Raw genomic sequence first — 72089 nt, forward strand, 5'->3', positions numbered from 1 at the left:
ACAGCTAACGCTGGAAGACCCTAAAGACCACATTGATAACACCCCACCAGGGTTCGACTGTGGGACGGAAGAGGATGAGGTGTTCTCTGTGTCGTTTGTTGGCAGGGAAGGGACGAAGCGCCGACCACCACCCATGTGCGACATCACCGTAGCAGGGTCCCCCGTCAGTGCCCTCATAGACACCGGAGCGTCAGTCAACGTGATGGACAGCGACCAGTATGAAAAACTACTGCCGCGCCCACCACTTCTATCGTCCAAAGCACGGATATACACGTACGAAAGTGACGAGCCGCTCCCTCTCCGAGGAGTCATGGAGGATGAGGTCACCAGTGAAGGCCGGAGTCTGAACACGAAATTCCATGTCACAGAAGGAAAACGGGGCACCCTACTCAGCTGCCACACGGCGGAGGACCTGGAACTTGTGTTTTATCGCGAATCAGGTGCACGATCTGCACGCTCGAGAAATGCTCAAAGATTTCCCCATGCTATTTGAAGGCCTTGGATGTTTAAAAGGGAAGACGTTCAAGTTACACATAGATCCAACTGTCAGGCCCATGGCGCTGAGGCATAGGAGGGTGCCATTCCACCTGCGAAGAAGAACTGAAGAAGCTGGAGGATCTGGGGGTGATAGAGAAGGTGTCGGGCCCTACCCCTTGGGTGTCCCCCCTCGTCGTGTCCCCGAAACCAAAGCAGCCGGGAGCTATGCGTCGATATGCGCCTACCGAACAAGGCCGCAAAGAGGGAACGTCATCTCACGCCCACGATGCACGACATCGTGGCCGACCTGAACGGCGCCAGGTGGTTCACCAAACTTGACCTCAATGCGGGTTATCACCAGCTGGAACTCCACCCCGACAGCCGGAACATCACAACATTCTCCACTCACATTGGACTACGTCGCTACAAGAGGCTGAGTTTCGGTGTCTCTTCAGCCACGGAGATGTTCCAAAACGCCATAAGAGAAACACTCTCAGGACTGCAAGGTGGGATAAATCTAAGCGATGACATCCTGGTGTTCTCCAAGACGCTTGAGGAGCAGCAGAAACACCTCAGAGCCATCCTGCAGTGACTTGCAGACAATGGACTCACCCTGCACAGATCCAAATGCTCGTTCTATCAGGAGTCAGTGGACTTCTTCGGGTACATCTTCTACAGGGAAGGGCTGACTGCACACCCGAAGAAAGCAGAGGCCATACAATCTGCCCCAAGACCCACGTCAGCCACTGAAGTCCGGAGCTTCCTAGGAATGGCCACATGCTGTTGCCGGTTTATCCCCAACCTCCCGTCTCTGTCAGAGCCAATCCGTGTCCTCACGAAAGCGGGCCAACCATGGACATGGTCCGCCAAAGAAGATCTATTTTAAAGAACAAAGGTCCTTAGCTTAAAGATAGATAATGAAAACATTTCAACATAGACTTCAATAAGAACTATTGATAGTCTTCCAATGTCCAGCCGGACAGAGGAACATTTATTTAGAGCAGATGCAAAAGGAATTAAACAAAGTGAAAGCAACAAAGAGGGTGAAACACGGGCACAATTCTGTACCGAGCTTACAAAAAGAAAAATGAAAAATGAGAAGAAAACAAAGTAGCAGGCAAAAACTTTGGAGCAAGTGGTGGCTTACAATACAGTACAATCTTAAGTAAGCTCTAACCAGCAGTTACCACAATACAATTTACACAGTGGATAAATTGCAGTACTGTTTGAAAAGTCGCCGTTTCGATCCCTAGCTCCTAATGCAATGGGATCATCCTCAGGACTAAACAATAAACAATTGCCTGATTTGATTTAGACGCCTGTGGGATTAAAACAGGAAAAAAGGGGGGAGAGAAGAAAACATAATAAGGTACCCCATTTAAGATTTGAGGTTGCGTGTCAGCATCATTACAAGTTGTGGGGACCATATGTATGGTCTGTGACTAAGAAAGTGATTTCATAGGCAATATGTGAAAAGACTAGGTCAAAGTGACACATGCAGTAGCAAATGATTGCGAATGCATCAATGGCCAAGCGTGGTGAAAGCCTTAAGAATTAAGGTGACATTAATTACACAGTTCGTACGGAGGGCTGTGAAACGATGTCTAAGTGAAGATGGTCAAGGACGGACGGCGCAGTGAGAGTTTGGCGAAATCATACTATCGCGTATCATGTGCATATTAAAAACTGGTCAAGCATAGTACATGCGCTGTTAACTTTGAACGCCATGCCTAGGAAGGCTCGATGTTTGACCACGACAAATTATGCTTTAAGAAAAAGTGGCACAAGGGGCGGGGTGTGTCAAGGTTCCAGTGAGCGTGTAAGGGTGGCGGCGCAAGTGTGGGATTTGCAAGGATCGTGTTGGTGTAATTAATGGATGGAATGTGGAGCCATCTAATGCGGACGGAGTGGGCAGTGAGTTGCGGTCGGCGCAGTGAAGGTGTTGCCGGCGCACTCACTAAGAGTTAAGGCTGACCTTATGAGTGGGCTCTTGGTGTGACAAGCCCAGGAAACATGGCACGTAGTGAGGTATTGGATTACCTAGGAATAAAGGAAAGAAGGTAGTGATGAGCGGCTACGTTAATAAGCCGGGGGCCCATGGTGTAACAGAGTGCGGAGGCGGATTACCTTGGATTAGGGTATGTTGATCGTGGTCTGGGAGGATACGATCACGTTCTGTGTGCCGAGCCGGGCACGGCGTCTATGGCAGCGACGCAGGATTCGAGGCAGCAAGCAATGGCTGCTGATATGCTAGGAGCTGTGGGAGCGGGAGAGGGCGTTTAATTGGGGATACCGGTGGCAAAGGCAATGCCTGGTATTTAGGATTCAGAATCAATGGCTTACCTCAATGGAGTCTCTTAAAGACGGCGTCCGGTCTTCCGTTCCTTACTGCATGGTAGCTGGAACAAATTGTAGAACCGGACATGCTGTTTAAGTAGGAGCCTCGGCATCCACTTGTGTGAAAATAGGCAAGGGACTGCACAACCAGTGTCTGTGCAGGCGCCGATGTGGGGGCCATTTTGGAATGGGGCGCTTAGTTGGCAGACATCTTAGAGTGGTGAGAATGGACTATGGTAAATATCGCCGAGTGCTCAATTAAAAGGAAATTCGTCGTAGGTGCAGTAGTGCCTATGTGCTCAATTCTTTTGGTGTCAGGCAACATTTCTATATATGATATTATTTTGTACATATTTACAGTTTTGTTAATACGAAAGCAGTTCATACAGTAAAAATGAATAACATTACATTCATATTTTGTCAGTGTCGGTAGGAAAATAGAAACTGGGTTAACTTTTGTCCGATTTTTATAAAGTTCATATGTTTGGGGCTTAAAGTAGGGTTGTCCAGTCCTCTGTTCTATTGAGCCCATTACGTATTGAATCAAAGAGGATAATCGATTTTAGTTCCTCTCTATTGAGCAATTGGGCCATGTTGCCACCCCTTTGGGCAATTTCAAGACACTTTAAAAACTGTCCAGCGTATGTCGTCCTCGCTGTGATTGGCATCAGAGAAGTGGTCAACAAGGGGCGCATTTGGTGTCCTGCAACGGATGCGGCTTCTGTGTTGACAGATCCTGGTCTTGACTCTTTGCGTTGTTTGTCCGATATATACTTTCTGGCATGGACAATGGATAAGATAGATCACATTGGATGTGTTGCAGTTGGAGAATGATTGGCAATGCACTGTAGCGTTCTTAAACGTAAAGCTTTTACCCTCGATTGTGAACAAACAAGAAGATCTGGCATTTCAGGCAGTCAAGAGCGCCCCCATTGACGACAGGGTCATGGCATACTTTCGCCCATATTGACGCACGGAGGTGGTGGTGGATGCCAGCCCTGTAGGGCTAGGGGCAGACCTGATGCAGGAAACAGAGTCCAAGGAATGGGTTCCCACAGCATATGCCAGTCGAGCACTGACTGCCACCGGGATGCGGTATGTGCAGATAGAGCGGGAGGCTCTGGCCATGAAATGGGCATGCCAGCACTTCCATCTGTACCTGTATGGGCACGCATTTCGGGTGGTCACCGACCACAAGTCCCTCGTCCCGCTCTTTGCTGGCACCGCTCGGCTTGCCCCCCCACGGATCGAGAGGCGGGCAGTGCAGTTGTAAACGTACCGCTCTGAGGTGATCTTTCAGCCGGGAGCCAACAGCCCGGCTGACTTCTGTCGCGGCACCCTGGCCATCTTCAGCCACTCCACGCACTGGCAGACGAGGATTACACGGAAGAGTTCGTTCGCATGGCTTCCCTGGAAGCATGTCCTGTTGCACTCACGCTTGAAGACGTCGGAACAGCAACAGCCTCAGACAAATGCCTCGTCACAGTCAAGGACACGCTGGTTAATCGGAACTGGTGCCACTTTCTGGACGGTGTCAGCTCCCTCACAGTGGAGGAACAGCTCTTCTGGTAACAAGTGTGTAGAGTGCAAAGTGAACTCAGCGAAGGTCCCAATGGGGTGATCCTGAGGGGAGCCTCCCTCGTGATGCCGAGAAGTCTGCAGAAAGAGGTGGTCCGTCTAGCACACCAAGGTCATCAGGGTGTCTCCAAAACCAAGGCTAGACTCAGGAGCAAGGTCTTGTTCCCAGGGATAGACGCCATGGTGGAGGACATCGTGCACAACTGTCACTCCTGCAGCATCACGGGCGGTGAGCCTGCGCCTCACCCAGTGATCACCGAAGACCCGTGTTTTGAGCAATGGCCCAAAGTAAGCATCGACTTCGGGTCATTCCCGGATGGGCGGAACACGCTGGTGCTGATCGACTCACATTCAAAATTCCCGGTGGTGCAGGTAGTGGCATCAACGGCATTCTCCCATGTGAAGACAGCTCTGGATCGCACGTTCGTAATGGTGGGTCTGCCAGAAGAGATCAAATCCGACAACGGACCGCCGTTCCAAGGCAGAGACTTCCAGGACTACCTGACCTCTCGAGGCATCCGACACCAGAAGATCACTCCACAGTGGCCTCAGGCGAATGGCGAGGTGGAGCGGTTCATGCGCACGATGAACCAGGCCCTCAGGATTGGCGTGGACAAAGGAGACTATGCCGAGCAGTGCCTTTCGCAGTTTCTCAGTGCGTATCACCAAACCCCACACTGCACCACCCAGTGTGCGCCAGAGCATCTACTGTTTCGAAGAGCTCCGCGAGACGGCGTGCCTGCCGATCCGTCATGGAGTCCCCAGAGTTAGATCAAGGTGCAGCACAGGACAGAAGAAAAGTATCAAACGACAAGGCGAGCCAAGCTCGAAGGGCCCGGCCCATGAGTGTTCAAGTTGCAGATAGAGTTGTGGTAAAAGACTGCCACCCCAGCTGGAAGTACCACACCCCGTTTGAGCCCAAAGTGTGGGAAGTAGTCAATGTCCAGGGAACCATGGTATCGGCCATGCGGGGAACCCGTGTGGTCACAAGAAACACCTCACGGTTCAAGAAGGTCGCAAATGACATACCAACGGCTGACCAAGCCATAGAAGAGCTGGAAGGCGGGGAGGGGACAGCCCATGCTGACGAATCGAGAGGTCAGCCGGACAATGTGCAGCCACTACCCGGAAGCGAATCAGCAGCAGCGAAAGACGCGGGAAGTTCAGGAGACACGGTCCCCGAACCAGAGGAGGAATCTGAAGGGCTGGATTCAAGGAAAAGCTCCCGGAGCCAGAAGTATGGTCTCCGGCCGAATCTGACCCCTAGTCAGAGACTGAGACACTTTGTGTGGTGTGCCAAGAAGGACTAAGCAGTTCCCGAAAAGGATGGATGTATCTAAAAGATTGGAGGGATGTAGTGACGGGGCCACCCGGCCTTTTCACGTATGTTGTTCACGCACCCCGAGGGCGGGCTCGCCCGAGGGATTAATTAAAGGGGCGCAAGACCGCTCGGGTCTTGGCCCAATTAGCAGAAACATAGTGTGTGCATAATTAATTACTGCGGCCTAGCCACTGACCCGTAACCCATAGACCTGGATACAACACTGGGCAGCAAAATTTACCATAGTATATATATATATTTCAGTTTTATAGTGTGAATTCGACTTGAAGGTGTTGGATCGCTTTACACGAGCACCAGTTCCATTTCACAAGCACACATCCATATTTTTAAGGCATCGAGAAATTAAGCGATTTGCCTAGAATCACAGACTGTTGAGCCAACGCCGAGACTCGAACCTATTTCCTAAGTTCCGAACTCGGCAGATCTGAGTGTTACGTAATTTACGCATGGCACGCTGCGTGTTCCAAAAGTTCTTATCTTATGTATTCTTTTTGTTCTGTCTCTTTTTAGGTTGACAGTGTGCAAAAAAAAGCAAAGTAATTACCTGATAAAATTTTCTTTCCCTGGCCTAACAGCGCCACTTTGATTCTGAAAATGAAAGTAAGGAAACTCATTAAACTAAAAATAAACAAGGTGACTTTAAAACTAGACATTCACCATGGCAATATTCCAACTAAAACAAGTGTCCTTCCAACTTAAAGCTGTGTATTAACGATCAACCTGACTTCCAACTACTTGATTACTTTATGATTACCAAAAAGGTATATGACTTTACTAATCCTAATTTAAAGAGTAATTGTGGCTAACACCGGCTCTTAAGACGTTTTATGCCTAATGAAAACACATTACGGGGTCTGCTCTGAGAAGTGAACATTGACTTGGATAGCCAAGAAATATATAAGCTTCCTGCTTTGGGCACGAGCCGTCTGCTTTCTGAGCCATAAATGTCTAGCGGGACTTGCGAAGCACTGGACTCAATGCGGACAGAACTATTTTCGTATCTATCACCGAGCTATTAAATTGGGTAATAGAAAAAGGTGAAATGCACAGCTTAGAAATAACAAGTGCGGCAGCGATATATACATTGTTTTAAACTGTAAGCGCAAAACTATGGCAAGTGTGGGGAGACTGAAGAGATGTCAACGGGCTATATAGTAAAAATATAATTCGAACAGAACGCCCCAAACCCCATTTCCTTGTCTCTGCACTACGTGAAATATGTATGTGTCCTCGTCACTTAACTGACCTTTTTCAGTGCTGGGCTTATTGAGGGGGGCCTTTGGTTGGGAGGACAGTTATGAAGTCAATAAGTGGCCACAGATGTGGGGGTGTAGCCGCCTTTTAGCTGAGCTCCGGACTCGGGCTCAAAGATCCTGAAACTTCAATGCCATGTATCTCACAGAGGGGTCCCTTGTAGTGTGTCCTGGTGGAGCACAGCAGTGCCGAATGATCAGACTCGTTTTTCAGCCTGCTGCCACCCACATTTCTTGACTTACACGGTCCGGAGCCCGTAAGCTGGCCGAGAGGGAAAGGCGGGTCCAGAGCCGCGAGCTCGCGATGCTGAACGGCGAAAGATCCTGAATGCAGGCCCGCTGCAGAGGAGGTCCCGTGTGAGCTCCCCACCGATTGAGGGGGACATTCCCGGCGGCTGAGAATCCTGCAGAGCAGACCGGGCCAAGGCGGTGAGTGCGACCACGCCCCAGGAGTAGGCCCCAGGGCTGGAATCACGCAGGGCCCGAGGACGCTGTGAGGCCCGCGACTGGTGCCCGGCAGGGGAACTGGAACAAAGAAGGGCCCGATCACGTGATTGAGAACAGTACAACCGGAGGGGCACAGAGAACTGTTGGTGACATGAGGGGTGAAGAGCGGGGACACAAATAAATACGGACGACGCCGGAGGGTGCCGATACTGCGTCATTAATCCCAGCGGTGGGCCTGATTAACGGAAGAGAGGCGGTCTGAGTGTGTGGCGGGCTGGGAGCCCCTGCAGAGTTTGAGAAGGAGGGGTGCAATACGCAAGACCCGACATAGGTGCCTGCAATTGGGAGCGTGGGCCTGCTACTTGCCCGGCTGCCCCCACTAGCACCGTATCTGAGCCGTAGAGGTCATTGCGGGCTGGGAAGCCCTGGAAAAGACATCTGTGAGACAGCCCCAGCGGACCCGGACGGCCTGCAGTGTGCCCCGGGCAAATTGCACAGATGAGCAGGGCGCCACATTAGACGACAAGCTTTGCATCGCCCGAATCTACAGCGCGACAAAGATCGAGCCGATCCCAGCACCAAGTGACTGCCCTGTATGAGAACGATAATCTGCAGTGTCCCCCCTCAGCGTGGCTGTGACGCACACTGATAAGACCGCCGCTGGCGATCTGGATCTGTGACACACCGGACCTGCCGCCCCTCCTACAAAGCGGTGAGGCCGCTCATCACTTAGCCCACACAGCCAGGATGGCGGTGATGGGCCGCAATAAAGGAAAGCAGCAGGACGCTGGCCCCAGTGCTGACCCCACAATGGAACAAGCAGAGTTTGGTGAAACATCACAACTGCCCAGCTGTATACCACGTACAAATGAAGCAGAGACCATGGATAAACTGGATCTTATTCTTCAGGAGGTACGGGACTCCAGAAAAGCCATTGAACAGCAAATCGGCGCCCTCACGTTCGGTTTCACGCTGCTCAAAGCGGATCATGCCAAGCTAGCGGATAAGGTGAGGGATAACACCATGGCATTGGTAGAACTGTCACCACAACAAGCTCAGAACACGACCCACATACAACAGCTCCAGAAACAAGTAAATACTCTGATAGACCGAGTTGAAGACGCGAAAGGGAGAACGAGACGGAATAACGTACGCGTCATTGGGCTGCCTGAACGATGTGAAGGGATGGATTGGGCCTGATATATGGAGCAGTGGTTCCGCGACCATGTCGCCTCAGAGGGCCTCTCTGCTCAGTACTGCGTGGAACGAGTGCATAGGATACCCACCGGTCAGCCTAAACCGGGTGCTCCCCCTCGGCCCCTTATCGTCCGACTGTTACATAGGGACCGAGACACATTATTACCGAAAGCGCGGGAGCTGACTCAGATAAACTTTGAGAATAGCAGAATATCGCTATACCCGGATTACACACTCATGGTGCAGAGACAGCGCTCCTCCTTCGTGGCAGTTAATATGAAACTGAGAGACCTGAATCTCAACTATGCACTACTCTTGCCGGCCCGACAAAATTATTCATGAACGTAAAACAAATTGTTTCGAGAGCCCGTAAGATTCTGAGGAATGGTTGGAGGTGATGGAACCTACAGCGAATGGGGATAACGCCTCCAAGAGCACACAGCATAGCTCCAATTGGATGGAACCAACTGGTACCCGCCAGGGCAGACGGATACGCAGGAACTCTCGACCCGACGTCACAGCAGAAACAGCAGAGCAAGAAGCAGGCGCTCATAGCAGCTGCTACATTTCGACAGACTACACTAATCGAGGACTCAGCCTCCTCCGAGGACAACTTGAACAGGTCGGACTCTGAGGGCAGTGTGGCCCTGTTTCCCACCGTCACCCCACAAACGGCAGATGGATTGTTTGGCTGATTACCGTAAGACAGTGCTGCTTAAGGACCTACCTTTGACACTGATATCATATCCTTTTGCTAAAATATGTTGCGGCAATGTGTGTGTACATTTGTTTTCCCGAGCCCGGGGTTCTGTTTGGACGGAGCTCTATAGTTTTGTTTGCCATGTTTAGTTGCATGGTCCGGTATAGTTCCTTGACCGGACCGAGTATTGGGAGTTTTGGGGAGGGATACAGTCCTTTTCATTTGATTAATATGAGGCGGCTTATCACTAGCACATATGCGGCACGGCCTGTACTAGAGACAAACTTTGTATTACAATGCATACACTCAGCAAGTATAACGTAATAAGGTGGAAAGTTAGAGGATTGGGTTCTGTGCAGAAGCATCATAGAATACATGCACAATTGCTGCGTCGTAAAGCACAAATAGTGTACGTACAAGAATCCCACATGTTGGAACAGGAGGCAGTGAAGCTTCATAAGAAATGGAGGGGACAGGTTTTCTCTACGAGCTACTCTGGATATGCCCGTGGTGTCACCATATGGATCAGGCATGGAGTGCCTTTTAAATCCTTAGAACAAAGAGTTGATAAACAGGGACGCTATATTTTTATACGTGGGTCACTTGATGGTCAGCAAGTAGTGTTGGGTAGCATTTATGCGCCGAATATTGAACAAGAACGTTTTTAATTACCCTGAACCTAGCATTAGCAGGCTGGGAAATGCATGCCTAGATTATAGGCGGGGATTGTAACATCATCATGGATATTGCATTAGACAGGTCCCATCCCCCACTGAATGGTGCAGGCATGATTAAGCAAGCGAAGGCACTTTGCAGCTGGGTGGAGGGTTGACCACTATGCGATGTGTGGAGAATGCGACACCCAACACATAGGGAATACTCGTTCTACACTCCGGTCCATATGCTACATACAAGAATAGATAGAATATACTGCTCAAACACGATCGCGATGCAGGTCACGTACACTACATATCTAGCCAAAACCTTTTCGGATCATAACCCACTAGAGATAACAGCCACATGGGGCAGAATACCCACTCCGGTACCTACTTGGAGACTATGGCCACAGTTGCTAGAAGACACAGTGTTCCATACCGCCATGGCCGACACTATTGTGCATTATTTTGCGGAAAATAGTAATACAGCTTCAAATGGTTTAATTGAATGGGACGCCTTTAATGCGGTCATACGCGGTAGGGATATCAGCGCGACAGTGGGAGCTAGGCAGGAAGTTCATAAGTCCCTTACAGAAACAGAACGCAAGATGGATAGATTGGAACAGGAAGCCGCACATGACAGGAAGAAACAGGCACCACTCCAGGAAGTCCGCATCCAACAGGCGGAATTGTTAGAGTCTCTTCGAATTATAGACCACCAACGGTACACGCAAAAGTGTCATTCTGAGGCGGACAATTCAGGGGCATTGTTAACAAAAATACTGCGCAGCGATCCCCCTGTCACTGTAATTAACGAAATCACTACCCTGGCAGGTGGTAAAGCATATACCCAAAGCGACATTAATGCAGCCTTTTGCCAATACTATACTACATTGTACAGCAAACCTACATACAGGGAGGACACGCGCATAGATGACTTCTAACACACATTGCCATACCCACAACTGACTGCAGCAGCCCTGAAAGACCTGTCAGGCCCTGTTACCAAGGATGAAATCAAGATAGCAATTAAAGGGCTCCCTCGTAATAAAACCCCTGGGCTGGACGGGTTACCCGCAGAATTTTATGATACTTTCATGGACTCTCTCCTGCCCAGCCTAGAGCTCTTATACAACACGGTGATGGCGGAGGGAAAACTTTCACTCACCACGGCACTGGAGGTCTCTCTCCCGAAACCGGGGAGGGATCCCGATGACATGGCAAGCTACCGCCCACTATCGTTGCTAGCAATGGAATACAAGATACTTAGTAAGGTACTGGCTAATAGGCTCCTGCCCCTCCTGAATAAACTGATACACATAGACCAAACTGGCTTTTTGCCAGCCAGGAGCACGTCCTTGAATACCAGGAAACTGCACTACCTCATGGCGGCCGCCCCAGCACGTTACACTCATGTGGGCTGTATATCGCTGGATCTACACCAAGCGTTTGATACGCTAATCTGGGAATACATGTTCAAGGCACTGGCGAAATTTGGGCTGCCGGATGATTATATCAATTGGCTCTGTCTGCTGTATGATGCCCCCACTGCTTGTGTTCGTACCGGAGGTCATATAGCAGCTGAATATCTGATATTTAGAGGGATAAGGCAAGGATGCCCGCTCTCACCACTCCTGTTTATATTGGCATTGGAACCCTTGGCTCTCAAGCTGCGTATAGACGCACAAGAGATGGGTATTCCGATCGGGCCCACCATGCATCTCTTCTCTGCTTACGCGGATGACATTATTCTTTACATTGGAGACCTTCGGTCGGATTTAGCCCCTCTGTCTGAAATATTTGCCATGTTCGAACACATATCGGGCCTGGCTATTAACCCAACAAAATCACACGCCTTTTTCTTTCGCGAGCACGCCTCACCCACAAATATTTTATTTGGGCCCACAGTCTTACAGGTGGCTCCACACACGTTTAAATATCTGGGTATTCATGAATATCGGACACCCTCCGATATATTGGACGGCAACCTCAATAGAGCAATCCGAGCCCTACTCTCTAGTACTGCCATCTGGACCACACTACCGTTATCGGTAATAGGATGAGTGGCCATAACGAAAATGGTGGTCCTCCCACGATTGATTTACTATTTTACAAATCTACCGGTGCTACTCCCACAGAACACTTTTAAAGTCTTAAATACTATGCTTATTGATCTCATCTGGGGACCCGGGAGACGGAGGATAAGCCTCTAAAAGCTCCAGCTTGGTACGGATAGAGGAGGCCTGGGAGTGCCGGACCTCAGCGCATACTACTATGCCTGTGACTTACAGTGGCTGTCCATTTGGACGGCCGGGCGTAATTTGCAGGAAATAGGATACACTGAGGAGCCTTGCATTCACTGTTATTACCGCGCTGCAAACTCCCCCAGCATCTTCCTCCCCTGCTAAACACGGCGCTACAATGTTGGAAAGCGGCACTACACTACACATGCCCACACACTGCCTACACAGGTAACATCTCCTTATTGGGAATAAAACTGGCGACTGGATGAATAACGAAGTGTACTATCGCTCCCTGGCTAGATGTAGGGGTTAGCACGGTGTCGGACTTGTTTCACGATGGACAGCTACTGGATTATGATAACTCTGTTTGAGACAGGGGTGGAATCAAAATGAGGGGAAAGAATAACATGGGTTTTTATAATAAGGTCCAGCATACGTACCCAATAGACTAGGTGTAAGCAATGAGTATGCAGTTCCTAACGGAAAGAAAGATGACAGGTGATAACTGTGGTGTTGAAACCAGTACAATACAGGAGAGTGATCTCCTTATTGGAAAAAGACCCTCACACACCTGACAGGTAGGTGTCTTGCTTCATCATCGGGTCTGCTCCTATTCGGGCCGGCGCTGCAATGCCCGATCAGGCGCCCGTGATGGGGCCTACATAATCGGAGATCTTTATTCCAAAGCCGACAGGTGAAGTGCGAGTAAGGGTCCTAGTGTAGGTGAATGTGGAGTGTAAAGTGAAGTTAAAATAGGGAAAAATAGTCCAATCAAAATAATTTTAATGAAGTTGGCTACTCCCCTAATTAAAATAAAAGAGTCGCGTATAGTCACTCTATGTTGTGCATTTATACGCTAAAAAATGGGGTCGACATGTTTCTTGCCCTACTATCAAATCGATGGCAATTCCTCAGGACCCAATTGCATACTACCTACACATTTTTTGGTGGTGGGCACCCAACACTACAGTGAAATGCGGCCACCCTTACAGCACCCTAAAAAATGTGGGGGTACCTCTGATATCAACAAAGATTATCAAGTGTTAACCTGTAAAGGTAAAAACAGTCAGAAAATAAAGCGATACAATATCATTTCATTCAGGACCAATATTATTGATTCAAATGGTGATAGTGTGTCAAACGCATGCAAATGGCCCATGGGCAGTGACATGCTTGATGCAGCCAAACTGTATTAAATCAGTCGATGAGCATTCAGGTGATGAAGATAATATAGTGAATTGTCACACTAAAAATTACTATGGAAAGTATAGCTATTGCAAAATACGTGAGTCTCAAACCACGAGAAAGTCCTCACCCTCATTGCGTATGTTCCGGGCCATAACAGTACCGGTCGCCGTCAACACTGAATTCTAGTGCTCTGATATATAGTGAGAAACGATTAGTTCATAGGAGGATACTGTAAAGGAACGGCATAGATGAAATACCTCCGGGTTCTCAAGGGAAAAGAGGCTATATGTACAAATAATCTTCGCCACGGGCACTGAGATAAAGAACGATGCGAAGATGGTCAGACAAGTGCACTGAATTGGAGAGGTCGATAGAGCTAACAACACCCCTATGATTGATTAGGAGGCAATAGAAGATGGAAGTGAAACTCAGACGATATACCCCATATGATGTGATATAAACCGCCAGCAAGCGGTGTTGTTATCAGAAGTTAAAATTGTTTACTTGTGCAAGGGGTCTCCCGCCCAAAGTGGCGGGGCGTGCCGCTAAGTCTCGAGGGGCGGCAACACTGAGGCGTTCTATCGAGATAAAGAGAAACACAGTATATTTACTCACGGTTCCCTTGGCAGTATCAAAGAGTTAATCCTACCCAGACGGATCGGCCGGTCCACGCGGTCTGGTGACCGGAAACAAACAGACGAAGTTATAAAGGAAAGGCAGCTCGGAAGGGGCGTTTCCCCTGGACTGTCTTGTGGTTGCATGAAATGCTAGACCGCCGACAATTCGCCAGCGCCATATTGGGAGAGTAATCACATGACCCCTTAAGAGTCATGTGAGTCATCGTTCTTTATCTCAGTGCCTGTGGCGAAGATTATTTGTACATATAGCCTTTTCCCTTGAGAACCCGGAGGTATTTCATCTATGCCGTTCCTTTACAGTATCCTCATATGAACTTATCTTTTCTCACTATATATCAGAGCACTAGAATTCAGTGTCGACGGCGACCGGTACTGTTATGGCCCGGAACATTCGCAATGAGGGTGAGGACTTTCTCGTGGTTTGAGACTCACGTATTTTGCAATAGCTATACTTTCCATAGTAATTTTTAGTGTGACAATTCACTATATTATCTTCATCACCTGAATGCTCATCGACTGATTAAATACAGTTTGGCTGCATCAAGCATGTCACTGCCCATGGGCCATTTGCATGCGTTTGACGCACTATCACCATTTGAATCAATAGTCTTGGTTCTGAATGAAATGATATTGTATCGCTTTATTTTCTGACTGTTTTAACCTTTACAGGTTAACACTTGATAATCTTTGTTGATACCAGAGGTACCCCCACATTTTTTATGGTGCTGTAGTGTTGGGTGTCCACCACCAAAAAATGTGTAGGTAGTATGCAATTAGGTCCTGAGGAATTGCCATCGATTTGATAGTAGGGCAAGAAACATGTCGACCTCATTGTTTAGCGTATAAATGCACAACATAGAGTGACTATACGCGACTCTTTTATTTTAATTAGGGGAGTAGCCAACTTCATTAAAATTATTTTGATTGGACTATTTTTCCCTATTTTAACTTCACTTTACACTCCACATTCACCTACACTAGGACCCTTACTCGCACTTCACCTGTCGGCTTTGGAATAAAGATCTCCGATTAAGTAGGCCCCATCACTGGCGCCTGATCGGGCATTGCAGCGCCGGCCCGAGTAGGAGCAGACCCAAAGATGAAGCAAGACACCTACCTGTCAGGTGTGTGAGGGTCTTTTTCCAATAAGGAGATCACTCTTCTGCATTGTACTGGTTTCAACACCACAGTTATTACCTGTCCTCTATCTTTCCGTTAGGAACTGCATACTCATTGCTTACACAGAGACAGGGGTGCCAGACCACTTGTATATACTCATGCGGCGATAGTACAATATGTGAAAACACATTGGACCCCACGCCGGCAGGAGTCTTCTACGCACAAATTGGTTAAAGCACTTTATTATATGGGCAGGGGTGGGCACTTAATTAAATGGTTGTATGTAGGGATCAGTGCCTACGAAGGGGATAGCCCTCGATACGTTACGAAACACATGGTCGGATGACATAGGGCGGGCTCTAGAAGACAAAGAATGGGAGAACATTTTAGCACACCCTAAGAAACTAACAAGAAATGCAAAATTCAAATACATCCAAACCATGATACTTCACAAGGCCTATCTTACCACCCACAGACTGGATAAAATGTTCCTGCAAACGCAACACCACTGCCCAAGAGGTCACTGGGAGGGAGCTGATCTGGCTCACATGGTATGGTCCTGCCCACATGTCGGACGATATACACACGCAGCCACACAAAGGGACATAACCAATACCCTAGAAGAATGCATCCTTGGGCATTCATAAATCCTTCTCTAAACACAAAGTACAATATAGATTTGTGAACTCGTCGCTGATCCTAGCAATAAGGGCTATCACCATGCAGTGGAAATCCAAGAAACCACCCTCTGCACACACGTGGCAAAGTGATCTGATTCGCTGGGGTAGTCGTGGCCATACGACGGGAGGAGGCCAATGGACTACGTAAAACCCCGATAGCACTGGAGTGGGATGTCATGCTAGAAACCCTTAAAGCGCAAGAATTAGACTTTGTAGACACCCATAACGGCTCACGATAAAAAGTGTAGAACTCCAAACCCACCACAAACAGAACACTCCTAGATGCAAGAACACGATCCATTGAACGGGTGTTGTTGTTAATGTAATGCAACGGTAGATATGCTGTTATTTCTTATGATGCCGTTGTATGTCAAGCCCCAGGCAACGGGTGATCTCGGATGCTTTTCTACGAAGATAAACGGACTGGAGGGAGGGGGGGGATAAGTTGGGGATCTTTTGTTTTATTGCAGACAAAGACGTGGTGGGATAAGTTCACATACCTGGTTTGGAGGTTGTGCATATTTGTAAAGTGATAAGCGGCATTTACCTATGACCTTGTGGATTATTTGTGGTATGAGCAAAATGTACGAATTATCATTACCTGATGTCTTCTCTTCCAAACAGCAGAACTCACTGTAGTAATGATACTAAGTGTACCAACCCGCGCGCTATTGTACTGTATTAATCATAATATGTCAAATGAAAATCACTAATAAAATCAGTTAAAAAAAAAAGTGGCCACAGATAGTGGGTGTATGTAAACGCACTATAGAATTTACGAGTACTTGGCAGACTTTTTCGCTCGCTGCGAGGTGTATTTTCCTCGTTCTTGCAGTCACGCACATAAATGCACAAACCTGCTTTTCAGAACTGTGTCAACGATTTCAAAGGTTGATTACATGCTTGGCACGATGGTTGAAATCTGACAGGAAAGTGCATTGGTGTGTATATGCCATGGCGCTTTGAACCTGTCCTGTTTTCCAAATAAACGTGGTAGACGCTCGCGTGTCTCGTGGCAAGTTTTGGACAGTCATTGCGTTCACTTTTCTTGGATTTGTTCTCCAAAATGTTGTAAAACGGGCCAAAGCAAACCAGACACCTCTGTGAGCATTACATACACCTTTTAAATGGCTTGAGGTTCACATACCAATATTCATGATGTGAATTACTGCATACGGGAAACGTGAGATTAAGTGGTTGGGTTTGTCCCTGTGAGACCTTTTGGGTTCACATTAAAGCCATATGCTGATTTAAATATTATTTCAGAATGCTCTTGGAGTGCAAGTAAGAGCAGAAAGGAAGCGAAACAAGCGCAGCCACAAGAGGAATGTGAAGTATGCAGCTGGCACCCGGCCACGCTGTTGCTCGCTATCGAGCTCCCTAGGCCAGCGGAGACAGAAGGCAGGACATGCACCCGCCTTTGCCCAATTGCATGCGGTCTTTCTTAGAAAGACGCACGCAAAGGCCAATAGCGTGGGAGCCAAAAGCACACAAAGAAAAAAAAGAAAAACCACGCGCACGAGCGTGTGGTCCCAGTTGGAAGCCCTTACAAAAAGTCTCGCAGAGCAACGCATGCGCGGTGGCTCAGACGAGACCTAAAAAGAGGGGTCACTACCGCTTAGTACTTCAGTTCTTGGCACAAAACATGTGTACAGCTCTTTACATCTAGATCGAAGATGTTTAATATAAGAATACAATACTTAAAAACACTTGAAAATAGTCATTACAATACAGAAATGACATACTCAATACAACCGAAATTTTAAGTGCGTCCCCATTTTCATTTAACCCCAAACCATTAGTGTTACCATTATGTAATCTAGTTCAAGTGTGTTTACTTACTCATGTATATTTTTTATCCATTTAATAAAATGTATATTGATGCCTTTGAAACCCAAGCCTGCACTCCTTCAGTCAGCTTTATTGGCTCCATTTACAAAATAAAATACACTTTTGCTGAAAGACAGCCTGAAGCCTTTCCACTTCGGAAGTCACTGGTTGAACCGCCCCGGTCTCTTCTCCCAGCACGTATAAGTAGATGGCTGGAAATCCATGTACAATAGTACAAAGGAAACAGTAGGAGATGGGCGTTTCTACCATTTGCTTCTGAAGTACATAGAATCCCAGCCTCTTAGATGCTGTTAAAAGGCTGGCGAGGGGCTAGTGCACCTAGTGTCATCAAACACCAAGGGTGGTAAATGAAGGATTTTCAACAGGCCCTTTGTGTTCAAACATTAGCTCAAGTAGACACAGGGACAAAAATGTTTCAATCCGCAGGCAGAAGTGAGTGAATCTTCTCCATTGCGGCTACAAACATCACATTAATAAGGCGGCGCACTTACACAATAATTGATCGATGTAGAATTTACATGTTTCTCTGTTCATTAGCCTGCTTTTCGAATGTTATGGCTGCTCAACTCTTGAGCACAAAAGATGAGCAGAAAACAGCTTAAGTCAAATGCTGTGAAGTGAGAGATACACTAAAAAAGCAAACTACTCCCCAACATGAACATACGTCCACACCTGTGGCCAAGTGAAAAACAATTGCAAGTTAAGGCTGTATCTAGCTCCTCCCAGTTTGGCCAATTTAGCGACTCAGGCCCAGCAAGATCAAGAAATCTTCCAGGATCACAGTTTGGGAAAGTGGGGAAGCCATGATTATAATGCAGGCTGGAGCAAATAATGGCTAATTACAACAAGTGTGTCTTATTCAAATTGTAAAAAACGATTTGAGTGAAAGAAACTGACTCTCTTATATACATTTGCGGTGAATAAAATGTGGTCTTGAACAAACACTTACAATTCCATAAACTCACGTCGTAATCCAGATTTCAATCCATCTAATTCTGCATGCAATCGAAATGGCCAACGTTGAAGTGAGATTTACAAGAACTACTGACTAGATCACTCAGAGAAGTATTTCAACAAGATGCTGCATTATAAAACCACACAACAGCAGGTTGCATACCACACACATAAAAGCACTTGATCACTTTATTGATGGAATAGGGTCTATATTTAAAAGTATACAAACCAAATCTGCCTTGACAAATAAATATGGTCGCGACGGCAGTGTACAATAAATTCAAACATAGTCAGATATTTAAATATTTGCAATTCTAGCTAACAATATAAAATTAAAAAAGATTGCATGTTCCCCAAACAGCTTGCCATCTATTGACAGAGAATATAACACAGCAAGGTAGATGGCCCCTGGAGAGAGTCCACTTTAGCACTGGAAACAAAGCCCCCAAGCCATTTCTAAATTAAACACTTACACAGCACTGAATCTGTATTATCGCTAGTTCTTAAAAAATATATATTCAGAGTGATTGTTGGCAATTTTCCAATAAGTCGATTCAAGGCCAAGTCAATAAAAAATAAAATAAGCAAATGAACAAAAAAAAAAAAATCAATGCTTCGAAAATATGCATCTATGTTCTGCTAGTAAGAATGCATGTAATGCAATAATCTGCATAGTGCAAAGTTATAGTCCAGGGGTGGCATCAGAAATGCTTGAGCTGGTTGCCATGTGTGAGGGCGATGTCAGTCGGGGGTGGTGGAAAGCTGGGTGACTCCACGGATTCAACAACAAGATGTGTATCATACAACCTTCCTGTATACCCAAACAGCAAGTTGCGAGTCGAAGAGCTACATTTACCACCTAGTTGAACGCACTCTTTGGAAAATACTCATACAGCTGCAGTTGGAATGAGTTTCGGGGATAGACTGAGGATGTGACTTCGAGTACCAAACTGTCCAGAATGCAAGGTTCTACAGAGGCTCTACCATTACAAATGATGATAAGGCTTGGTTTTGAGGCAGCTTAGCCAACACTCCCTTGTTTTGGCTGGACAGAACTGATAAAAAAAAAAAAGAAAGAAAATGAAGGCCCTACTGGAAAAATAATCATCACCACCACCAGGATTCTTCATTTCTCTTATCGGAGGAAGCCCCCAGCAGCTATACAGATATTTTATTTGTTGATGTTTTTGTACCAGTTATGGATGCTACTCCCAGATCCGAAAGTAAAGAGTCACAGAGGAAGGCCCAACCACTGCACTGGCATTCTAGAATCCCACACACAGACATCACCGCTCAAGAATGAAAAGGTTCCGTTTTTCAGAGATCTATGGAGTCTTTATCATTGGCATTGAACAACACCGTAAGGCTGGATATCATTTTCATTCATGAAAAAATGTCAGATATTAGTTTTTTTTAAAGAGTAATAAACATCAATCCCAGAGATCACCAACACCGGTATTAAGATGGTACTAAATGATCCATGAACTACAAGCTTTATTTGGCAAAATCAACATGCAAGTACTTGAGGAGATGAAAGCCAGTGTTTCTATAATCCGGTTGTATCAGTAATCTGCCCAGCATCTGAGTAAGGGCTTTTACCCAGTAACTGTTTACCCTGTAATTAATTACATTTCATATGAATACAGCAAGAAGGTGCTACTAGGCTCAAAAGATGGGTAGGTGCCCTCAAAAGGGACAAGACCCTTCATTTGGGGTTTCTGGGCAGATCTCCACAGCAGTGTCATTTTTGAGAGAAAAACATTAAATGATGCTCTGAAAATACGACTTCCACTCTAATCTCTGTACCTTTCTGCACATGACAAACAGGATATGGGTAACAGACTCTCTCACCACCATCCACTTATTGTACCTAGGGTGACATTTATGAACAATATAGTTTTGCCTTTTGTGTCTTCACGTGAAGGCTTTAAGTGCAGGTAGAAATTATTTTTCAACTCATGACAGTGAGAAAAGATAACCCACCAAGTATGATACATCTTTAAAGTGGGTATTAATCAGAAGTTTTCATGATCACTCTAATTGAGCAAAGCTTAGCACAGGGAGCCTGATTTAAAAAGTGACAGATTCCTTGGCAAAGGAGTGTTAGCAGTTAATAAAAGATTCAACTACATTTGAAGGAAAATATATTGTCGGACTTAAGGGGTTTTACGAAAGGCCCCAAAAATGTTGGCACTGAAATGAAGTAGCACTTTAAATTAACGTTTACCCATTCTAGAGGGTTAAATATGGATAGCCCAACATATGGATACAAAATAAAAGACTTTATTGCTATGTCGCAAATACAAGTCAAACATGAGAATGAAGGCATCATGTGGTTACCATCTAACCCCTAGTGATGTGTAGGGGGTACTATCAGTAGTGACAAGATCACCAGCAGAAGAACTTAAGTTTCCAGTGCTTCGTAGCAAGCATTGCTCCCTACACTTGTGTTCTATCAAGTGGATAGTTTCTGACCTAAAGAGTTCGGAGTGATATCACAGCAGCCTTGAGGTCATAATCGCCCATCAAATATTAAGTGAGTGTTGTTAGCACATCAGCTTCTTCATCTATCTCGATGTTACCCTGAACATAATGTATTTTATCTGATCTTTGCAACCTAAATAAATACAGGAGCTTTTAGATACAAGAAGATTAAAAGTACTGTCAATCTAAAATAGGTAATTCCGGTGACGAAAAAGGCAGAAAAAAGCATACAAATTCAAACTTCAAAAAGAAGGAAAAGAATCCAACAAGCTGAGGTCTGAAAAAGGAAAAAGCAAGAATCTGTACATTGGTTGAAATAGAGTACATATTTCAAAGCCCAGCTTACTGTTGGGAGGTTTCTCATGTCATTTTGTCCCATAATAGAGATGAACAGAGAGGCCAATACACAGGACAGACACGAAGAACAGGACTGTGAGCTGTAGACTGAAAAGCAAGTAAGAGAGGAGACCGTTCACCAGCATGGAACAAGAAATGATGAAGAGCCGGGTAATGTTGCTGCCATGCTTCATGACGGCAGACATGATTAGCCCATTCACAGCCTGGCTAACTACAATCACAACCAGCCACACAGAGAAGCCTTCGAAGAACTCACGGCTCTGGCCACTCGTCATGTGCATCACCAGGTTCATTGCGATTCCAAAAGAGTAAAGGAAAATGTTCTGCAAGTTGAGGGGCAGCGGCTGAGTCTTCAGAATGAGCTCTGTATAAACAGCTGACAGCCCAGAGATCAAACAGTAAAGGAGCATCATCCCCAAGCCGGGCAGTGTTATGTGGAGCTGGCTCTCTGGAGCGGGATTTTGTTGGTCCTGCATACCTCCATATGTGTACATTATACCAGCAATCATGAGCAAAAACAGTGCCATCCATTTGCGGAGAGAAAGTCTTTGGTTAAGGAAGATGCTGTAGAAAAAGGCAGTGCTGCCAATCTTCAAATTGCTCAACACTTGATAGGTGCTGGGGTCCATAAAGTGCTGCATGTGGACGACCAAGTTATTGTTTGCACCATAGAGCAAAGCAGAAATAGCGAAAGGAGCAGCAAGGTGCCAGGATAGTGAGACTGCAGGAGGCGTGTGGTCCCAGATTAGCAAAAGCACAAGTGAAGTGAGAAGCTTCACCAATTCTATCAACAGCACCACAGAGGAGGAACTGAAGGGAATTTCTCCATCAACTTTGCATAGGTTTATGAGTGGGGCATGGGAGCCATAAATTACAACAGACAACATAAGCATAAACACCCAGAGAACTCTATGTAAGCTGTGACCAACTGAGCGGGGCGGGGAGGAATCGCTATCAACATGGTCAATTACAATCATTTTCAAAGAAACTGAGGTTACAGGCAAATCAAGCTGCCTTATCTTTTTCATTGAAGATCTAAGCCTTAAAGTCAGCTTCCAGCAAGTTCTCTACATAATTTATTAAGCAGAGCAAAAAAGGAACAGCACATTTTATAGCAAATTCAGACCTGTGGTACAATACGCTTTGCTTGGTGAGCATGCAGATTGTTGTGATAATTCTGAGCCAAACTTAATACAGTCAGTCCTAAACCCAAGACTTCAAACTGAAGACCTTGAAATTCGACCCAAAACTTCAATGCTACAATAAAGGGAAGGCACCAAACCACTTGCCGAGTACAGAGCAGGAGGGTTTCTTATTTGCATCCTCTTACAGACCATATTCTCATGAAACTAGGCAACATAAGTTATGTTCCAAAGCGAAAACACTGCAGCGGAGACGTTTTAGCATTGAGAAGCAGCGTGCAACCCTGGCTGAAGTAGACCCACATTCACCTGCTTTGCAATTCCGAGCTACTTTAGAATTTAAGAAAAAGCATCATCAACAACTTGACCTTTGGAAACCAGTTGAAGTAATGTACACTTTCCATTATGAGAGATTCCTGCTGAAAAAAAGCCAACTTTTTCTTTATACATCAACTATTAAAATAGTACAACTATAGCTTAAGAGTCTTCGGGTCAGAAAAGGAAATGAAAAGGCTCCGTAGTTCCAGTATTGACCCCCAAACTAAGTCTCCTAAATCGTAGTGTGCGAGCAGACCGGCTGAGTTATCAAACATCTTTCCAAGTCAATAAAACAGCATATAATTCTCTCATTAAGAAGGTGTGCACATATTTCACTGTGCCGTTTGTTTAAGGTTTGCAGCATGAGAGCTACAATATCTGGGGTGCTTTGCTAGTCCGGCCGCCCTTTCTTGAAAGAGCTAAGGTAATCACGGATAGTTTGCTCGACGTTCGGAACAGCATAGTTCTGAGCTGCATAGATCCCGGTGCAGGCACCAACAGCAAAACCTAGGACAGCTGAGGCTCGGAGCTTGGCCACCACATATCCCGCGAGGAAGCCCTTCAGAAATGGAGAACTTAGCAACGAGCCTTCCTGCAAAGAAAAGAAAACAGAATGGGTCAGATTACTATGACATAACATGTTCTCAATGACGAAAAGAAATAAGTATTTTTGAAGATCTGGTATCTAGCATTTTGTTGTAGGTTTCATGCGAAAGTGGCAAGAGCTTATCACTCAAATTGTGCACCTTTAAAGGGGAGGGAAGATTGAACATGCAGTTCGTCCCCACTAAGTTTGACAGATCTCTATTGTTAGCATGGAGTTGAGCTAACACTCACAAACCTTCATACGAGGTGAGTTTCAAAGAAGAAACATTGCTGATTTCGCAAAATGCTAACATATCATTTTACAAATTAAAGTGCATCATGTTCACTGCTTGACTTGTTTAAAAGCTTTCATATCTTTCAAATTGAATCCATGCACATAAAAGCTTCAGAGATAAAAAAAAAAAAAGTATGTGGATGAGTAGCCTTATAGATATGGATGAGATTAGAATATGTTCATTTTATTCTGTTAGGCCAAAACGAAAAGCAGACAGTACTAAAAAGTACTGGCAAAGCCAATATGTCTGGAGTTGTCGGACAGTTTTTTTTAGATCTGTCCCCAAAAAAATGTTTTTTCTTATAGTTTTTGTAGAATGTTAATGGAATTGCTGGATCTATCTATCTATCTATCTATCTATCTATCTATCTATCTATCTCCTAAAAGCAAAAGTCCTGGCAATGAAGGAAACTACTTTGTGTGTGGATGTGCTCCTTGTAAAATAGCAGAATGCTGTATGCTATAGCGGGCAGAAGAAAATTGTGAACTAGAATTGATGACGAAGAATAGATCCTTTTAGTAAAATCAAGAGGCCTTGGCAAACGCCAGACTTACAAATGTAATCCTTCCATTCGCTATGGAATATGTGCAACAGTAGAGAAAGCTTAGCTATAACTGCTTAAAATCGGTAGCAGATCATGCAGTAGAAGCTCAGCTTCTCCATCCAATCTCCAGCCTCTCCGAGTAGACTACAAGTTAAGAGGTCCATTAGAGATAGTATTCTTTTTGCAGACCATCAAGCGGACAAATATAATCAAAAATAATTCTCATGCAGGTCTCCTACCAAACTGCCAATGGCGATGATTCATTGGCAGCAAGCGATCTGTCTGGGAGGGATTCAAGCAGTTTATCTAAAAGTGTAACTGATAATAAACAACAGTTTCTTGTGATCGTTATCTCCCCTGTGTCCCAACTACCCTTCACTAGAGGTTTTCATCTGCAAATCAAGGCACACATTATCTCTCGGTATACACAAAAAATAAGAAAAGGCGGATTCATTTTTACACAAAGAGTATTCCCCCCCCCCCCCCCCCAAAAAAAAAAAACAGTAAAAGTTGAATGTTGAATCTATGTTCAGCTTTCACAAATCTCTGCGAGCAGGATTCATGCAAGTCACTTTGTGCCATATGCATGAACACATTTTCCCGTAGGCACAGAATGGGCAAAACCCTTTGATGCATCTGGCCCTTTGTATTTCAAAGAAATTGCAAAAATTGATTTACGTGGTATAATAAAGACAGGTTAAAAACTGTACACTTTTCTTTACACTAAGTGTTGTGTGTGCTCACATTATATTTACTAAACGCGAGGAGAGACCTAGTCAGTGCTGGCTTCAAAACAATATGTGGTTGATAGAGAAAGCTCTATAATTGAGTACTCTACTGCATTTATGACAGACACAGATTTTTTTTCAGAACACCAATATATACAATATCCCCACATTCCTTTTCATGATCAATGAAAATGGAGGCGTTTCCCTCTGCATTCTGACTCTGGAAGAAGTACATCTTTGTGTATTTTAAAGGTGGCAACTACCTCAAAGAAATAGTTGAAACCCCCAAAATCTTACAATCTAATGGGTCTCATCCACTTTTCAGAGTGTTCTGCTCAGAAATGTCCTCAGGTCAGCCCTCTCTTAAGGAAGGCGAGGTTCACCATACTGACAGATTTGGAGTGCACTTTCTAGACATAACATTGCACCAGTCTTGATGTCATGAATGGGGATGAGAAATTTACAATCTGAAAATGCTGTTTCTATACAGCAAAATTTAAATTAGGAGTACAAAGCCTTTTGTGAATCAGGCTTAATCATACTCTAATAAGTCTGAACTGTGCAAATCAGTATGCTTAGCCACAAAAGGACTTGATGGATGTTAATATATTCTATTGAAGGAGCACCCAACATTTTGCTTCAAAATTTCTGAACAACTCAAATTGAAAGGCTCTCTAGCCCTGTACTATATGGAAGTATTCATTACAGTCAAAATGGGACGTGTACATCTCAGATTCAACATATTACATGTTACTGCCACTTTTCTCATCCTCTTTGCTAAGCCCTTCACATGTACATGCTCGTGGGCTATTAGACTAACAATAGATACAAAAACAGGTTTCTTGATTTAGGTTTATGTTGCAATTTATTAAAACTTTCCATGAGGCACACACCTGGCATACCCCTCTGTGATATTAAAAGGAACACCTTAAATGTTAGGCAAACTGAGATAAAATAGCATTACTCCAGTGGCTATGCATGAAGAAGCATAATGCTATTAAGTAGCCTATACATGTGGATCCCAACTATCAGCAAGAACATGTGTCTAGAGCCATATGGTCATACATTCAGAGACAATTTGAAGCCTTTATTATATACAGCTTGAGGGTACTTTGCTCTGTAGAATAGTTATACAAGCATTAAAAATGCAATAGGTCTCGCCTTTCATTAAGTTAAAGGCATTTGCTTTGCTATAGAATACCATTAGCAAAGCAAATGGCTTTAACTTAATCAAAGGCCAGACCTATTGCATTTTCAATGCTGGTTTTGGTAGGCATAGGGAGAGTAAGTGATGTGCCCAAAATCACAGGAAGCGGACACGACCCCGAAGCTTCAACCTTGGGTAAGCCGTCAGACCACATCCTCTCCCCAATATCTTCTTCTGGTTTGAAGAAAATATTTCTGTTCAGCCCAATGAGGACAATTAGACCAATTTTAGAATTGTCAATCTTAAGAAACCAAGGCGTACGAGTTTTCTCCCGAAGAAGGTTTCCCCAAAACGCGTTGAGTATTCGATTGATAGAGATGGAGCAAGAGAGAGAGCGATAGATAGATAGAATTATTCAGAAAGGTTGGAGTTCCCTAAATCTTTCTGGAAAAACATACTGTGAGCCAATAAAGCATGTGTTACCAATGTGCATTTGGCATTCAATTTCAGTGGTACAAAAAGTGTCAAAGGCTTTTTAATTACCTACTGTCCGCAGGGAAGAAACTACTGTTTTCTATATATTCCACATTTCAGAAAAAAAGAGAATCCTACTCTTATCATATAATCTTAAAATTTCTAAAAACCCACATGGTCTCCTAAGCCCTAACTTCCACTCCTGGCATTTAACATACTTAGACTAGTCTAACACCCCCTCCCTTCTAGGCCACACAGGGATTTTAAAAAATTGCCTTATTTAACAGAGAGAGAAAAATCAAGATTTCTTATAACGTGAGCAAATAAGCTTTTCCATCCCTGCAAGGCCATCTCAGCTTTCCATCTTTCTGGGGTCGATAAACTGAGTACCATTAAATTGTGTAACCGCAACATTTGTTAATTAGAGCGCTTAGAGGCGACATGCTGTAGAATAAGTGATTGTATACAAAATAAGGTACCCCTGTGCGTGAAATAAACAACTAATGTAAGTGAAGACGCCAGGGTAAAACACCATTCACTTGACAGCTGCCCCTCACCTTCCAGCTGGGCAGAGAGCGTCTCCTGCTGCTGCTTGAGGAACAGGTTCTCGGAGCTCTGCACTTTCTCCTGTAAGTGCTGGTACAGGTAGAGCATGGACCCCAGGCAACAGACCAGCAAGCAGAAGCCTATCTGCAGTACCGTCTTATGCCTGCGCCATCCACAGGCCCCGGGTCCCATGGCCGGAGAGCTTGGTTCTTCGTCAGCGAGGACCAGGCCCTCGGACTCCCGTTATTATCTTGATAGTAATGTCCGATTAACAGTCTCACGAGCCATATGCGAGCCTATATAGCCCTGCTCAGCCTCACGGATGATGATGTTATTGTGAATTCACAGCGTCACACTGTTACGTCAAAGCGCTTTGCGTCCCATACGAGAATCAACCTTGGATGTCTACTTCAAGTATGTCCACACCCTGAGCAGTACAGCTTTGTCATCCCATGTGTACATCACTGCACCTGCTATGAGCCTTCCTGTGCACGCCTGGCTGTTCAGAGCCCCTTCAGCTGCGCCTGTAAGGATGCTCCTCGAGCAAGGGCAGAAATGGATGGATGTTTGACTCATTACAGCGCCAAGAAGGGATTCCGTGTAGAGTGCGATGCATACTGCCACGTGCTCTCTGGTGCAAGCATTGCACAGCTTATGCTTTTGTGCACCGTTGTGTTGGGTCGGCTGTAACCTGCCCCATGTTGCAGTGCTCGGACCCAGCTCCTAGTGTAGAAACCCTCCCCCACTACAAACCTCCCTGCTTGAAAACTCGGATACTTCAGCGGTCCACAGAATCCTTTCAGCCTGACATGGCAATTAAAGAGCTTTGCCGGGTCCAGGAAGAGGGGGAGGGATCCCTGGTGTAGTTCGTTGTTTAATGCAGCGTCGGCTACAACTGACCCCCACCCTAATAGCTCATGAGTTTTATTAATGTTCATTTGTTTCTATAGGTGGCCAGCTTTTCATTTTTTTGTTGTCGTTTTATATAGCACAAACTAGACCCAAAGGTACTGGAGCGCTTTGCATGCGCACCAGTTACCTTACACAAGGACACATTCATTGTTGTAGGCACGGGGAGATTAAGTGATTTCTCCAGAATCCCAGGATGTTGAGCCGATGCAGAGACTGCAAACTGGTTCCTCCGTTCTAAAGGCGCCAGCTCTGGCCGTTACGCCGTACCCTCTCTATTTTGTTTTGCTTTGTTGTGCTTCAGAGCCGCAGGAGTTAAAGCCCAGACGGATGCTGCGCCTGTAAGGATGCTCCTCGAGCAAGGGCAGAAATGGATGGATGTTTGTAGTTTGACTAATGCCGGGCGGAGGGGGTGGGCTGGGTTTGTGTTGTATGATAAGCGAACACTAAAATATCACATCGGGAGATTCCCTCGAAGATGTGCACAGTTTACATTATGCCCCCTAAACCAACCCCACATCCCTTCCCTGTCGCAGGATCGTGCCGGAGCGTGTCTGTATGGGGACATATGTTGGAAACACATGGCCCCATAAAGATAAAAAAAACGTTTGCGACGGGAGGAAAGCAGGCGATGAAGTCCAAGTAGGCCGTCCCAAAAAGTCAAAGGGAGGCAACATAGAAAGCTCTTTTCCAATGGCTGGCCACCGTTTAGCATAAACGGTGACGCCAGCCAATGGAAAAGAGGGGCGGGGCTTAAAGCCCTTTACTGAAACTCCTCAAAAACATTAAATCTCGCCGAGCGAGATGCGCATGTACGCAGCCACGCTAGCCGAGACCTAAAAAGAATACAAGCTTCAATACTAAAGTGACAAGATCATGGAGTGGATTCATGAAAATGTCTTCCCATTGAAGGGAGGACACAATCAACGAAATATAGGAACCTAGGCAACAATTACAAGACAGGATAACATTGGATACCAAAAACGGTCTGACTTTGTGGGCCTATTTTTGGATCAAAACGATCTCCTCTGCCTGTTCATTCTTCTGTGACTTCATATCATCTCAGTGCATAGCTCTGCATCTTCTGATTACTATGCATACATGCCGCTTCAATCAAACGCTGAAAACGCAGTCTGCTGCATTCATGGTCCCGCTGAAGTATTCTAGTTTATGCCAGCAAAAAAAGACAAGGCTTCTCTCAGAACTTCAACAAAATGTCCACTTAAATTTTCTGATGATTGCACCTTGAGGCAATGTAGTTTAACATAACCATTATGCAAAGTGTGATGCACCAGTTTGTAACATGCAGGCTTGTTAAAAGTCATGACGGGAAAGATGAGACAAACTTCTTACTTCAAGAATCTCATACTTGCATTCTTCATCAATGGCAACTTCTCACACTTTGTTGCAGCTTGGTGCAAACTCATCAAAGCATCTCTAAAATAAGGATATTTTTCAGACTAACTAAAAACGTAGCATTGATTTGGCCGCCTACTCACAAAACCAGATTTCAATTCAAAGCTGACAGCATACTAGTGGTACATCTGCAAACTCCCTAGCTAGGAAAGATCATACTAACACGTATCTCTGTACAGCGGAGTATATCAGTGACAAACATCTACTCACGTTTCAACAATTGGGGTTCAGAGTGGGTCTTGGAATCAAAACTGATTTGTTAAAACTGCTGGCTAATATAGATTGAATGCTCTGTATCAGCTATTCCCGCCTTCTTGTTCTGCTGTATCTTACTGCTGCTTTCAATACAACTGTTTATAATCTAAAGCTCTTCCTCCTCGAAAGCCATTTTGAATTTAAGGACACTGTTCTCAAATGGTTCACCTATTTTTACTCACACCATTCTCAAATAGGAACAATGGAAGGCAATATTTCTCAACCAACTCCTATGATCTATGGGGTTGTGCAAGGTTTCCTTCTGTCCCCGACCCTCACCAACTTATACTTGGAAACGCTCTCTGAACTTTGTAAAGGGACAGGTGTCTATATTACCCAATGACACACAAATCTATTTGAAAGCAGCAACACTGTTTATCTTTATTCTCTGAACGGTCTTTCTGATCATTCAGACCCGATGAAAGAAAAGTTCCTCACCCTCGGACAGACAACGACTTAGTTAATTCCATTCGTTCCTAAATACAAAATGTTCTTCAGTCCTCACCTGCCAAAGCAACTAAATACTGTCAAATCCTCGCTCTCTCGTTCACCCATTGTCTCATTTCTTACTCCTACGCTGGACACTTCCTTTTTTATGATACCCCACATAAGGGAAATATTACTTACCCTGTAATGGTCTGTCTGTAGCTTGTACTGTTGTAGATTCATGAGCTCTGTATTTTAATGTCACTTAATGTTGGGTGGGAACATTTGCAGTTGTTTTTGTGAAGACATTTTTGTTCACTAGGTGTTTTGTGACTCTCCCCATATAGTCTATGCTTGCTACATATAAAGCATATGCAAGTTTTTCTTTGCACTGTGTTCACAATGCACCAGGACAAAAACTCCACCTCAGTCAGTGGACTGGATGCTTGTTTCCAGACAAGGGAGGACTTGGCCTGCAGTTCAGGCTGGACTGTTCCCATGGGGAACAGGGTCAAGACTGATTTGCATATGGCTGAGTCTAAATTGGAAAGGTGTGGGGAGCAAAAAAAACTATGGATTTAGGCCCAGATCTCTGTACTGGGGTGAATGTTTGACACTGTGCAGCATTCTGTCCATCAAGTGTTCTTGATACAAACGGAGTAGCACACTTTTTTTCAATGAATTGGTTCTGTATGGGTTGGTACCTTCGGAGTAATTCTATTGTTTATTCACTTCGTACTGGGAAACCTTTTTGTCCCGATACTTGTGGCTGGGATTCTTCCTATAATTTTTCTGCTCTGTAATGGATTTCCCAGTTCAAAACGGAAAGGAGGCAGCAATGCAATGCTGAGCGCATGATACACTGCTCGGCACACCTCAGCTTCGAGAACTGAATGAGCATTGTTTCTTATTGTTGAGGCATGTATGGCCTCACTGCCTACAACCTGTATTCCGCTGTCTGCTGTGCACTCATGAATGTGCACTGGATTTCTGCCTTGGATCACACTTGGTTACACCATTGGACATTGAGGTACTGATGGACCCTTTAAAGGCACATGGGTATAGTTGTCCCTAGCGTATTCCATTGCTGCGGAGTGCATTGCTCAAGCCACCCTAGGATGCTTTGGCTCCTAGTGAACTGGATATCAGCTCTGCGGAACGCCTACATGATGTAGTACCTCCCATGGCAGTTGCTGTGGGGACTGGATGGGAACACCTTTGCTCTATACACCTGCTTCGAGATGCACCTCTGGGAACGTCGTCTGTGGTTGCCGGAAAGAGCAATTTTGCGACAACCACTCGGAACACAAACAAGTGGCTATTCCGTTTGGTAGGAACTGTTCATTTGGCATGGTTTTTTTTGGGGGGGGGGGGGGGGGGAGGTGGAAGGGGGGGGGGATTATGGTTTGTTTTCGCTCTCCTTTGCCTCTGGACACATTGGCTTTCTATGTGCTTGGAGTTTCAAACTGCCTGATGGTAATTTTTAAATGATGGTTTTTTAATCGTTTTTTTTTAAAGTTTACTTATAGGTGCTTTTTAAAGTGCTTTTAGATTTTATAGGTTTATAAGGCCTTCTGTTTTAAACAGTTTTTAGGTCGACCCTTAGTATAAGGATTGGGTGATATGTGCCTGAGTTAGGCCCATATAGCAACGCTGCACATTTTCTTGCATGGTCTTCTTTCTGCACTATAACATTTTACGAAAACATTTTGCACATATTCACGAGCGTGACAATGTTGGATTAGCTTCTCTGAAGCTGCTTTGCTTACACATTTTGCTTCATGCATCATTATCATAAATGCCTCTAACACAGAGTACAAAGCCTTTGCACACGCTGTACAATATCATTCTATCTCCATCCACGGGGCGACAGGGCTCTCTGCAAACCCAGAACAATGCTAATTTGTATATACACAATGCAAGGATGCTTTTTATTATAAATAAATAAGCATTTCCGGGGGTTAGCCAGAGAAGACACTTCTTCTGACAACAAGAGGTCCCTGCATGCTGATGCTTTACCCAGCAGCTAACACCTACGTGAGGGGTGTCCAGCTCGTGACCAGGACAGGTTCCTACATTCTGTTCCGCCAGGTAATGCCGTTGGATCACCCGGTGGGGGGTTCTTGGCTATACACCCGCACATACATCCTAAACACACATATGGTAGGAATTGCATAACAGGAGTATGCCTAATTCCTTTAGTGTTTTATATGCCTGCATACATACACAGTTCATAGCACCATGGTGGAACTATACCTGCTATTTACTATTGTGGTGCTTGTAATCACTTTCATATGCTTCTGCCTATTGATTATAGCAACACATGTACTCAATACAATAATAACTTTGGTTCAATAAATATATTGAAGAACGTTCCATTGTGTATTCTCTGTATATTTCTGAGGACAAGAATGCAAGATTGACTGAGCAAAGGGTTCTGGATCTGTTCCCATGATCCCTGAAGGGTCAGGGTGGCCATGTTCAGAGGATGCCAAAATCTATTTGCTTCCTGTTCAGGTTAGGGGTACTTATGGTGGCACTGTCAGTTAGCTTGTCTATAGGACAACATATACTATGGGGGTGCATGGAATCAGTCTAAGCACCGCACCCAACGTTTATGCTGTTCACAAGCGCTCAGGTCCTATGGATTAGTTGGAACTACAGGACACTGGGGCTACATTTAGGATAAAATAGGAAGGACGATTTCTCTATAACACCCTTCCTCCTATCAGTCTTTTCGGTAAGACCGTAGTTTGATCCAGGATGCCGTTTTAAATCCTACATGGGCACCAATGTGGTAGATATTCTTTTGTTGCACGGGATGAATTATTGATAACTAGAACCAAATGTTCCAGAAAAGATTATGTTGGTCCCGAAGCAACAAAAAAAACAACCTGAGGGGGAGTCTTTGTCCTGATGGATTCTGGCGAAGGAAGGAGTCACTAAAGATCATGACAAAAACTTCTAATAACAAGCACTGAAAATGCAATAGGTCTCGCCTTTGATTAAGTTAAAGCCATTTGCTTTGCTAATGGTATTGTATAGCAAAGCAAATGCTTTAACATGATGAAATGCGAGACCGATTGCATTTTTAACTCATGACCTGCCAATTATCTTTACTACGGTCGAGACTGCAGGTCTACGTTTCTTAGCGTATGAAATGTGCGTGTTATTAATTTTTCCTTATCTTGCAGTGGGACTTTGTGAATAACCTCCTATGAGGTGGACTGCCTGCGTTATACAGTTTATGCCCTTTGGATTTACAAACAGCATTCTATGAGGAGAAAGTGTCCCCGGCTTGAAGGACAACTGCTAATCACGACTGATCAATGCAATATGCATAAAACACACACTTCAATGTCTGACGAGTGAAAGGGGTCTTAGCTAGTCTTGTATATCACATATAAACTATCACAGTGAATTAACTCTCATCAAACAGCATGCTCGATATGATTTCTAGTGTGCCACGCGCACCTGTAGAGGCCTGAAATGTCAATATCTCAATGACTTAAATGCTATGTTTGTGATGTCTAGAATGACACCATATGGGGAGGTAACGGGCATCAAGCACACAACCTAATTGCCCCTGTAGAAGGCCGTGTTTCAAGTGGAAGCATAATAATAGCTTCTACTGTAGCAAAGATGCGAGTGTGGTGTGTCATCTTGTGCCTGTCAATCATAAGGATACAAACACTAGGATTTGAACTTTCACACAAGGTTGTGGGAGCAGGTGGGGTGTTAGTGAGCCCGGTAGTGTCCCAGACACTTGTTAGACAACTGGTAATGTATCAAAATACATCAAAATACAAGGAGTGAGAAACTGGACATTCGCCAGCACACCAACAGGTTGGGGTGTATTCGGTACCCCTTGCTTTGAAAAGAAGACATAGCTAGCTCAATGTATCGACTACAGGTGGCTAGGGTGTCAGCTTACACGAGAAGAAATAGTATACACCTCTTATCAATTCGTACTGTGGCAGGAGGTGTGTGAGCACGAAGAGGTGAAGGGGCTGAAGAAAATGAAGAAGGGGAGAAAGCAAGCATACTGATGAAGGGCAGAGAAGAGGTCGTGCCCACTGTAGACCTCCAACTCCAGTGGGTGAAGTCCGAGGGGAAAAGTAGGTGCAATGCTCTACTAAACTAAAAAAAATGTACATGAACGAACAGAAAAATATCTCCCTCCCCCGTGAAGCCTCGTCGGAGGCGCGTCCAGATGAGCCATACAGAGAGTCAGGGGTAGACAGCCCCTTTCCCAGTGAGGGACCCTCAGGGGATGTAGATAGCACCTGTGTCCCGCAGACCCTCCGGTGAGGGCAGGCACAGTGCCCTCTACCCCCCCCCCCCCAATCTGGATTCTCTAGGTGCAGGGATGGCAGCGTCTGGTCAGTGCGTCAGGCGGGGACTCGAATTCTTCTGAACTTGCCGTGGCGAGCCATATCGAGCTGTGCAGCCGAGCCGTGGTTTGCCATGGTAAGGGACGGTATATTTATACCTGGAAGGTGCTTAGGAACGTTAGCACTGACGTAAAGTCGGGCAGAGGAAGACGTCATGAATGAACCCCCAAATAATAGTAGTTCATGCATAATAGATGAGTTCTTGGAGAAATCAATACTCCTAGCTAGGGAAAGTCCCAAAAGCTTAAGGGTCTGGTTTCTAAGAACTCGTTGCGACGTTGGGATGGATGGATGTAGGTGACCATGCCTGTATTTGGATAGCATGGCTAATGCCTAAATAAGGACTGGGATTCTATGCCTAAATAAGGGCATTGCGAATTGTGCCAATAGAAGGACATGATTTAGGAAAACCTATGTACGGACATCTAATTCGAAACAACACCACCACCCACAGTGAGAGACCATCAGGGGTGCAGATGGCACCTCTCTGTCCCGCAGACCATCCTGTGAGGGACTCTCAGGGGGTGCAGATGGCACCCCTCTGTCCTACACACCCTCAGGTGAGGGCATGTACTGTGCCCTCTCACTGCCCCAGTGAGGGACCCTCGGGGGGTGCAAATGGCACCTCTCTGTCCCGCAGACCTTCCGGTGAGGGCTGGTACTCTGCCCTCTCACTACCTTAATGAGGGACCACCAGGGGGTACAGATGGCACCTCTCTGTCCCGCAGACCCTCGGTGGAGGGCAGACACTGTGCCCTCTGAACCCCCCACCACCCATAGTGAGAGGCCCTCAGATGGCATCTCTCTGTCCCGCAGACCCTCCTGTGGATGGCAGGCACTGTGCCCTCTGACCCTCCCACCACCCACAGTGAGAGACCCTCTGGGGTGCAGATGGCACCTCTCTGTCCCGCAGACCATCCGGTGAGGGGAGGCACTTTGCCCTCTGACCCCCACAGTGAGGAACCGTCAGGGTGAGCTGGTCACACCTCTCTGTCCCACAGACCCTTCGGTGAGGGCATGAACTGTGCCCTCTCACTCCCCAGTGAGGAACCCTCTGGGGCAGTACATAGCATCTCTCTTTCCCGCAGACCCTCCGGTGGAGGGCAGACACTGTGCCCTCTGCCCCCCACCACCACCCACAGGGAGAGACCCTCAGGGGTGCAGATGGCACTTCTCTGTCCCACAGACCATCCGGGGAGGGCAGGCACTGTGTCCTCTAATCCCCCCTAGTGAGGGCCCCTAAGGGTGAGCTGGTCGCACCTCTTTGTCCCACTGACCCTCTGGTGAGGGCAGGTACTGTGCCCTCTCCCCCGCCTTCCACCACCCACAGTGAGAGACCCTCAGGGGTGCAGATGGCACCTCTCTATCCCACGGACCATCCGGTGAGGGCAGGCACTGTTCCCTCTAACCCTCCCAGTGGGACCCTCAGGGGGTGCAGATGGCACCTCTGTCCCGCAGACCCTCCGGTGAGGGCAGGTACTGTGCCCTCTCACTACCCAAGTGAGGGACCCCAGGGGGTGCAGATGGCACCACTCTGTCCCGCGGACCCTCCAGTGAGGGCATGTACTGTGCCCTCTCACTGGGGGCTGTGACATGGGGAGCAGGACACCCCTCGACCCCTTCAGTGCTTGCTTCTGCCCTCAGCGGTGGGGAGCTATAGCATGGGGAGCAGGTCACCCCTCTGCCCCTTTAGTGTTTGATTCTGCCCTCAGAGGTGGGGGCTGTAGCATGGGGAGCATGGCACCCCTCTGCCCCTTTCAGTGCTTGCTTCTGCCCTATCTGTGCAGCTGCCCTCAGAGGTGGGGGTGTGTGGCATGAGGGAGCAGGGCACCCCTCTGCCCCTTCGGTGTTTGCTTCTGCCCTCAGAGGTGGAGGTTGTGACATGTGGAGAAGGGCACCCCTCTGCCCATTCAGTGTTTGCTTCTGCCCTCTGCCCGCAGAGGTGGGGCAGTGGCATGGGGAGCAGAGCAACCCTCTGCCCCTTCAGAGTTTGCTTCTGCCCTCAGAGGTGGGGGCAGTGGCATGGGGAGCAGGGCACCCCTCTGCCCCTTCAGAGTTTGCTTCTGCCCTCAGAGGTGGGGGCAGTGGCATGGGGAGCAGGGCACACCTCTGCCCCTTCAGTGTTTGCTTCTGCCCTCTGAGGTGGGGGTTGTGGCATGGGGAGAAGGGCACCCCTCGGCCCCTTCAGTGTTTGCTTCTGCCCTCCACCCGCAGAGGTGGGGCAGTGGCATGGGGAGAAGGGCACTCCTATGCCATATCCACATACCTCATGTAAGCTCCAGCTATCCTGTGCAGCTGCTCCACGGTGTGGGGGATGGTGATGGGGAGGGGGGTCCCCTGCCCTTTCAGTGTTTGCTTCTGCATACCTTGTGCAGCTGACGCTGATGTAGTGAGTCTGCGAGCAGCTGGACTCTAGAGAATGGATGGGGCAAGCTGGGGGGGGGGGGGGGATAAGGAGGGGTTGGGGCACACGCCCACGTTGAAATGCTGAGTCCTGTATGTTGGTGCACAACAAGTGGAGGGTTTCTGTGCATACTGCGCACGCGGTGTGTATGTGCACGGGTGTGTGCACACTCACTGTGAAGTGTGCGCCTTCAATGGGTATATATTTCCAATGTGGAGTTTGTTTACAACTTCTGAGTGTGTGTCTGTACTCGGTGGTGTGTGTGCGCACATAACAGTTATGGTGAGTGCACATGTGCAGTGTCGGCGTACTTGCCGTTGCGTTGCGTTGGTATGTCCGTGCACGGTGTGTTTGGCAGTTGTGTTACAGCTACGGGGTCTGTGACGTGCTGGTATTGATAGGCAGCACGAGTGTTGCTGGTGACTCGTGCAAACCCCGGGCTCAAGCGACCCCCGGATTCCTTCCAACGTTTGCCTGACCTGTGTAGCTGCTCCCACTGTTGTGAGTTGTGTACACGAGCAGTGTAGTGTATGCCTAAGTATGTGTGCCCACAAACAGCATGTTTACTATTGTGCAGTTAGTTCTCTTGTGTGCATCAAAAGTGAGGTGTGTCTGTGCAGCTATCTGCAGCCGGTGTGGGGTGGGTGCACACCCGCCGCGTTGTGTATGCAGAGCACTGGTGTGTGTCTCCCCAGCCAGGGTGGGATGGGTACACACCCAACATGCTGTGTAAGCAGAGCCCTGGTGTGTGTCTCTCTAGCCGGTGTGGGGTGGGTGCACACCCAACACGCTGTGTATGCAGAGCACTGGGGTGAGTCTCCCCAGCCGGTGTGGGGTGGGTACACACCCGCCGCGCTGAGTGTATGCAGAGCACTGGTGTGTGTGTGCAGTCATGTTGGGGTGTCTCCCCCCAGCTGGTGTGGTGCGTGCACGCCGCCTTTATGCTGGAAGTGTGCAGCTAATATTGTGCACATGTGCACAGCCGTCAGTGTTTGTCCAGCAGATGGAGCGAGTGTGCGCACTGGCATGTGCTGTCATTGTGTGTGTGGGTGGTGGGGGTTATCTGCGATGTTGTGCTTATGGGGGGGGGGGATGTGCCCCCCCAATACACACACCTTTTCAGATAATCCACTCCTCCTGTCTGACATGGGGCGGCTGGAGGGAAGGGGGGACAGGGTAGAGAGGTGTGTCTCATCGTGGGGGGGTCAGAGCGTGGAGACAGCTGGGAAAAAGAGCAGGGATAGAGAGGAGGGACAACAGAGACATCGAGGGTAGAGAAGAGAGGGCAGGTAAGAGAAAAGTGAAAGGAGGACCGCGCTGCAGCCGAGCATGAGGATCTCTTGTCTTTATGGGGCCATGTGTTTCTAACACATGGCCCCATAAAGATAAGAAACTGCTTTGCGGCAGACGCAAAGCAGGCCACCGAGTCCGGCTCGGAGGCCAAAGGGCGTCCACCAAAAATCCTAATTTCCAATGGCTGGCCACCGTTTAACATAAATGGTGACGCCAGCCAGTGGAAATAAGGGTTGGGGCTTAAAGCCCTTTTTTAAACTGCTCATCTGCAATAAATCTCGCCGAGCGAGCTGCGCATATGCGCAGCCACGCTAAGCGAGACCTAAAAACAACTTGCAAACGTCCATGCCCTAGATTAGATGACAAGAGTTTATAGAGCATGTGTATCTGCAGCATCTCATGCTACAAACACAAAATTGCCAAAATGGCTAACTTTCACATCTACGACTTGAAGAAAAATAATGCAGCTTCTTCCAACTGCTTGTCTACAAACCGCTGCTCACACACTCATTCTATCATGTGTAGTGATGCCCAGTAAGCTACCCCTATGTCTCTTAAATAATGTCTTGCATGGTAATGTATCCTTCTGTCAAGGAAATTTGATCACATCACTTCAACACTAGTTGAGCTAAGCAGGCTTCTTATAGAGTTCAGAATCAAATTTATATTGGGTTGTCTAGCCTACAATGCAGTCTATTTCATACCCCCTTACCCGGCTTATCTGCTCAAGTTACCTGGCAGCAAAACTACAGAATCTCCCATGCCTTCTATTAGTCTTTCTCTAGAAACTTCTTGTTCCTACATAACTCTTATCCTGCTGAGATCAGGACCGAACTTACAATCTAAAAACACTCAGTCAGTGTACGGTGGTGTTCTCTCCACTCTATTCTACCTTACAATTTGGTTACTTGAGACCATACGCACTCACTACTCTCTATCTACCACTAAACACCAACCCATACTGACCCCTTCACTTATTCAAAACCCTCTTGCTCCCTTATCTTGCCCCTTCCTATTTCTCCTCTTATCTCTCTTATTTTTTCTTCACACCTGATCTTGACAGTTCCTACCCAGTCTACCCCTTCTCTGCTCACTCTGCACCCTCCCCACACTCCCTACCTTTCCCCCAACTCTATTTACTTGGCTCTTTTTACTGTTACTCATCTTCTGTACTACCTCACTTGCTCCCACTCTCTTCTCCCTGTTTGCGCGCCTCTCAATATCACCTTTTCCTCTTCTTATCCTTCCTGCCTTCCTCACGCTATCCCTTAAACCCTCACCTCCCAAGCGAATCTGCTCATACTCCATGGTTTCCTTCTTACCATGCCCCACTTTCTTGCATGCTGCCCCAATACTTGCTCCTTCTTGTCTTTTTTCAGTACTGTTCTTTAATGCTCTCCTCCTAGTCTCCACTTCACATACGCTGTCCTCTTTCCTTCCCCCTCTCATTCATCTTCTTCACCATGTCTCCTCATCCTTGCCTCCCTGAATCCCTCACCCTACCATCCCTTCCATGCCATCCCCAACCTTGCTCCTTTCCTCCTCTTCTCTCGTATGCCACACTCTACTGTACTCGACGGCTCCTATTTTAACACATTTTCCCAGTTCCTCCTCTTGTTTATTACTTTTCTTTCTCAATGTACAGCCTTTGTGTTACGGTTAATATGTCAAGCGCAACTATACTTATCTGTGACCATGCACAGCAAAAAACTGCCAAAAAATAAGTTGCCTGATACTGCAATGTAAATCAATATATGATTTAATGTTTTTATTAAGTTTCTATGCAAGCAAAAACATTCATGTCTGTGAGGTAAAGGAACTTAGTGACAGAGCAAAGCATGAAACTGTCAATATAGCTATTAAGGACCGTAAAGCCTAATACCTTCATTCCTTGAAAACTCAGGCAACAAGCAGATTTTCTGTGTGTGAGGCAAGATTAAGTAACTGCCGGAGTAAATCGGTCTAACTCTTGATATATCTGCTAGCAGCCCCAATTCTTTGCAAAATTTCAGGGGAACCCACATAGATCACCTTCTCAAATGCAATTTAACTATCAGTTCATACCCATATCTCAATTCTCGGATGCGTATCATTTCCCCACTTCAGGGCTATGTCAAGCTGCATTATCCTGAGCCCCAATATTTTTCATGATACCATATCACATCTTGCTCAATCCAGGTCACCCAGCAGCACAGGACTCTGTGCATCAGGGTTAAAATGCTGCCCAACATGAAGGAAAAATCACCATCCACTTTCTTTTTTTAACAGAAGACCTATATTTCATCACATGCCCAAATGGTGTGAATATAAATACCCTCTTCAGCTAAAAAATATGGTTTGCCACAAGGCCTCAGGACATATTTGAAGGAGGGGCACTAAGTAGGGGGTACTATGTATGGCTTACAGTACCTTGGGCACTGTGATCATTTTAAACAAGGCAGTCCACTCCAATAATGAGATGGACATCATCCTACAAGGATGCAAATCACTTTCAAAAAACGTAACTGGAAAAAACAGGTTACATTCCATCAACTGTGCTATCATATTACTGATTTCCAACCCAAGATATGGCAAGCCTTCTGCTCACTCAACTGTAAACAGCAAAAAGGTCTGATTTTTCACTCACAGATCTGAAGCAGGACGAATTTTGCCCAGTTTATCTGGTAACTTTACTGCAGCCCATACTCGTTAGAAATGGACACAAGACAACCTACTGACCATCAGGGGCCTACAAAGTACAACACAAATAGAGTGAGATGGTAGCATTAATACAGCTCTCCAACTGAAGACTAGAAAGCAGGTCCTCCCTAATCCAGAAGACAGGAACCAGGATGGATGTATAACCGTCCTCTTGACAATGCATATCATCACATCTGCTGTAACACAATACCCATATTTATAGCTCTTTGTCTGCTCGAAGGTTATAATTACTTCCATCTATTGTTCCCCAAAAACTTTTACATTCTATTGGTGATTTTGTTAGTCCACTACTACACAGCTACTACAGGCTTACACTGAACAAAAATGCTTACTCATGTCTATTTTAGTGACCACGTGGTACTAAAGCCACAAGTCTATGGGGCTTTGGTTATCTATTTATGATCACCAATTTCAACTGAAGCTACACAGAAGGTAAACTCCCAGTATGCTCACAAATTCTGTACCATCAAAGCACACTATGCACAATTAAGCATTTACAACCTTTTTACAGGGGTTATAAAAATACACTATCTATGTTACTGAAGAGACATTTTATACATTCAAAAGGACTAATAAATGGGACAGTGTTTTGAGCAAAGTGTTTGACCAAATAAAATACGGCCTACATTGTAAGGAATGCTCAATCGCTGCCATTTGCCAAAGCAGATATAGGACATGACCACTACATGTGATCAATTGAATTTATGTTTATGAATGAACCTTATGTACGCTAAGGAAATCAGGACAAGCCTTATTACCCGGGTCACGCCAGCTTGCACCTCCTCCTCCACCCGACGCTGCAATCCTTCCAACTTATCTTTCAGAAAAGCCAGATCTTTCAGCTTTGGTGTAGAACCCTGTACAATAAACAGAGAAGAATTTAAATCACTCACAACACAAGAATGTGGAAAATTGAAACTTTACAGACGAGTTTGTGTGGAATAGAAGAGCAAAGAGTTTTTCATCAATATAACATCGAAGAATAAAGAGGTATTTGAGATTTTAAACTTAAAAGAGGTAGGTGTACAAGAAAGTACTAAAAGACCCTTAGAATATTGCAGCAGATGATGTGATCACCCCATGGAATTACATTGGCTCCTTTGCCGACCCACATCTTCAAAACCAGTAACAGAATATACAAAGCCATCACGATCAGCACCCCACCTTACCTTGCAGAGAAGCACACTATCTGTGGTCGTTCTTGGCACACTCACAACCAAGACCTTATCAGACTGCATACTGAGAAGTGTATTAAAAAAAACGCACCGCACAGCAGCAAGGCCTTTCCCATCTATGCACACAGGGCCTGCAACAACATTCCTGTATCAAACTATGATACGATTTAGGAAAGTGCTTAAAATGCCCCTCTTTAAAGAAACTTCCCTACAAATAAGCAAACAAACCAGCAATCTCTCTTATCACTCATGACTTTATGCTTGTCCTTAATCCCGTACAGTACTCTGTTGCTTTTTGGCTAGGTTTGCACTATAGAAATCACAGATGTGTACAAAAATCAATTTGGAGCTTTAGAATCATTGAATATGAAGGCAGATTTGGAATGCCTCGCACCTTCAGTCTATTTATGTTATTGCCTGTTTTAACCACACAAACTTCAAAGCTTCCAGATTTACCCTGGCCTTTTCAGTCTTCTTACATCATTCTGCACAAATCCCAAGCATTTTTAATACATGTGGCATGTTAAACTTAATCATATTCACAGATACTTTGCACCACAAATTAACACAATGCCAAAGGTAATGGGTGGCATCTGATGTGGACTTTGGGAACACAGCCTGAAATTGTATCCAATTACTATACCTTTACCAGTTAATCCAACATCATCCTCACGCTCCCCGTTGCACATTGTTTCTTCACATTGCGATCCTGAGATAGGATAGCACAGATATCGCTCTATAATTTGGGAGTCTTCTTCATCTCACCTCTAAAGCCTATACCACAGATATGTGCATTGGCCAATAATTTGGGAGTCTTACACATCTCACCTCTAAAGCCTAGACCACAGATATGTGCATTGGCCATTTGGATTTGAGCTTTACTTGCTCCTTTTTTGCCCCGTCAAGGATTATTCCACAACTCTATCTCCTTTTAAGTTCCTCGTAAAGTGTAAATCAGATTTCCAAGAACAGAAAGTGATAAGTATAGAATCATTATGCTTCAATTCTATCCCCTAATCCAGCCTGGTATGGTACATCATTTTCTTATGAAAACCAGGAAAATGTAAACTGACCAGACGATTATACAACTCCCAAAATAGAGATTTTGCAGAAGGGACAAAAATAATTGCTACAGTATTATAAAAAACAAAAAGAAAAGTCATGTTTACCCTTTTATACTAGTCGTGATTTTGGTCTTATGTCCCTCTATGTCAGGCAATCAGTTTTTCTAGGAGTTCTACATGTTTACAAGCAAACATAGGGTATAATGTAAAGCAGTGCGCAGATGCTGCCTTTAACCCCTTCGCCGCGGCGTGAATTCCGCTGCGGCGCTGGGAGGTTTTGCGGTGAGCGCTGCGCCACCATGCTCATGACGGAACCACGCCGTCATGAGTCACGGGCGAGCTGTGCTCATGACGGAGTGGTTCCGTCACGGCGCCGCCCACTTACGTTGGACGCCCGCACAGGCGGGGAAAACGCCCCGCGTGGGCGGAGCGGCAGCCAACGGCCGCGGCATGATGGAACCACTCCGTCATGAGCACAGCGCGACCGTGGCTCATGACGGAGTGGTTCCGTCATGAGCAGGGAAGGGGTTAAAAGAGTGATTTTATGATTGTGAATCAAAAGCAATTACACACTTTCAACACGCCCTGCTGAATAAGAAAACATGCTTTTGTAAAACAGAAGCACTACATAGCAGCTTAAAATAGCATACTTGCACGTTCTTGACATCCAGCTAACTATGACTCACACCAATAGTGAGTCATACTTTAATTACTAGCAAGTTATAAACCACAATTATGACCCACTTTCAACTCAGGGTATTGGTTACGAGTGAATGGGTGTACTTGTGAAAACACCAGCAACTGAATATGCTTCTCCAACTTTCAAAAGTTATTTAGATCGCAACTTGGTATTTTATGTTAACATCGGAGGCTCCTGTTATGTTTACTTTCCTTGCTTCAATAGCAGCAGCAAAGGAATTTAATTAGCGATACTACAGTTCCAACAAGGTCTAGAACCAAACTGACCAATCAGAAAGAAAACTTAGTACAGCAGTACACCATAGATAAACCATACATACAATACTCATGAATACCCCATGTAGTCCTCTTTACTCGCTTCTCAGTCAAGATAAATATCATATTCATTTGGTTTACTCGATGATTCCAAACTAGTTTTCTAATATTGTGCCTTTTGATAGTTAAATCCTTCTGGTTTATTGTTATTATTAACATTAAGGTTTCATTACTATTGGCAGAGAGCAAACACTTCAGTTAGCTGAGCAGGTCAGTCGCTCAGTTGGTCTACCTCAGCAAGAACACCACTCAGTACAATTTCATATTTCTGCTGGCTGGGGCTGAGAACTTAACACAGCGCCCACCCCGCCCTCCCCACTTCAATTTTTTGCCAGTGCTGCTGCTTCTGCCAAAGAAGAGCAATTTAAGCCAGTTACTAAGCAGAATTGATGATGCCTCTTTCTTTCACACAATGTCCTCGAGTTCCTGCTACGTCTGCAGTGGGCCAATCTATTTCAGTCAGGTTACCTTTTGTATTAGACAACAAATCAGGTCTAGACTGAGGTCTGCATGTCCCTGCCCTAATCTACCTAATGACATTATGGTTACCCTGGTTACAGATTCAAACATGTTCATATTTTTCTAAGCATTTGGCAAAAGATGCCAAAAAAGGGGCCGAAAAAGCCTAGTTCACCTGCCATGATAAAGTAATGGATATGGTAGGGATCATTAGCCCTCATATTTTAGGCATTGCTGAAGTGGATAGATTGGAGAGTTCTTCTACTGATGCAGGTGAACTTTATAAATAGGCTCAAAGGTCGATTTTTCTATTTGAAAATACTAACGCAGCCAGGGCCCACAAACTCAAAAAAGGTCTTCTTTTGAAAACGGATACAAAATTGAGCAATATGACTGCTGTGTATGGAAGTATTTAGGCAGATAGAACGCTCTTCAGGGATTCATTCATCAGGGACTTAAGCAAATATGTAAATACGTTTGCTTTGCAGGATAAGGCTCAGCAGTAGTCTTTAAAGAGAGACTTCGGCTTCAACTTTTCTTCCCAATAACTCATGTTTTCTCTGAAAAAGGACGAAATGAGGAGAAAACAGTAAGCTTAATTTCTGCCCATCTCATTATGGTGGGACAGGCAGTTAGCAAACTTCCTTTCAAAATGGACAGGTATCCGTTGCGTCTCACCCGGGTAACGTTATTTTTTGTGCTACTCCGAGGAGATTAAACAATCTGTCCAGGATCACCGGATGTTGATCCACACCGAAATCCAAACCCTATTCTCCCTGCAAAAAAGTTGGCAGGTTTGAGCACAATGCCCCGTCCTTCCACTTTGGTCGCCGTTATTGCCTACTGTTGCCTCACGTAATAACCTTGTGCTGCTAAACCCCATTTACGAATCCGCAACTCCTAAACTGAGCATCCAGCAGCCCGAGAAACCATCCCCCTTCACAAGCATTATCCTTGCACCCAAGCTATCCTGCGCCCCCCCTTGCCGTATGAATTTTTGAAAATTACCCGCCTATCCAAAATTGTACTCAGACGTCCCTACACCCCACCTGCTGTCCGTGCGCATTGAACATCAGTGTAGTACTAATAATCTCTCACAGATTGTAACATGTTAGTGGCCTGAGCCACGCAACCATTTATTGCCTCCAAATGGCGCTTGAATTCCCACTGTGCCATCTCCAAGTATATGTGCATACCTGCCTTGCATTGATAACACCCACCCTACCACACTTTAAAGCAACCTGATCATGACTACCCTCTGCAACCCCCCTCACCACCACACAACATGCACATCTTCTTGAGCACTTTGCTCCAGTCCTGCAGCCATATCAACTTCGAGCGGGGCATTGCAGTCCTCCATGCACGCGGCTGCTGGGCCCGCAAGCTGGTACATGGGCTAAGCCTCGGGTGCAGCCGCACCCTACTGCCCAGCATAATTGTATATCACTCACTGCCGAACTGTACCCGCCCCCCCACTACGTTTATGTGCTGTTACTTTTCAGATGGTGACCGTCCGCTCTGCACCACCTGCCAAACAACCTTCGGCCTTCCCTGCATTTTTCACTGTAATAACGCCCCTTCATCCCTCCCGAGACATCGCTTGACGACCCCCACCACCCCGCCTTATGTCTCTTGAGCGCCACCGTAGGCAAACCAGTTGACAAGGAATTGTAACTTATCTATCTTGCCTCAGAAGGATGAAAGGCTGAGGGCATGAAGACTGGGGCTTGAACCACTTTCCAAGGACACCAGCAGCTCCTAGAAACCTCTCCTTATGCGAGTTGGAGTCAGACCATCAGTAACTTTATGAGGGCAGAGGACGGACAACCTTCCTCCTCGTCCCACCGGCTTGTCTCATCGTTGTGCCTGTGTGAGGCGATGAAACCCCCCCCACCCATCTGATGGCACCGTGATCCACACGGTTCCCTCCCTGTGTGCCCTTACTACTACCGGCACATCAGCCAACCCTGCAGGCTGCCTCACGCATCTCTACTACCCTCTCCCCCTGTGTAATGGCACTTCATCCCTCCCCAGACATACTGTTCCCCCAACCCATCCAACTCCACCCTAACCTCACTCCCTGTAGCAGCAGCACCTCTCTTCTCTGAAGAATTCTAGAGAGAAAGAGGGCCCTGTGCCAGGCGCCTGTGATTAAATACCCTCCACCCCTAGGTCAAATTCCTAAGAGTAAATTTATGACTGTGCTTCCCCAGCGCCGTGATCCACTGCAGCCCTGCCAAGTACCACGCATCAGGCGTTAGACTAACGCATTTCAGTGTAGTACTCCGCATTATCACACTCAAATGCATTGTCACGCATATGCATGGTGTATGTGGTCAAGCACCACTCTTAATACGAAAATAAAATCTACAAACTGTTTGAATGCCAATTTTTTACACCCCCTTCCCTACCTCTACCGAGCTATCCCTAGCGGATGGACGCCCACAAGATCCGCATTTAAAAACAGTGGCTACAGAGTTCGTCACCACAGAGTGCTAGAAATAAAAGGCTACGCGTCACGGTACTCTGCCACGAAAAGCCGAGATTTACTTCTCTCCCTGTAACAAGATGCGCGTCCTCCTTCCTTTCTCTCCTCATGACTCACATATTAGATGTCCTGCCATGCTCTTCACGCCTCTGAAGCAATAGACTCCTCCCCCTCAACAAAACAAGGGTCATTATGTCTGTACACAAATCCACGCAGTTCTCTGGCAGAGACAGGGTCACGTCACGGATGTCTGTCGCCGTAACATGCCGGAGGCTGGAAATATATAGGAAGTGGTTCGCTGAAATGGGAAGAGGGCCTAAAATCACAGTAGCTCGTTAAACAGAGGAGAGGATTCGCTGGGCCAGGTCTGCTGCAGACTTCCTCGCAGCCCACCTTGGTGTGCACAAATAAGCAGAGCCACACATTTTCTCTGCTTAAAAGACAAAGCGTCTCTTTACACCCTGTTCACATAGGCTGTGATGCAGGACTAGTCATCAGATCGCTAAGAAGTTTTAGATCATGAGTCCGCCTGGGGACTTGTCAGTCCTGGGGGTTGGATTCTCTTTGCTGCAAGTGGTCGACCCAGGCCTACACCTCTAACTTGCATCATGGACAATCAGTTGTTTGCACTGAGCTGGTCAGTGTCCTTTCACCACAAGGTAAACGGGCTCCCGCTCATGGCCACCCTAATATTTAGTATTTCATGTCTACTAGTGGGATGTACCATTTAAAAATGGAAATATTGATATTTTGTGACCTAAATGCCTTTATAACAATGTGAAGAACATTGAGCTCAGAAGGCTCATGGTTAGCAAGCAGTTAATCACATTCATGGCCTCAATTCATTTAATGCTCGCATCTGTACTGGCGCTCGGCAGGTGCTCAGCAGAAAGCATTGTGTACAACTCTGCAAAGAGCCCGGGGTCGCTTTACATTTATAGGAATCAGGAATTTTGCGCGCCTGGGATCACATTAATCTCTATACATATCTCAGAGCACACAAATCTCTCCAGTCAACTGGAAACTGTCACAAAAACTCTGTAATTAAACAGTCTGCCCCCTTTTTAGGTCTCGCCTGAGCCAGCGCTTTAGCACTGCTCTCGCGAGAGCTTTAGTAAACGGGGGGATTTGGAAGTGCAAACTAGTGCTTTCAGGACTCCAAATACAGTGCATGTGTGCCGGGCGCGCGCACCATTTGGCAGCCTGCGTGATCATTTCGCGGCCGCTTTCATGTTCTCAGTGAGCCACGCGGCCACTGAGAACTTCAAAGCGGCCGCGAAAGTGCTCACCATTTGCCAGCCTGCGTGCCTCTCTCCCCTACCCCCTCCCTTATCCCACTTCCTTATAGCGCGAGGAGCTGTCTATCCCTAGCGCGCGCTTCAACGTTCCTCCCCCACCACAGAGTGCGACTCGCGGCCGCGCGTCTTCCACAACTCCCGGGCTTGTTCTAGTACCCGTGCATATTTTTCTCTGCTCTGTCCCTCTAAGTACCCCCAACCCATCCCTTCTGCGGCCACTGCTGCTGTGTGGAAGGGTATATATGTTTATAAACTGCTACTTTACCAATAATCTAGTCTTAGTAACAGTCGCAATAAACTAACCACCGAGACCTGGACTGAATATAAACTGAATACAACATATTGTCTGTGATCACTAACTGACACTCAGCAGCATCATCACAGGTAAAGTGTATGGAACAGCAGCCCATGCTTTCTTCACACATACATGAGGCACACCTCATGCAGGAGTTGTGCACGCCTTGTTTGGAGGCAGAACAGGTACAATACACCCAGCTGTGTCAAACGGAACAGTTTCAGCCCAGCAGATGCAAAATCCTCTCCCAACTCAGAACAAACTTAGAAAGGGTAACAGTCAAAGCTTCTCTTACATGAAAATATGCATGTCACTGTCACAGACATCTAGAGTAAAACTGTTAACGATGCAGAGACTCGAATCCCGTTCCCAACGTCCAAAGTCAGCATCTCCGGAGGTTACTCCAGTCTCTCTCCTGCTAGACATCAGTGTGTTTGGCTGCAACTTTCATATTGTTTTCCGCCCTCGCTTAAAGCGAGCGGTCGATGGAAAAGCCTGCTTCCGGGGCTGCCCTTGATTATCCTTCCAGCGCCATGCAGCCAATCTATCTTTTTACCTCCAGCCAGGCCTACTCCCCCCGCCGATATCCTGCTCTCCATACAAGGCGCCTTCATAGTAACATAGCGGTAGCTTAAGTCGAGAGCTCCCGTAGGCGGGAGGGTTCGAGGCTCACTGCAATCCAGGGCAGCTCCCATGTGCGGGGGGCGCCCCCAAGACCACAGAGGCTGCTCTCACCTCCAGGTTGTGCCGTCAGAGACCGCACAGATCGCTCTTGACTTTAAGAAAGCCCCATCGCTGTTAGGAGACCCGCAAATTCACCCCACAAGCCTCTGGTGGTTCGGAGGGTTTGTGAAGGCGGTGCGTTTACTCACAAGGTAATGACTTTCACTCGCACCGCAACTGCACATTTTTACAGTTTGCGATATCTTTTGTAGCACCAGTCACCTTAACTGGAGTTAATTTCAGCCACAGCTCCTGCCTCCTAGGGGCATGGATACTTAATTCATTCAGGTACCGCCGCCAGCGGCGAGTTGTGTAATGTTGCAATCTTTGCGTTGCGGAGCAATAATTTTCTAGCAGTTTAACTCGCCATCTTTGTTTATGCCTCAGCCTCTGCCTTTATTAGGCACAGCTGTCTTGACCATTACGGTTGCAGTGGCTTATTTAAGCAGGACCCACGGAGCCTACTTATTTTCGTGCACTAGTTTTCACTTTGTGCCCGTGTGAATGGCTGGTGCCGAGGCATTTTACTACTCCACTGCCTAGAGGTGATATGGAACTGATTTCTTCGCATGCAGTGATCATTAAAGAGGGGCATCAAATTATTTCCGTCGGGCTGCTAGAGCCAAGGCAACGCTGAGCCGAGCTGGTGTGCTGCAACCCGCACCGCCTCAGCTGGCTCAACCCTTGACACTAACCCTTTAACAAGCATTGGCATAGCCAATAGGTCTCGCCTTTGGGACCTTATAAGTGTTTAGCCATGCAACAGTTGCATAACTAAATACTTATAAGGTCCCAAAAGCGAGACCTATTGGCTATGCCAATGCCTGTTCTCAGTTTCCCGCACCGCATGCTATCAGGGGTTACAGGAATCCAAACATCTCCACCACACTCTTTATTTCCCTCTCCAAGGCATGGGTGAGCTGCAGTTAGCTCAAGGTTCTGCTGGCTCAGGCTGATCACAGCGCGGTCATAATTTCTATAACTCTGCTCTCACCCTCTCAGACCCTGGTCTTTCTTTTGTGTCTAATGATAGTGCTTAGAAGAAGGCACTCTAGGTCATGTGCATTGTCCATGCTGCTCAGTCTTTCCACAAGGGAGGTCGAATGCCTCTTGTCCACTCAGCATGCTCCTTGCCACTCCTTTACTTCCGAAGTGCCCCTCCATTTCTGGTGCTTTGATGCAGTTTTAAGATCTTCTTAGAGTTTCTCATATGAGTGTAATTTCTGATATTTATATGTTTGCCTCGTCCTCATTGCTTGATTTTGCTCGCGAAAAAGTGTCACTTAAAGTCATTGTAACTTCACTCATAATTACGCTGATATCATGACAATCTCACACATAGCAATCTGAAACCTTGGCAGCTATGCCGCTGGTCCAGCACCTTCCCTGCCTCCATTTAATTGTCCTGTCCAGTCCGGGTGCTGCTCCTTGGGGTGGCCTCTATTAAGGCCCCCGGTCCAGCCACTATTACCCTCCCTGGGGGGGGGGGGGGGGGGGGGGGGGGGGGGGGGGGGGGGGGGGGGGTTGGGGGGGGGCGACCGAACCGAGAGGCAAAAGTTGGGTTGCGTCTCGTTCAGTGAGGTGCTCCATTTAGTACTACATAGCGAGCCCACTAGTTAATAGACATAGAAAAGGTACTCCAATGCAAGTTGCAAAAAATAAATAAATAAAAGTGGTGAGCTCGCGAAGACCACGAGCCGCCATCCAACCCGTCTAACGATCACTCGGAAAAGCTTCACACGGAGAAAGCTGGCCTTTCTCTGTTGTTTATTGAAATCGTATTCAACTGCAGATTTAAACTCATAAGACCCACCGTTCCCACCTCTCACCTTGTCGTCCGCCATCTTTAACCGGCAAATTGTTACGCGCATGCTCCAAACGGCGATCAAGTTTTAGTGATTAGTAAATGAGCGTGCCGCAGATACTACGTCAGATCCAAGCAAGCGTGGCGGCCATGTTTGAACGTTAAAGCTTTGGCATTAAGTGATCAAACTGATGGAAAACAGGGTACATTTCAAATCGTGAAGTAAAACCTATATTGTAAGATGGCTAGACTCTATTTAATTACTCGCTCCTGTCCCTCAGGCTGAGTGGTCGCTCCCCAGTGTCCCCTCGTGACACTCGGTATCGTTGTGCTGCTTTTGCCCTTGATTTCTGCCTAATTGCATTTACCTGCTGTGTGCCTGCCTGCCGAGTTGCTCTTTTTGTTAATTAATTAATTATACGTGCCGCTTTCACTGTACTCGGTATCGTTGTACCGCTTTTGCCCCTGATTTCCGCCTAATTGCATCTGCCTGCTGTATGCCTGCCTGCCGAGTTGCTCTTTTTGGTATTTAATTCATTATACGTGCCGCTTTCACTTTCACTATATTTGCGCGTTCTGACTAGCGCGACGCTGTGCTCCCCCCTCCGCCTCCATTTTGTTGTTGTTGTGATCCCTGGAGCCCGCCCCGCCTCCCAGCTGAGCCGCCCTCGCCCCTCCCCCACCACTATCCATATATGACAGTAGTTACCGCGCGCAGCGGTCACGCGCAGCGACCGCGCCCAACCCGCACCGAAGGTGCGCCAAAGGTAAGCCCGTCTACGCCCGTCCGCGCCTGGACCGCGCCCAGCGCCAGACCCCCTGTCCCTCGCGCTGCCCAGCACTCCCGCATTACTTACAATGCCGCCACCCTCCAAGCCCTTAACCCCGGTCGCGCCCCCAACTGCGTCCAAGCCGCTCCTGGACACACCCATGGTCCTTTCTCCTGCTACTCCTGCAAATTCAGCGGCACTTACAACATCTCCGCTACGACTACACCACAGATTCCCGACCCTAACCACCTACAATGCATCCTTCTCAACACCCGATCTGTGCACAGGCACGCCATTGACCTATGGAACCTACTAGACACCTTCTCTCCAGACGTCGCCTTCCTTACGGAAACATGGATGAATGCTTCCTCCGCACCAGACATCACCATTGCCATCCCTGAAGACTATAAGATCACTCGCAAAGACCGTACCAGCCACACAGGAGGAGGAATCGCTATCGTCCATAAGAAATCAATCCGCATCTCAACCAGCTCTGACACCAACCTCGCCAACTCCGAACACCTTCACTTCCAGATCCACATCGACCCCAAAACCACACTCAGAGGCACTCTCCTCTACAGACCACCAGGACCCCGCGCAAAATTCAGTGAAGACCTCACGGACTTCATCTCTCCACACGCGCTCCCCTCCAAAGACTATATTCTTCTGGGAGACCTCAACTTTCACCTCGAAAAGATAAACGACCACAACACCGCCACCCTCGTGGACAACCTCGCCAACCTCGGACTTAAACAACTAGTCACTTCCCCCACCCATATCGCAGGTCACACACTCGACCCCATCTTCACTTCCAGCAATCATGTCTCCTTCAGCCACACTACGGATCTCCTCTGGACTGACCACAGCTGCGTTCACTTCACCTACAACAAGCCAAAACCCATCAACCACTCCCAACCTACCCTGCAAAGAAACTGGAACAAAATCACCACGGACCAAATCTCCGCATCGCTCCTTCGAAGCTCCCCAGCCCTCTCTTCTAACGCCAACGAAGCCGCCGCCAACCTCACCCTATGGTTATCCAACACCGCCGACACCTTAGCACCACTGAAAAAACATCAAAGCAAACCTGGCAGCAAGAAGGCCTCATGGTTCAACGATGATCTCAAGAAGTCCAAGAAACTCTGCCGCTCCCTTGAAAAGGCCTGGAAAAAAGACCCCACCACCAGCACCAAGGACACCTTCAAAAGCGCCACCCGCACTCACCACCAACTGATCCGAAAAGCCAAGAAAACAGCATTCAAGGATCGACTTGACAACAACGCCCACAACAGCAAGGAACTTTTCAACATCGTCAAGGAATTTTCCAACCCCTCGGCCAACTCCAATGACATCACCCCCTCTCAAACCCTCTGCGACTCCCTAGCCTCTTTTTTCCACAACAAGATTGCAGACATCCACAACAGCTTTGACAACCAACCCGGAAACCAACCCACCCTACCATCTGCTGACCATCTTCCCCCCGTAAACACCCTTAACGCCTGGAACCCAATCTCCACTGAGGACACCATCCGCCTGATGAATTCCATCCACTCCGGATCCCCCACAGACCCATGCCCTCACCACATCTTCAACAAAGCAGACTCCGTCATTGCACCGCACCTCCGAGACATCATCAACTGCTCCTTCAACTCCGCTACCTTCCCAGAAGACTGGAAACACGCTGAACTCACCGCCCTCCTGAAAAAACCAACAGCGGACCCCACCGAACTCAAAAATTACCGCCCCATCTCGCTTCTTCCATTCCCGGCCAAAGTCATCGAGAAAGCCGTCAACAACCAGCTCGCCGCCTTCCTCGAAGCCAACAAATCCCTCGACCCCTCACAATCTGGCTTCCGAGCAAAACACAGCACTGAGACCGCCCTCATCGCAGCAACAGACGACATTCGAACTCTACTGGACAATGGAGACACAGTCGCCCTCATCCTCCTCGACCTCTCTGCTGCATTCGACACAGTCTGCCACAGCACCCTTCTACAACGCCTCAATAACATCGGAATCCAAGGAAAAGCTCTTGAATGGATCACCTCGTTCCTCACCGGAAGAACCCAGAGAGTCCGCCTTCCTCCATTCAAGTCCGAGGCCTCTGAAGTCATCTGCGGCGTACCTCAAGGATCCTCACTCAGTCCCACCCTCTTCAACGTATACATGAGCCCCCTCGCGGCCATCGCCCGCCAACACAACCTCAACATCATCTCTTACGCGGATGACACTCAAATGATCCTTTCTCTCACCAAGGACCCCAGCACCGCCAAAACTAACCTACACGAAGGAATGAAAGAAGTCGCCGAATGGATGAAACAAAGCCGTCTGAAACTGAACTCAGACAAAACAGAAGTCCTCATCTTAGGTACATCCCCCTCTGCTTGGGACGACTCCTGGTGGCCGGAAGCCCTCGGAAAAGCACCCATCCCGACAGACCACGCACGGAACCTTGGCGTCATCCTGGACTCTTCACTCTCAATGAACAGACAAGTCAGCGCCGTATCCTCTTCCTGCTTCAACATTCTTCGCATGCTCAGAAAAACATTTCGCTGGATCCCCTCCGAAACAAGGAAAACAGTCACCCACGCTCTGGTCACGAGCCGACTGGACTACGGAAACACCCTCTACGCAGGTACCACCGCTAAACTCCAGAAGAAACTCCAACGAATCCAAAACGCCTCAGCCAGGCTCATACTAGACATCCCACGCAACGAACACATCTCTGGTCACCTTAAAGACCTCCACTGGCTACCCGTCAATAAGAGGATCACTTTCCGACTGCTTACCCACGCACACAAATCACTCTACGACATCGGACCAGATTGCCTCAACTCTCGACTGTCCTTCTACACCCCCTCCCGCCAACTACGTTCTTCCAGCCAAGCCTTCGCCACTGTACCTCGCATCAACAAGACCACCATGGGAGGCAGATCCTTTTCATACCTGGCTGCTAAAACATGGAACTTACTCCCCGCTTACCTTCGCCTCACCCAGAACCACCTAGCGTTCAGAAAGCAGCTTAAAACGTGGATATTTGACAAATAACCCTCCTCCCCTTCCTAAGCGCCTTGAAACCCTCTGGGTATGTAGTGCGCTATACAAATTTTATGACTTGACTTGACTTGACATGCTTATTTTGAAAAAGTTGACTTATTAGTGAAACATACGCTTGCGGTGCGAACTGTCCTGCTTGGGACAGACACATAGATAAATGACAAGACGAGCAGAAATAGGTATTATGTCCAAGTATTTTAAATGAGCATGTACTATCACGTCTTTAATTGGGAAGGAACTGTACATGTCACCAGAGGACAGGTACTCTGGAAAAAGAAGTACCCCACATTTCAATAAGTGGGGGAAAATAGTGCTCCTAGTAATGCCTCTCTGTATAGTGCACGTTGGTGAAATTATGTCTGAGCAGATTATTTTTTATGCAAGTAAATGTACTCACTGCTATATTGTAACAAGCAACCTTACACACATAGGGCGCAAACTCTGCAAAGGGCACTTTGCTAGGGAATTCTGCTCCACAAACTTTGTTCTCGTTAAAAGAGCCACTATCTGCTCATCATGGTTGAACTTATTTGGGAATCGGTTAGTTTCATATGCCACAGGGCCTCTCGACTTTTCCTTTCTGATCTTTCTTCAAACCCTCCAGATCTCCACCTGTTTGTTGTGACGTTGCTCGGTTGCAGCAAGGGGCTAGCAGCAGGGAGCTAATAAAGACACGCATCCACATGGTATACAGTTGTGGGACGAAAGTCACGAGCGACCTCCGCCCGTTTATTTATGCTCTCTGGCAGGGCCGGCTTTAGTGCTGGTGGCGCCCTGTGCGACATTGTTTGTTGGCGCCCCCCCCCCCCTTCCCCCCCCTCCAATGACCACCTCCACCACGGATTCTCTCACTAGCACCCTTTAACAGTGACCAAGTCTCCATAACCACACTCTCTCTGATACATTGAATTAGTTATATAGCCCCACTCATACCAGTGTAGGGTGTCCGAGCACTTTGCATCACACGCACATTACACAGAGACAATCAATCATCTGTTACATAAGCCAAAGGACTAAAAGTGTACGAGTCACATGTCATCCATACTGGTAGGCAGTATAGTTTATGAGTGCTTGGTGTGGATAAGCACAAACTCAGAGTCGAAAAAGAAACAGCATAGTTGGGAGATTTCTTTAATAATAAGAATCGATTTCTAGCCAAATTAACCCTTCTTGCAACATTAATCAATGTTCTAATAATGTATACTTTGCAGTGTGTATGCAGTTCTAGGATGAAAGTTAATAGCTCACTATTCTATATTAGGACTTTAAGTTATAAATTGCAAGTAACAAAAGGATGCCTCTTTTGAAAGCAGTAACCTGCTGATCTGTTTACATCATACGCACTCTGTAATATACTTGGTACAATTTCTTTGCAGCTGGCATATTAACCCTCTGCACTAACTTCACCTAAATCAAAACCTCAACTATACAAAATGCTGATCTCTCTCCAGGAAGATAATTAATCACACAAGTTATCTTGACATTTATGTGAGGCCTGGTAATTGCCGGGGAAAGAAACGCTGCAGCAGGTGCTTCAAAAGCATAATAAACTTTCAAACACGGCGCCCCCAGGATGCCAGCACCCGGTGCGGTGGCACCGGTCGCACCGCCCTAAAGCCGGCCCTGCTCTCTGGCCAACCCTGGCCAGAGAGTGCTACAATGTGTGCAGGCACTTCCAGGCCAAGGGTCCAGGGTCGATGCTCACCCGGCATCTAGACCGCTACATCCCATCCCAAGTCAGTGTTCAAACAACTTAAAGAAATCAGCAGACAAAGTCTGCAAGCCTTTGACTTGGCCTTGGGTTTGACCTCAGGTTGTACTTCCGTTGGTGGCCTCCTCGACTCTACCAAGGGCTGTCAGGTGACGGGGTACTGTTGGCCCCACTTGTCCCAGTCTTTGCGGTCATGGGTGAAGGTGGGCTCGCCACGGCTTGTTCTCCATCTGGGCTTGGTGAGCTGCCCTCCACCGTTGCTCCTCCACTCTCCGCGGATCCGTGTGGTATCTGGTCTACATCAGAACCCTGTATTTTCTAGAACCAGGATATGTTTCGGGCAATGGTTTTGTCACCTCTTCGAGCCATGAGGGCAGTCCCGTTTAACTTCAGTATGGTGCACAGCTCCGGCTCATACGCGGTGTAGAACTTCCCTCCACTGCAGCAGTTCCGTACTAGCACTGTGCACCCTGGCGCGATGACTCTGGTCTTCGCTCTTCTCCTCTCGCTAGCCCGCTTGTTAGTTGCCGCTCGTCATGCCTGGGTATTTGTTGGATCATAAGGTTCCGGGGCCCAGGTGTCGGCTGCGGGAATGGTGTCTCGACAGGGCCCAGCAAGCATCAGAGACCAGGGTGCTCTCTGCGTCGTGCATTGAGGGGTGCTGCGATACTCCTGTAGGAATCTGTGAGGCACCGCCTCTGGTTCCGCCTGTTCGGATGCTGCAATTGGGAGGACTTTGTTGAGAATCCGCATGAAGCGTTCAGCTTCCCCATTTGCCTATGGTCATTGGGGTGTGATTCAGTGGTGGGGAACTCCCAGCATTGCCAATGTGTCTCTGAACTCTGCTCCTTGATACGGGGGTCCATTGTCGGTCTTGACTTTGTGGGGCAACCTAAAGAGTGCAAATGTCTTCTCTAGAACTGGTTGTAAGTGAGCGAAGGATGTGGAAGTGATCACCTTGACTATGGGGTATTTTGTGTAGCTGACAATTAACACGGCTGTTACCCTGCCGTCTGGAAAACTCCAGAAAGTCAGACTTACTGGTGACCACGGGGACGGCGCCGGGTCTTCTGTTATCACTGGAGGCGGGTGTTCTTGGCTGCTGGTGAGCTGGCAGGGTCTGCAGTGCCTCACTAGGGCATCAACGGCGGCTTCAAGCCCAGGGAACCACACTTTTTCCCTCATGTGTGATTTCATCCACATGGTTCCTTGGTGTCCCTTGTGGGCTAGGGCCATGGCTCGTTCTTGGAGACTTGTAGAAATGACAATTCGGGAACTTCTTAGTATCACCCAATCGGCAGCGGCGCTTAGCTCATCCCGCACCTTCCAGAATCTTGCTAGCTGGACCCTGTCTGCTTCATTCCATCCGTTCACGCTGTGAAGGAAGTCTTCCCAGGATCCTCTTTGGAGTGAGCTCAGCACTCTCATTAGTAAAGCTTCTGTGCTGGTTTCTGTTTTGATTTTGTCTATGGTGAGGGCTCGCGGACAGGCCCATGGAGACACCATGTCGATGTATTCTTCCTTTCTTGGCTCCTGATCGCCTCTGTCTCCGGCGGGTGTCGTGACAAAAAGTCTGCCGGGTTTTTCGCCCCGGTCGATAGACTAGTTCCATTTGTTAGTGCTGTAACTCTATCACCCAGCACTCTGTTCTTGGTGTAGGGTGTGGTGCGGTGCCTCTGAACAGCAGGATTAGTGGCTGGTGGTCTGTCACGACTCGAAAATGGTGCCCGCTGACATACAAATGGAGTGGTTGCAGGCCCACTTGATCGCCAAGGCCTCCCTTTCAATTTGTGAATATCGGGCTTCCGTTAGCGTGAGGGCCTTGCTCACGAACGCGAGCGGAGTCCATTTCCCTGGTTCCGTTTCCTGGGTCAGGAGGGCCCCTAGACTGACAGGGCTGGCATCCACCAGGAGCTCAGTCATCCACGTGGTGTCGAAATACGCCATGGTCGTTTTACCCTGAAGCGCTGCTTTGATGTTTTGGAAAGCTTCTTCCTCTTCTTTGCCCCACTTCCAGGCAGCGTCCTTCTTAGTCAGGGCACGCAGTGGTTCAGCTAGCATGGCCAGGTTTGGTATGAACCGCCCACAGTAGGTGGCCATCCCTAGGAAGCTTTGGGTCTCAGATGCGGTCGTCGGGGCAGGGACCTGCTGCATAGCTTGCGACTTCCGTGTGTCCACCTTGACACCGTCCTGGCTAAACACATAGCCGAAGAAATCGATGGACTTCTGAAAAATCGCTCATTTGACGCGGTGAAGGGTGCCTCCATGCTCGGCGAGACGTTAAAGAGTGGCCCAGAGGTGGCGATGATGCTCCTCCATGGTTACCAAATGTATTAAAACGTTGTCGCTGACATTTAGTACTACCTGGAATCCTGATAATACTTCTCAGACGGCATTCTGGAATATCTACACCGCCGACGAGATTCCAAAGTTCAGTCTTTTGTACCGGTGTAGGCCTATATGGGTCGAGAAAGTTGTGATATACTGGCTCTCTTCGGCTAGCCTCAACTGGTGGTATCCTGCGTTGAGGTCGAGCTTTGAGAACCAGTGGGACCCGTTCAGATCAGCCAGGATATCGCCAACGGTTGGCATCAAGTACCTTTCACGTTTGATTGCCTGGTTAGGCAGCCGCATGTTATGTTATGTTAAGTGGCTATTTATAAAGCACACAGCTGCTCAGCCAGTGGTGGCCTTCCGAGCTTGGTTCTGTTCCGGTGCCTGCTGCCGAGGTCAGAAACCTTGGGGTGTGGTTCGACAGCAAGCTGTCCTACATTCCCTATACCAAAAGATTGGCTGGGGTGTGCTTTGGCACTCTGCAGTGTTTCAGACCAATCTTCAAATTTTTCGACCCTACTACCAGGCAAATCATAGTTCAAGCTATGGTCCTGAGTAGACTGGACTATGCCAGCTCGCTTCTACTAGGTGTCAACAAAGCGGAGTTTCTTCGCCTCCAGCGCATTCAAAACGCGGCGGCCAGGATGCTGGTTGGCCTGCCAAGATTCTGCTCTGCCCGCCAAACCATTCAAAACCTGCATTGGCTCCCGGTGGAGCAGAGGATTAAATTTAAGGCACTCTGCCTTACTTTTAAAATTCTAAAGTTGTCCTCTCCTCCCATCCTCGCCCAGACCATTTCCCTCTATCTCCCGAATAGAGCGCTTCGCTCTGCGGGGTTAAATCTGGCCATTGTCCCCCGCTTTAAAAGAGCTAGAATGGGCGGACGCTCCTTTTCGGTGTTAGCCGCTTCACTCTGGAACACCCTCCCCCCCTCACTCCGCTCCATCCCTAATCTTCTTCCTTTCAGGAAATGTTTGAAAACCTTCCTGTTTTCCACGGTTTAGGTCCTTCAGCTTCATTTGTGATCTGTATTTTCTCCGCCATTATGTTGCACCATCTCCTCAGCGCCAGGACGCCACTTTGCTGCGGCATCTGTGCGCTTTATAAAAAATAAATAACATAACATAACATAACAATTGAGTGTCCCGGCGCTGAAGCAGGATGAAGGTCCAGCCGAACCAGGTGACCCCCGCGCTAGATGTTTAAAGCTGGAACAACCAAGTTTTCAGTGATTTCCTAAAAGCAAGGAGATTCTGTGTCAACCTTAAGTCCACAGGTAGACTATTCCACAATTTTGCCGCTTGCACCTGGAAGGAGCGGCCCCCGATGCGTGCCTGTGGGTGTCTAGGGGTACTGGCCAGCTGGAGTGCCGCTGACCTAAGTACACGGTGGGGGCGGTAAAATTGGACTCTCTTCGCAATATACCCAGCCCCCAAGCCGTGTAGGGCCTTAAAAGCCAGAACCATTGCTTTGAAATGGATCTTTTTACGAACAGGGAGCCAATGCAAGGTTTTCAGCTGTGTGGACATAACAGCTCTGGGGCCGAGCATGAGTATTGCTCTTGCTGCAGCGTTCTGGGTCACCTGCAGTCTTGCCAGTAGATATTCAGGCAGCCCCAGGTAGAGTACATCCGCGTAATCCAACCTGGAGATTATTAATGCCTGGACCACAGTTTTCCTGTGGGTGATCGATAGGAGGGACAGGAACTGTTTCAGCATTTTGAGAAGGCAGAAGCAAGAGCCCGCCACTGATTGGATCTGTGCCTGCATGGAAAGATTTTCGTCCAACTTCACCCCTTGATTTTTCACTATCTTTACGGGGGATGTGGGAGGGGACATGTCAGCGGGCCACCAACTGCGTCAGAGGTTACTGGGGTGGTGGCCGAAGAAGATAATCTCCAATTTGCCAGGATTGTATTTAAGCTGTTTACGCTGTAGCCAGGAGAATACTTCTGATAGACAGCTGTTAATCATGTCTCCCTTGAAATCCGTGTCTTTGTTACAGGTGAAGAGCAGCTGCGTATCGTCAGCGTACAATACTATTTTTGTGCCGTGGTTCTCAGCCAGAGTAGCGAGAGGGGACATATATAGGTTAAAAAGGATGGGGCTCAGGATGGAGCCCTGGGACACACCCACCTCGAGAGGGGGGATTGGGGCTGCAAAAGGTGGAGCTCACACTGTTTGCTGGCGGTTCTTTAAAAAGGCGGAAAACCAATTGAATAATGTGCCCCCAAACCCACACTCTCGGAGTCTCAGCAGGAGGCGGTCATGGGGGACGGTATCAAAAGCCGCCGAAAGATCTAGCAATATCAGTATGGCTTTGCCGCCTCTATCGACTATCTCCTTTATTGCTTCAGATACTTTCAGGAGTGCCGTCTCTGTGCTGAAGTTAGCCCTGAAGCCAGACTGGGTCTGATGGAGTAGCGAGTTAGTTTCAACAAATGCAGTGGTGACATTGTTTACCACTTTTTCCAGGGCCTAAGAAAAGAAGGGGAGCAGAGATAGAGGCCTGTAGTTGGAGGCTAGTTCAGGATCCAGCATTGATTTTTTTTAAAAGGGGCAGAATTTTGGCTCTCTTCCACCTGTTTGGGATCTGGCCCGTCTTCAGGGAGAGATTCAGGAGCTGGTTGACCGCAGGATTGATAATATGTGCAATAGAAGCCAGAGTATGGGCTGGGCAAGGGTTCGATTTTGGCAGATAGGAATGATTTTTTTGCCTCAAGTATTTGTTTTAAATAGGCTTTTAATGCCTGTTTGTAGATTATTCTGTCATTGGGGTCATAGTTTTTCCGCCAGGTCCTTTCGAGGTGTTTACACGACCTCTTACTTTCTTTAAGGGCCGTGGTGAACCAGGGGGCGGATGACCTGGCCGTCTTTTCAGAGCGTGGGGCAGGAGGGGCAAGTTCCCCGGACCGGAGCAGGAGCCAGTTGTCCAGGTCCTCAGCATCCGCCTCCAGGTCCCCACTGAGAGAGATCGGATGCTTAATAATGGCCTTGTGTAATGCCTCAGGTATAAGTAAGTGGTAGGGTCTTGAATTAGTGCTTCTATAATTCCCTGAGGCCCTAGGGAGATTAGATACCTTCTCAAATGAAAACTCCAGGAGGAAGTGGTCAGACCAAACAAGTGGGAGTGGATTGCTCATACCTGGTTTAGCCGTGGAAAAGATCTGGTCTAAGGTGTGGCCTTTTTCATGGGTGGGGGCGTGGACATAGGCAGTCAGATCTAGCGTCTCCAGTGACTCTTGTAGTCTGGACGAGTCTGCGTCTTCCGGTACATCCATATGTAAATTAAAATCACCCAAAACCAGGCAATGTTTGTGTTTCAAGACAAATGGAGAAACCACGTCATCAATTGAGGCTAGAAACCTCCCAGCAGGTCCTGGGGGTCTGTATATTAAGATGCCTGCTATGGATTGGTGGGGAGATACCACCAGGTGGAAGCCGAGGCATTCCGCTCCCTCTGCTTCGGCCGAGGGTATTATTGTGCAGGAGTAGTGGTTCTTAAAAATGATGGCTATACCACCCCCTGTACCTGCCGAACGGTATCCTGATGATCTGGTAGCCCATCAGAATGGCCAAGGCTAAGGTGGGGTTTGAAGCCTCACTCAACCATGTCTCGGTTAGGAATAGGAGGTCCGGGGATTTATCCACAAGTAGGTCGTGGATATTGAATGCGTGTTTTTTCAGGGAACGAGTGTTAAGAAGCAGCGCATAGAGTTGCACTATGCCCTGAGAATGGGGAGCGTCACCATAACCTAAGTTGTGCCCTGCCCATTCCTTTGGAGACTGCCCGATGTTTTTAGTAAAATCCTCCCATCCGCAAAGTGAGCATCCCTTTGGTTGTTGCTGCCCAAAAGCAGATAAAGGTAGAGGGGGTCATACGCACAATTCCCTTCTAATTGCTAAAAGTGCATATTTTGTGAAGCTTATGCACAGTTCAGGGTTAGTCTTACCAGCAGCATGGCCGGCACCGGTCACCTCCGGGACGCTGACGGGTGCAGATGGGCTAGCCTTTGGCGCGCCGGCGGCGCGCCCGCTGCTCGCGTCCGTTACTTGAGGTTACTATGCCGTAATGCGCCACACTCTACAGATCTGATTGTAGTTCTCGAATTTATGGAACTATACTCCCTACTTGGAAAGTGATTACAAGACCATTGCCCTCTGAATATACATATATAAATGTTTTGGACATGGTGTTTTTAAATTTTCGCTTTTGACTGATTTATGGCCTATTCTGCCAGATTGCGAAGCGCGTAAATTATTTATCTAGATCTACTTATTCTTTTCAACATATTGATTGGATGTGCGTGTGCCCTGAAGAAGTCACTTTTGTGACGAAACGCGTTGGCTGTGTGCTGTTTCTCAAAATTGAACCCAATAAATGAAGGAACCTTTTGGATTATATTGAACTGGACTGATTGACTTCATTTCGAGTGCACCTTCCCTTCTTTTTCTCTTGTTATAACTCTTTGAGTTTTTTCATCCACGAACGGCGGATGTAGGAAGTGTTCTGCACCATCAACCTATTGATGTAACTTTGGAATGAGATGTGCTTAACCTTGGTCAGCCGTTTTGCTTGTTTCTGTGGTTTCACCGCCTTGTCGATGTGTAAGTTTATCGGGGGCCTCTTCATGAACCCGAGTCCTTTGAATAGTTGTGGGAAGAGTTCTAGAACATCCTCGGTCTGCAGGGTGTTGACTGCATTGGCAAACTTGACCAGGCCAAGGTCCTCGGCTGTGTGGCTCCCCACTAGGATGTCTGCTTCCCTGTCCACCACGTGGACTGTGGTGGTGACCTCATGATCCTCTGACTTCACCTGTACGGTCATCTTACCCTTGAGCAGGAAGGGCGTTTGACTGGCATATGTTAGGATTCTGACATGCGACTAAATCAGCGCTGGTCTTGGGTTTAGTCGCTTGTAATGTTGGCACCCCATCACATTCACAGAAGCTCCTGTGTCAATCAGCGCAGTGATCCAGGATCCGGCGACTTCCAGGGCGCACGTGGGCTGTGGGTGCCTCTTCCATTTGAGGTCGCTAGCAATTGATATGAGGTAGCACTCGCCTTCCTCATCTATGGATGAGTCCACGAGGTATTGTCTTTGCTCCACTGATGTTCGGGGCAGCTTCAGATTTTCGGGGTATTCGAGCGACAGGTGTTTCACTGACTTTGACGGCGGTCTTTGTCCGCGGGCTCCCCGATTACGTGGACGTCCTCTGCACGCCACTGCAAAGTGGTTGGGGGTGCCGCACTTCAAACATGTCTGTCCTTACCCCGGATATTCTTCCTGTGGGTGCTCTTCCCTCCCGCAGTATCCGTAGCGTGACCCTTGTGTGCTCTTTCCTGACCACCGCCCCCGGTTGCCTCTGCTCTGGGTGTGTATGGCGTCTGCTCTTTCAGTCTTGATGGTCGCCGGTTTCTCCGCCTGTTGTGTTATGGCGATTGCTGTCACCCTGGCATCAGATAGGTCGTGTGACCGAGCCATGATGAGGATGTCTTTGAGGGTGATTCCTGGTTGTCGCAGGATGAGCGTTCTGAGGTTTTTGTTCCAACACCCCTGGATTACTTGGGCCCTTACTTCTTTGTTTTAGTCGTCTTCCGTACATGAGCTCGCCACCTCTCGTAGTCGCGCATGGAACACGTCCATTGACTCCCCTTCTCTCTGGCGCGCCTGGTGCACCTTAAACCTTTCGTAATCAGGGTTCAGTTGGGGATCGAAGTGTGCGTTCAGGGCCCTGACTGCCGCGTTATAATCGTTCAGTGCTCTGGTCTTCTGGAGATGGGCAACAGCTTGTATATCTCCTCCCCCGCGAGGTGTAACAGTAGGGACCTCTTGACTGCTCCATCTGTTTCCTGTGTTGCCGTAAAGTAGTTGTCTAACCTGCTGATCCAGAGTGTCCCTCTGGGAGACACTGTGGCTGGGTCTATGAGTTCACTTAACGAGGGCAGCGCATTGATTTGAGAGTGCTGCGGCGTGGGTTGTACGACCTGAGGCCCAGCTTGTTGAGCCGGTGGTAGGTTTTGTGGCGCTGCATGTGCTGCCTGCCCGTCATTGTTATGCGTGTGCGGAGCACCTGGTATATGTCCTGCTGTGACACTGTAGGGATGTGTGTGGACCCTTCTCTTCTTCAGCCCCTTCAGTTAGGCCTCTGCTCCCTTGCAGGCTGGTGCCTTGATTCCTCCTGTGCAGCCGGTGCCTCAGGTTTATGGCTCTCACTCCTTTGTAAGCTGTGACCTGTGCTTCTTCTCCCCAGAGCGTGTTCTGGGTGAAGTGGTGACACTGTGCTCTGGCAGGTGGTTGCACTGTGTGTTGGATTCTCTTTTACGGCCCAAAGACAAACCAGCAGGGGGCAACCTGCGCGTGTGCGTGTCTCAGCGCGGTGACATGCAGGCTTTGACCTTCACCGGAAGCTTATGATGACACCACACCTTGCCCTGTGGGGCCGTCTGCCAGCGAACAAGTGTCAGACAGGCAGGGGGTTTATGGAGCGGTGCGTGGGCGATGGACGCCCATCCTTCGTCGCCAGTGTAACGGTGCTCGATTGCAGAAAGGGGCCTAGCAGCAGGGAGCTGATAAAGACACACAGCCACACAGTATACAGTTGTGGGCCGGAAGTCATGAGCGATCTCCGCCCGTTTATTTATGCTCTGTGGCCACGCCTGGCCAGAGAGTGTTACAATGTGTGCTGGCCCTTCCGGGCCATGGTTCCAGGGTTGATGCTCATCGAGCATCTAGGCCGCTACATCTGTGTGTGCATCAGCTGCCACAATTTCAGATTGCTTATATGTCACACTTGTATGATTTCAGTTGCATACTTGCCAACATAACAGATTCAAGCAGAAGACTCCCTATTTTGTAAGTCCATAAGGCTTTCTTTTAGGTGTCTCCTGCTTAAAATCTCCTCAGCTTCGATGGAACTGACAGCCTCTTTTCTTCGTATGTAAATTCTAAGTGCTCCTGATGGACCGTGAGTGGTGCTAATTTCCTAAGGATTTTGTTGTTCCTCAACTAGACCTGTCTATCAATTTTAAATGCAAATTTAACAATGTAAACAGTAAAGCACATTAGTCTTTACAATTAAAACAACACAACATTTTAAAAGGAAACCACGAAGGCTGATTAAACGATTCAAATTTTTACAGAAAACAAAATTAAATGGTTTAAATCAGTCAATTAGTCATTAAAATCAAGTACTACTATTATACTCAAAATGTATGGAATTAACAAACAGAAGTAAATACAGATCAGCTCTAAGAAATAAATCAAAGTTAGCAATCAGAGGTCAGACTGACTTGGAGCCACCTCATAAAGGTCAAGCCAGAGTGGGACCATAATCCTCAAGAAAAGGCTTCTTTTAGGAAACAAAATACAATTAAGCCCATTCATGAATAACATTTTATAAGGTTCACAGGATTTTGAACAACTATGTTAAAGAAAGAACAATACAGTTTCGGAAATCACATTGTTCAGCACTTAGCTATTATTAAAGTAAATGCAATCAGCTTCACATGCATGCTATCTATTGTTCTAAATATGCACAAAAAGAGTTTCCCGTAAGTCAATAGGGAAAGTCAGGTTCAAAATGTTGGCATGTTTCCAGCTGGCGTATGAATATCATTCTACTGTCAAATGTGTGACAGGTTGATTGACATTTTAAATCAAAGCAATGACTTATTTTCCGTGAGGTTTCTGTTACTGTATCTAGACTTATCACATAACCAACATATGCCTAAAACAAGACCTATTTGTGCTGCCAATGCTTGTTAGCAGTATCAGATAAATAAGTACTGACAATGACTTTATTGTGAAAAAATAGAATTAAAAATGATTCAAATCAAATCAAATCAAAATCAGCTTTATTCGGTAAGTTAATTTCAAACCATAAAAGCATATGCAATTTTACATTTCGACATTTGTACAATACAAAAACGTATAAATTAAAAGCGAAAATCGAATTTTAAAATGGCTCATATAAGCGATATAATGGAAGTATGTGCAAAATAGCAATCTTAGGGGCAAAATAGGGTCAGATTATTATCATTTTTCTTTGCATATCCATAGATTTAGCTCTCACTATGTACAGTTCTACATTCAAGCAATTGGCTCTGTGCAATACAAACAGATTAAAAATTAATATATTTTTAAAAAAGGTCAAAATGAGCTTTACGATAAAAATGTACATATGAAGCCACAGTCTTGAAATGAAGGATAATCAATTATTATCATTATGTTTTGAATAATCATGAATTATATAGATTATTACTTTTCAGGCGGAAAGAAAGATGGCCCCCTTGTGCAATATTAGGATGCTTTGGGGGATACACCCAAATCAACGTTGGGTACCTTATGTTTAAAGCAGTCCGTCATAACATTTTTATAAAATTAGATGGTAGGTCTTCAGTAGTATTTAGACACTATCACTATTCACAAAAGTGTCTGAAGCTCTGTTATTTCGACGTTTGATGAGATTCTTTAAAAAGAAAATAACATTTGAAATTATACATTCATTGTCAAGATGTTTAAGCACCAAAAAAGCGGGACGACATTGTCGAATGCCCCACATTTTCAAAATTGGGACTAACCATTTTCTTCTCAGATCTTTATAAAATTTACAAAACAGAGTAACATGGATTGTTGATTGCTGAGAAATGTCATCACACGGACAGGTTGGTAAACTCTTGGACCAGTTGTTAACAGATGGAAAGGTAACCAACCTGTGTAAAAATGATTCAATTTTGAAAATATTAAACTGTGAATTGAATATTACTAGGTCTGCGGAAGTGTTAGTGGCCTTCAGTGTGCCTTACTCACTGCTGTTCTCCATTTCACACTGCTTACATCCGCAGTCTCTCACGCTGTCACTTTTCTCCCGTCATATTTCTAAAATCCTATATCTGCATGTGTCAAACATCTTCTTCCTCTTCACCTTCATCTTTTCACCCTCGTATGTACACACATACACAAAATAACACACACATATACACATACACACATTGGCTCAAGCACACACACACATGCACACACTTTCTCTCGCTTTCTCTCTCCACCTTTAAATAAAGCATTATCTTTTTCCTGAGTGAGTTTGGTGCTGTTGTTATTTTGATATCAGTGTACCATTATCACACAAAATGGTAATTACAATTGGGACATGTATGACAATTGCCATCTGCTTAGAGGCTATACTTTGTAAGAATATGTAGTCTAACAACGTTAAGACCCAACAACAGGTAATATGAGAAATTCTTAATGACTTCAGTGAAAGTAAAGTTAACAACTTAACCAGGTAAAAGGCTGATTTCCATAGCAACATGGCCCCTCTTCTTGACCTGGGACCAGCTCCGAATAACTGCCTGGGGCAGCACAGCAAGTGTGCTGGCTGATGAGTTCATCTAACTCCAACTCCACAGAGCTACAGCACCTGGTGGAGCATCCATAATTATGCATAATATTAGGATTTTAGAGCAGTGATGCAGATACCACCACTAAGTTATGTAATGCATGGCTCTTGGTAGAGCTGGAGTGTTAATGATCATTGCTTTACAAATCTGTACAAAACTGTACACTTATATTACTAAGCATTGATACTGCTGCCAAGATTTTAACTTGCTTATGAAAGACATTCCTATGTTTGCAGTGTGCCTTTGTGTGACATTTCACTGCCTTACCATGACACTTTGAGTGACTTGTTATCATGTGCAGAAACCAGCAGTTATGTCTGTGCAAAGAGGTAATTTTCATATATTACTCCTTTTTCTGAAATGTAATAATGTAGAAAGGTCCTTTAATTAACTGTAACATTCCTGTTGTGCTAAAACAAAGTAGAAAATAAGGAAGAACGAGATGGAATGCAGATCCAATCAGTGCGGATCTCAGTTGGAATTCACAATCTCAGGGCAAAGACTTGGATCCTTTAGGCCACAGTCAGGAAGAACATCCATACATTGAAACTAGGAGCCTTTTCGGCTGCTGCTCAATCTGTCAAGAGTCAAACACAGGGAAGAGTAGAGACACAGCTCAAACTAGAACTTAACAGTCTGCCTTCTTCCACCACAAAGATTAACCTGACACAGAGTCTACCAGTGGTATTTTCTTCATATATTAACCTGATGGAAAATGGAAAGAAAAAAATCACTTGGGGGCTCATCTCCAGACTTTGCACTTACTCCAAAAATTGGAGCATTCTCCATTTCCACCCACCCGAACTCCCTAGATTGCTGGGGCCCCAAGGGAGCTAAGATTAGGTCCATAAGGCACAATTCATGCTGCCTTGTTGTTACAGTCCAGGAAACACCTGACACCTTTTCTACTTCTTTCACTCTCCACTTTCTATACTTTGCTTCCCTCTCTTCTAGTGTCATAACCCACCTTTCTCACCTTGCTACCCTGTTAAATGGTAGAGGCAGTTTCAATCGATAACCTTTCAAGTATTTGCCCGGCGGTAATCGCCTCTCATACCACTCGATAATTTACCAATGAAAGAGGCAGGCGCCGGAGACTGGAAGGCAGGAAACAAAGTTTTTATTCCGTCGGAGCAGAACACATCAGATCAGACAGCAAGGTATCGTCACGAGGTGCTCTAACTGCATCTCTGAGACCTGGTCTCTTATACACAGGTTTATTGCTTTATTACATATGGTACATTCTTGTTGAGGCTTTGATGTTCGGAAAGACATTCCTTGGAACCCCCACTTCAAGCTCGTTCCCACACATATCTACAGTAGAAGTCCCCACCCCACCCACAGTAGGAGATGGCTATCACGCAGCTGGATATTCCGCCAAGTCCCGGGGGTGTGTGCAACCGGCCGGGTCTCAGGGGGTAGGGGCTTTGATCCACCGTAATCCCTTTGATGTGGGGTGTTTCCCTTACAGTAGGGGCAATAAACTGCATCCGCAGGGCTAGGTGATGGCCTGGGATCGGGTCAGACAATGGGGCGCAGAGGAAGGGGGGTTTATCAAAGGAGAGGCATGACCATGTATGGGATGTCGGTCGGATGTGGTTCCGTAGCAGGGTCGCGCAGAAGGAGAGGGTTTACGGCCCGTGTATGAGAGAGCGGGGGTGGCCGGCGCGCGGGGGATGCTCGCAGCGCCAGGGGAAAGCGCCGGCGATCGAGAATGAGCGGGGAGAGAGTGGGGTGCCTAAAATGGCGGCCGTGCATTCGCTGTGCGTGGCGCTGGGGAGAGGCAAGATGGCGCAGATAATGTTCAGTTTGCAAGCTACATTTCCACAGTCCTCCCTTTTAACATATCTCGCCAGCTTGCCTGGCCGACATTTATCTTCGTTAACCTTCAGCTATAATATCGTTAATGTCTTTCGTACATTCCTTAAAGATACAGAGTTTTTAGGGCAGGCAGGAGTAATCTGACACATTTGCTTATAGTTACATACAGGTGATAAAGTAGGCGAGGAGGTAGTACATACAGAGTTACATCAGCTGTGCCGCATGTCAGGCCCAGGGACAGGAGGAGGGGAGTTTGTTTGAGCACAAATAGGATACTGTAAAGCAAACAGGATGTTTCTGGCAAAACAAGGGATATTTCATACATTACTTAAGGCCCAGACTTCGTGTGGATCGAAAATAGTCAGTATAGTCGTGTACATGGCTGGTGTTGTATGAATGTCACTATACAAAGTTACATTTTCTTAACTTCTCAGTGTACAGTCGGAAGTGATTGATGCAACATCATGAAAACTTGATAGGAAGATAGTTAATATAAAAAGGTGGTTGGGAGAGGATTTTCAACTTTGACATGGGTTCTTCTTTCCAGTGTCCTTTTTTATAAAGAGCCATCACTGGTAAGCTCTTATTGTTGTTCTTCTTTCGTTGGCACTGTTGAGCACCGGCGGTGGAGCTAAGGTCCAGCTCAAATCCAATTTCTCACGTTGCAGGGTGTGACCATTCACTGTTCTCCGATCACAGCCCTGTTCCTTAACACAGTTCACCATAGGTACTTTGAGACAGGGTACCTGCTTTTTGTTCTTCTGTAGGTAAGTCGGATTCATAATCCATATAAAAGAGGGTGAGAGAGAGAAGGGTGTGACGTGCTTCGGGATGCCGAGGGAAGAGGGGGTGGAGTGGGATCGGATCAAAAATGTGGACCAAGGGGAGCAGAATCTTCCAGCACTGGGCCCATCAATCGGGCCCGACGGGTTGAGACTTCAGGCACGCTGGTCAGTGAGCAGGGGGGCCTCGATGTAGCCCTTCGCGCTTATCATCCTGAAAATGGTGTCTCGTCTCACGCCCTTTTTGCTTCGTAGCTTCCCCCTTGGTCGATGTCATAGATGTTCCATGGTCTGCAGCCAGGCTGTGCGTCACGTCCGACCCCTCCCTTCCGATGGCAGCACGTTATCTTTAAATGAGTACAAGAAACAAAAATCTCAGAGAGTTGGCAGGGAAGACATTTACATACTTCATCCTCTCTCCCAACCACCGAGTAGTTGCGGACATGCTTTTATCGGTTGCGGTATGATTGGTGTCTATTAACTCTGATGTTAGTGTGTGCGTTACTAATCTATTAATCATTGCTGTGGTGCAAGTTTCTGTGGGTGTCCCTGTCCATCGTCTGGCCCTCTAGGTGCCGATTCCTGCGCCCGATACTGGTTGCAGGAAGCCTGACATCTGTCAACCTTCTAGTCTATTAAAAATTCGAACCGGCTTCTCCGGCAGAGACTCGTTCGTCTCAACACTAGTTTTGTTAATACATATTTCCTTCCGAGGACTGCTAAGTTTATGAAAAGAAAGTACGAGGTGCTACTGTCACGGGTTCACGAGTATCCATTTCGGGGAGGAACATAAGCTAAGCATTATTTTTGCTGGGGAC

At 46.9% G+C, this 72089-nt stretch overlaps 2 protein-coding genes across 2 annotated transcripts; both read right to left on the reverse strand.

Moving 5' to 3' along the window:
- Window positions 1–18831: 18831 nt before the first annotated feature.
- On the reverse strand, window positions 18832–22529 carry SLC35A4 (solute carrier family 35 member A4). The gene has a single exon (XM_085617814.1). The coding sequence runs from the start codon at window positions 22527–22529 to the stop codon at window positions 21510–21512; it is 1020 nt and encodes a 339-aa protein (XP_085473940.1). The 3' UTR covers window positions 18832–21509.
- Window positions 18832–51488, reverse strand: LOC146810781 (SLC35A4 upstream open reading frame protein). Its single transcript, XM_085617815.1, has 3 exons — window positions 51424–51488; window positions 41837–41935; window positions 18832–23553 (listed from the first exon to the last, which is right to left on the reverse strand). The coding sequence occupies exons 1-3, from the start codon at window positions 51463–51465 to the stop codon at window positions 23353–23355; spliced, it is 342 nt and encodes a 113-aa protein (XP_085473941.1). The 5' UTR covers window positions 51466–51488; the 3' UTR covers window positions 18832–23352.
- Between the last annotated feature and the right edge of the window lie 20601 nt (window positions 51489–72089).

This window comes from Triturus cristatus, chromosome 7 (assembly GCF_964204655.1).
Source record: "Triturus cristatus chromosome 7, aTriCri1.1, whole genome shotgun sequence".
NCBI lineage: Eukaryota > Metazoa > Chordata > Amphibia > Caudata > Salamandridae > Triturus > Triturus cristatus.

Excerpts from the sequence above, each read along its gene's own strand:
- SLC35A4 (XM_085617814.1), bottom strand. The coding sequence starts at position 22,529 with ATGAAAAAGATAAGGCAGCTTGATTTGCCTGTAACCTCAGTTTCTTTG.
- LOC146810781 (XM_085617815.1), bottom strand. The coding sequence starts at position 51,465 with ATGCGCGTAACAATTTGCCGGTTAAAGATGGCGGACGACAAG. Across the intron at positions 41,936-51,423 it reads TAAAGATGGCGGACGACAAG|GGTTCTACACCAAAGCTGAA; the intron begins GTGAGAGGTGGG and ends TTTATTGTACAG. Across the intron at positions 23,554-41,836 it reads TGCAAGCTGGCGTGACCCGG|GAAGGCTCGTTGCTAAGTTC; the intron begins GTAATAAGGCTT and ends TTTTCTTTGCAG.